This window comes from Colossoma macropomum, unplaced genomic scaffold, assembly GCF_904425465.1.
Source record: "Colossoma macropomum unplaced genomic scaffold, Colossoma_macropomum, whole genome shotgun sequence".
Lineage (NCBI taxonomy): Eukaryota > Metazoa > Chordata > Actinopteri > Characiformes > Serrasalmidae > Colossoma > Colossoma macropomum.
In genome coordinates, this window is record NW_023495738.1 from 7501 (window position 1) to 65193 (window position 57693).

General features: G+C 42.1%; 3 protein-coding genes across 4 annotated transcripts in view; 1 reads left to right on the plus strand and 2 right to left on the minus strand.

The window, feature by feature from the left end:
• The window catches only part of LOC118802907 (endophilin-A1-like), a 7636-nt gene extending 1833 nt beyond the window's left edge, over positions 1 to 5803 (plus strand). Inside the window, exons 3-8 of the mRNA XM_036563334.1 lie at positions 1 to 58; positions 1493 to 1626; positions 2506 to 2664; positions 3110 to 3213; positions 3970 to 4094; positions 4801 to 5803. The exon at positions 1 to 58 is cut by the window's left edge and continues 86 nt beyond it. Coding sequence (XP_036419227.1) covers positions 1 to 58; positions 1493 to 1626; positions 2506 to 2664; positions 3110 to 3213; positions 3970 to 4094; positions 4801 to 4997 — 777 coding nt within the window. The 3' untranslated portion in view covers positions 4998 to 5803. The remainder of the gene's footprint in view (positions 59 to 1492; positions 1627 to 2505; positions 2665 to 3109; positions 3214 to 3969; positions 4095 to 4800) is intronic.
• Positions 5804 to 13295: 7492 nt separating this feature from the next.
• Positions 13296 to 24630, minus strand: LOC118802909 (selection and upkeep of intraepithelial T-cells protein 3-like). The gene is made up of 6 exons (XM_036563337.1): positions 24485 to 24630; positions 22605 to 22655; positions 20568 to 20924; positions 16067 to 16309; positions 15502 to 15590; positions 13296 to 13454 (listed from the first exon to the last, which is right to left on the minus strand). The coding sequence occupies exons 2-6, from the start codon at positions 22651 to 22653 to the stop codon at positions 13446 to 13448; spliced, it is 747 nt and encodes a 248-aa protein (XP_036419230.1). The 5' UTR covers positions 22654 to 22655; positions 24485 to 24630; the 3' UTR covers positions 13296 to 13445.
• Positions 24631 to 36061: 11431 nt separating this feature from the next.
• Positions 36062 to 49295, minus strand: LOC118802908 (butyrophilin-like protein 2). 2 transcript variants are annotated; one of them, XM_036563335.1, is made up of 8 exons: positions 49152 to 49295; positions 46984 to 47034; positions 45813 to 46161; positions 41991 to 42341; positions 41500 to 41856; positions 37765 to 38007; positions 37200 to 37288; positions 36062 to 36133 (listed from the first exon to the last, which is right to left on the minus strand). In XM_036563335.1, the coding sequence occupies exons 3-8, from the start codon at positions 46045 to 46047 to the stop codon at positions 36125 to 36127; spliced, it is 1284 nt and encodes a 427-aa protein (XP_036419228.1). In that variant the 5' UTR covers positions 46048 to 46161; positions 46984 to 47034; positions 49152 to 49295; the 3' UTR covers positions 36062 to 36124. The 2 variants fall into 2 exon arrangements, with proteins under 2 accessions (XP_036419228.1, XP_036419229.1); XM_036563336.1 differs by lacking the exons at positions 46984 to 47034; positions 49152 to 49295 and having other exon boundaries at positions 45813 to 46223.
• Between the last annotated feature and the right edge of the window lie 8398 nt (positions 49296 to 57693).

The window sequence follows — 57693 nt, forward strand, 5'->3', positions numbered from 1 at the left end:
GTGCTGGGAGAAGCCATGCAGAAATTCGGCCGAGAGCTCGGAGAGGAGTCCAGCTTTGGTAACACACACACACACACACACACACATACACACACACACACACACTGATACACAAACGGTTAAACCACTTTAAACAGCACCTGACACAGCCTTCATCCTCCTCTGCTTCATTTTCCTGCTCAGCTCTTTCACACTCGAAACCTGGGACATTACCTGGAGACTCTTACCTGCTTACACTTTTACAGAGAAGCAGCCCTGCATGCAGCAGGCGTAGAATATTCCTGCTTCTCTCCAGAATGATGTACCAAACACACTCCAATAATGTCTTCACTTGTGAAACTAAACTGAAAATGCTAGACGTGAGACCGCCCGCTGATTTCCTGGGTGTTGTACGAGGCCTCGTCTTGTCAATCTTACCAGGATTTTACCTCCAGCTTGCTTTCACACTAAGGCCCAATCCCATTTCTTCTTTTCACCCCTACCCCTTGTTTTTGAGGGTCTCCTTGTCTCTTGGAACTGAGTTACAGGGTAGTGGTTGAAGTCTTCCCTCTGAAATGAGACCCTCAAATAAATAGAGCATCACTTCATTAACAGCTACCAGCGCTGCTCTGTAGGTGACCCTGCCAGTCTGCAGTGACAGCAGAGGAGGGTAAAGTTCAGCTCCTCACTGCTGGGCTTTAGTTACATTTAGGGCATCATATGATCTTCAAATAGGGGGCAATTATTTATTATCACCCACCCCTAATTCTTCAGTGATATGAAGCTGAAGTCAGATATTCTCCAGATTCTCATCTGAATTTTCCTGTTCCACCTTAAATGGTGCAGCAGTTACATTCTGGTGCTTCAGGCGTCAGAACTGCTGGACTATTTAAGGTGGAACAGGAAAGTTAGTTCGCTAGCTACGGAGACATTAGCATGCTATTGGCGATTTTTATGCTTGTTATGAAAAAAATGACTGTAAACCACTTAAATGTCATTAAACTAAGATAATACAGTGGTTATTGTAATTTTTTAACTGAGAAAATTCTCACATTTGTGGGTTTCTTTGGTCTCTTGTTCTCCATCTTGCTGGTTTTTCTTTTTTTCTCATATCAGTCTGTTTGGAGTCTCTGAAAATCCTCCGTATGGAGGGTTCATGTAGCCCCAACACTTCACCCCACCCCTCTATCTCAACAAGAATCGGGACACCCGACCCCTAGACAAGAACACCCAAAACAGAGGGCTAAGGGCTGAGTGGTCAGGGCGAGGGGTGAAATGGGACTGGGCCTCAACCTCTTCCCTTTTAACTAGCATTAAATTCTCAAGTAAATGTGAGTGAAAGTCAGATGGAGACACTGCATCTTGCCTGGTGTCCCTGCCCACATTTCACACAGTGTTTTGTTTTTTTTTACGTCTGGTCGGACAATTAATCAGAAAATATTTTCTCCATCTCCTTTCCCCACGTGCTCTCTCTCTCTCTCTCTCTCTCTCTCTCTCTGTCTCTCTCTCTCAGGCCTGGCTCTGATCGATGCGGGCGAGGCGATGCGGGAGCTGGGGGAGGTGAAAGATGCATTAGATATGGAGGTCAAACAGAACTTCATCGACCCGCTACAGAACCTGCACGACAAGGACATCAAAGAGATCCAGGTAAAGTAAACCCACTGTTCACCACTCAGTCTGCCAGGAGTGTGGACCCAGAGGAGATCTGTTTGGACATAGGTGTTCCTCGCCTGTTACTCTGAGCTCTGATTGGTTGATTTAAAATAACTTGGCCAGTTGTCTTCTACTGTATCTGATTTCAATTTAATGAATCGTTTGGTTTTATGTCACCATATTATAAAAAAGCCTAGAACCACAGAAATGCTGGGTCTGGCTGGTAAAGCACAAGATTATTAGTGAAATTTAAAAACTGTCAGTGTATCATGGAGTGTTTGGACGTGCCCTTATGACAGAATCTTCTTAAGCCTGAAATCTTAATGTTGATGATGAAATATTACAGTGATGGTGGTGAATAATGAGGAGGCGGAGCTGAACGTGTGTCTGTTTATTAGGAGGAGTAACGTTAGCACACTCGGCTAAAGCGTTTGGGAAATGGAGACTGAAACTGGGGAGCGGTGACGCTCTGATAAACAGCAGGGGGCGCTCTCACAGTATTCACTACTTACAGTTCATCACACTTTAGTTTAGTTTGACCTTTTTTTACTTCAGTAACGTTGGCTGTCTGGCTGACTAGCTTGATTATTTTGATTGCGTGTTCATGTGTGTATGGTCAGTAATAGACATGACAGCTCATTGTCGACCTCGATTGAGCAGGTTAAGATTTCCTAAGTGGAGATAAGACGCTGTAAGATAAGATAAGATTCCTAAATAAACATCAGATTTGCTTCTGTAATACGAATCTAGTGAAACATCTTATCTTGACCCTTCAGATCTTAAGAGAAGAAGGCAGGAAGTTTCTGTAATTCGGTTTCATGTTGGTCTAAACGGTCCTGACTGAAGCTCCCAGTGTCTGTTTTGTGTGTCCAGCACCATCTAAAGAAGATGGAGGGTCGGCGTTTGGATTTTGACTACAAGAAGAAGCGTCAGGGCAAAGTGACCGATGAGGAGATCAAGCAGGCGCTGGAGAAGTTTGACGAGTCCAAAGAGATCGCGGAGCGGAGCATGTTCAACCTGCTGGAGAGCGATGTAGGATATTCTCTCCTTCTACCCTCTCTGTTCTTCCTCTCTCACCCCTTTATCTCCTTATTTCAGCTGCTACATATCTCATCCTTCAGTCTGCTCTCTCTCCCTACGTTCACTAATAATCTCTCCTCTACACCAACAGTGCATTTCTGATATGATGAATATGTATATGGACATGTGTTCTGCGTATGTGTGTGTGTGTGTGTGTGCTTCTGTGTGTGTGTGTGTCTGTGTGTCTGTGTGTGTGTGTGTGTGTGTCTGTGCGTGTGTGTGTGTGTGTCTGTGTGTGTGTGTGTGTGTGTGTCTGTGTGTGTGTGTGTGTGTGTGTGTGTGTGTACGTGTGTGTCTGTGTGTGTGTGTGTGTGTCTGTGTGCGTGTGTGTGTGTGTGTGTGTGTGTGTGTGTGTCTGTGTGTGTGTGTGTGTGTGTCTGTGTGTGTGTGTGTGCAGATAGAGCAGGTGAGTCAGCTGGCAGCGCTGGTCAGAGCTCAGCTGGACTATCACAGGCAGGCCACTGATGTCCTACAGCAGCTCTCAAGCAAGATGGAGGAGAGGTAAGTGTACAACAACTCCCACAATCCACCTGTGATCTTTGAATGAAAATGCTAGATTAAGGATGATTGTAACTTCATCTCCAGCTTACCTGATCCTAAACTTACTGACTCCACATCAGAGACTGAAATGACAGTGGTGTCCCTCATTAATGTAGAGACACCAGGATGGAATTAAACGAGAACAGTTTGACCTCCTTTAGAGACGAGGACAGAAATAATAAATCCTGTGAACTTGAGCACTTTCTGACGTAGCCCCGATGGCTGACCCTGAGCAGGACAAACACAGAAATCATCAATTCTTAGATTCGTATTCTGGAAAAAATAGCATAAATGTGAATGAAACAATTAGGATATCAGTCAGAATACAGTTAAACTCCGTTTATCACTACATGTCACTAAATGAAAAACGATGGTTCTTCAAGGGTTCTTTAGTACAGAAAATGGTTCTATATAGAACCATGAACACTCAGAGAACCCTTTACATGCTTAAATGGTTCTTTACATGGTAAAATGGTTCTTCAGATTGATGGAGAATGTGCTGTTGGTTGTGATTGTTCTATATAGAACCTTTTTGAAAAGAGTTCTATATAGCAGCAAAAAGGGTTCCTCTATTGTAACAAGCCTGATACGATAACAATAGAACCTTTTAATCATGCAGAGTGTTCATGATTGAAAATGAACTGTCAGCTCAGTGTGTGTGTGTGTGTGTGTGTAAACGTGTGTGTGTGTGTGTGTGTGTGTGTGTGTGTGTTGCAGGATAAAAGAGGCCTCCAGCAAGCCGAGGAATGAGTTCATTCCCAAACCACGCATGGAGCTGCAGTTACCCAGCGAGACCCACAACGGAGGAATACACACCGCTAAATCACCTGCACGATCTCCAGGTACACACACACACACACCACACACACACACACACACACACACACACACACAGACACTCTCACACACACACACACACACACTCACACACACACACACACACACACACACACACACACACTCACACACACACACACAGACCACACACACACCGACTACACACACCACACCACACAGACACTCTCCAGACACACACACACACTCACACACACACACACACACAGACACACACCACTCACACAGGCTCAGTCACTCACTGCAGCCTGATTTGTGTTGAATTTGCTCTCAGAATCAATATCTGCATATTTAATACCTCTCCCTCTTCTTTTCTCTCTCTCTCCCTCTCTCCTTTTGTCTCTCCCTCTCCTTTTCTCTCTCCCTCTCCTGTTCTCTCTCTCTCCCTCTCTCCTTTTGTCTCTCCCTCTCCTTTTCTCTCTCCCTCTCCTTTTCTCTCTCTCCCTCTTTCCTTTTCTCTCTCCCTCTCTCCTTTTGTCTCTCCCTCTCATTTTTCTCTCTCTCCCTCTCTCCCCCTCTGCTCTCTCTCTCTCTCTCTCTCTCTCTCCTACTCTCTCCCACTCTCTTTCTCTCCCCCCTGCTCTCTCTCTCTCTCTCTCTCTCTCTCTCTCTCTCTCTCTCTCTCTCTCTCTTCCCTACTCTCTCCCACTCTCTCCCTCTTTCTCTCCCCCTCTCCCCTCTCTCTCTCTCTAGCTCCTCTGGATCAGCCCTGCTGCCGCGCTCTGTATGACTTTGAGCCGGAGAACGAGGGAGAGCTGGGCTTTAAGGAGGGTGACATCATCACCCTGACCAATCAGATCGACGATAACTGGTATGAGGGGATGATCCACGGCCAATCGGGGTTCTTCCCCATCAACTACGTGGACATCCTGGTGCCTCTGCCCCACTAGGCCCGGCTCACCCCCCCCGACTCCCCCCTCTGCTGTTACCTAGCGACCCAGTTCGCTTTCGCTGTGCATCTGTGCTACTCTTCACTACCGTTTCTGTTGACCCGTCGCCGTGGAGAGGGGCAGGAGGAGGATGAAGGTGATGAAGAGGACGGTGGATGAAGCCACACTCTGACGCGTCTGTGTGCCCGTGCAGTGGTCTGCTCAGAAGCAGGTGGTCCGTGTGTGTACAAGTCTCTGAAACTCTCACTGGGTTTTTGCTTTAAAGCAGAAAAAGGCTGTTCTGTTCACCCGTCGGCTCGTTTATTGTTGGGTTTGTTGTTTTGTTTCCGGAGAAGCGCCTGGAGCACTGCTGCCCTCACCTTCGCTGACCTGCAGGACCGTCGCTCCCTTCTCCCAGCGGAGACCTTCAGCCGGAGCCTGGACACCGGTCCTCTCTCACTTCATGGCTTTGGCTGTCCGTCTTCCTGCTGTCCTCTGTTTCTGACTGAATCACACTGCGCACTTTCCTCGTGACTTTGTTTTCCTCCTGCATGCGTAGTTGTAGCGTCTTTAACTGGGACCATTTGTGACTCTTTGCCGGCATTACTGGTTGGTTTGGTTGTGTTTTGTGATCACAGAGCAGGTTTCTCCCACAGACTTTCAGCAGAACCAGCTCCAATCAGCTGCTAGATCAGCTCCAGTTCACTAAGCGCTGTAGAAGCTGCTACACCAGCAAACACTGCTAGATTGGTTTGGCAACCCAAGTAAACTTGTAATCATAACAAATACTGGACAGCCAGAACTGTTTCACTGCTAGTAAGTCAACCAGCATATCACTGCTGTTGGAACAAAACCTCGTATCTCCATTTTTGTCATTTTTCAGTTTTTGACATATTTTGAAAATACCTGTTGTCCTTTACATTGTGTGTAAATTTCATGATGAATGGATGACTTAGAAAAAAGTCTGGTTCCATTGACTTACATTAAAAGTCAAGAAGGTTTTTTCCTTCTCCTGTAAAGTTACCATTTTAGAGATACAAGGTTTTGTTCCGACAGCAGTGATAAACAAGTAATCAATTTTTTACTATTTTAAAAAGTAATGATGACTAATTTTTACAGTTCTTTCACACAGTTTATACAGTCATACGGAGACAGTCGGTGAACTGGAGCTGCTACTCTTAGCCCACTTTACAAATCCAGTTTGCCTGCACTGTAGATAACACGGCAATTATGATACATACTTAAAAAACACATTTTAAGGGTAAAATATCACTAAGATGCCTGTCAATCTTGTTCTTTACGCTGATCTAAGATTTGTTTTGATGTTGCTTTTAGAAAAGGCTGACCATTTTAAAGGGAAAATCCACAAATTTCTGTCTAACTCAGTGTGTGAGATGTAATCAGAGTGACTCAGAGTGGTTTGGTGTGAAATGGTTCAGTTGTCTTTACAGTGGTGGTGATAGGAACCAGGGGTCGCCATGACTACAACACAGATATAGACATTTTATTTACTATCCAGAACCACCAGTGAACCTACACGAGTCTTCTGAGTTTATATGGAATGTTGATGATGGAAATAGTGGAAAATCTGAAATAATAAGTTTTCTTTGGGGACTATTTTGCCTCACAGCGCCCTGCATGTATCCCTCCACCATGAATGGAGTTTAAGTTCTCTAAACTATCATAAAACAGTGTCTCAGTCATCAGGCAGTGAATTCATAACCATTTCATGTAGGAACTTTCTGTGAGGGAGCTTTTAGAGGTGGACGTCTGGTTCCTATCACCACCACTGTGAACAGTTCTGACTCTAACTAAAGCTAATAGGCTAACAAGCACACTCTGTTCTTAAAGCTGATGGGGTTCAATGGTGCGTTGCTGGAAGGTGAGCAGTCACAGTGCAATACCTCGTTTCAGGGTGTGTGTGGTGTGTAAACAGTGTTAGGTTGTTATTCTGCGCTGAAGTGTTAAATGCTTAGTGTTGATTGACCGATATGATTAAAAGGGGATTTATATTCTCTGATCAATCATTCCAGATATTTACAGCAGTTATCTGTCACAGAAGTAGCTAAACTTGATCTCTGCTTTTTGCTGACCTGTAGATTCATTTAATTAGTTAAGACTTTTTAGCCGACCAAATATTAAGCGTTTAAGTGGACTTACCTGTTGCGGTGGCAGCTCTGTTCTGTCTGAGTTGGGCAGTTTGGAGACATGGAAGGACCGAAGCTTTCACATAAACTAGGACTGTCACTATTGATTATATTAGGAATCAAGTCATGTCCTGATTATTTTGACAATTTGTTGATAATAAGAGTGCAAAAGTTTGAACACACCTGGTCAAATTACAGTTTGTTGATGTTCTAAGTGACAATAACACATCGTCTACGGAGAACACGCTTCAATATAGCACTTTTTGCTAACTAGTGCACAATTTCTGTTTATTTCTGTTTAAATGCTGAGATATCGGAAAAAAATATTGTGTGTAAGTGTGCCATAACATTTGCACAGGCCACACTTTGTCTTTTTCCACCTAATATGTTAATTTAAAGTAAATGAACATTAATTGTTATTAAATGTGCAGAGGTCTGTTCTCTGTAGAGGATGTGTTACTTATTTTCTCTTAGACATGTAATTCGTCCAGGGGCGCCCAAACTTGTGCACATGACTGTAAATGGCCGTGTTTATCAGACTCAGTTTCTTACCACAAGAGGAACGAAGCAGTAGAAGAGTTTAAAAATGAATGATCACTAATCATTAGTGATTAATTTGGATGATAAATTTAATCGAGGTGTTTTTAATTGTGGTGAATCGATTAATCGTGACAGCCCCCTGCTGTCGGCCGGCCGGTGGTCTCGCTCTGTCTTTGCTAAAAAACTGCCTCTCTGAAGCAAAATCAGACGTCTGCTGGGGTCTGAGTTTGTGCTTCAGTCGTGTTGACCCTCAGGTTTCAAGCTTCTTCTGAGTGACCAAAACCAGCTTTAGACACCCCATAATATCCCCTCTCCTTCACCGTCGGTTGTGCCGTGCGGTTTGAAGCCGATCGTGCTCAGCTGTGGCGAGCGGGACCCCCGAGGTCCTGCTATTTACGCTCCTATCCTGCCAAACTCTGATTCTGTAGCTGTAGCCTGATATAAATCATATTTTTAAGAATATTTCTATAACTGATATTACGTGACGATGACATTCCAAGGTGCACAGCGTCGTGTGTGTATATGTGTCTATATGTATGTATTATACAGTATGTAGAGTTAGGTGTTCATGCTCAGTGTTGATCCTGATCGTGTAGTTTGATGACTGTAATAACGCTGCGGTTTGGTGACTGAAGCTGTAGCTGGTCAGTGTGTACAGTGTAAGAGATGAAGCCCATTAGAGTCTCTCAGACCGGCTGTTTCTCTGTATGTTACTGTAAGAGACTCATTCTGTCTGGAGTTGTGAGCTTCTGCAGTTCTTGCAGTTGATTTAAATGAAATGTAAGGCTGTGTTCAGTCTATAGTCGAGATTATAGGTGTACATTCATTTATTTATTTATTTATTTATTTATTTAGCCTTAACATGTTTTCTCATGTAATGAGAGACCAGCGAGTGTCAGTATTCTTGTGATCTTGCATTGGTGATGTCGACTGGCTTGTTGGTTTGGGTGGCGTTTCCACTGATTTGAGGTTTACTCTGCGTTTCTGTAGATCATCTAGTGTTCGTTACCTCTTTTCTGCATTTTGTGTTGGTATGAATGAGCTCAGATTTGCATGCTGAAACAGCCACTCCAGAAGACACTATTAAGGTTTTTTTAGTTAAACATGACAAATACGTTTATTATTGATGATCAGAAATAAAGTCAGAGCAGGAAAAACTTCAGAAAATATACTTTTTAATTCCGAGCGTTTCTCCGTCAGAGCTCGGCGTCGTGTTGCAGTACCTTCCTGAAGCCTGCTTGATCCTTTATGTAATATTAGCTACACCATATAGCTGATTAGCTTATCGTGTTGGGGTTCTGTTGCCGTAATGGATCCAAAAATCTGATTTGGTGCATCAAAAATAGTTGTCGCAGTCCAAAGTTGACGCAGTGAGCTTAGATTCGCATGTGCAGACGTTAGCTTGTGTGTACATATGAATGAGCTTGCATATAACGTTGACGCTAGTCTGTGTAGCGGTTCGGCTAAACATGCTGTAAGACCCTCTGAAATGAATTCAGCTGACATGAGTCCTAAACAGACTCAATCTATAAGTGTCTACATTCTGAACGGCGACCACTGAGAACTGTTTTAGTCTGTAAATCTGTAAATCCCTCTGTCCTAGTGCGATACTACACAGAGAAGACACTGAGCTGCCAGTTTATTAGGTACAGGTTTATTAGTTCCTCTCATTGGCCATTTTATCTTATAGTCCTACTAAACACTGACTTAACTACTGGGCTGCTAAGGCTAAACACAGAGAAACACGAAGAAAACACTTTTAGTTGACCCTGCAAGAATGGAAACTTTTTACAGTGTCAGCTATTTTCGTTACACCAATCAATGTTAGCATTAGCAAGATGATATTAGCCTATCCAATATCCTATAAACAGTATAAAGCAATCAGTGTCCAGCTGTCGACAGCCAATAATCAATACAGCAATAACTCTGGCCGCAGAGGCGGCTCTGTCTGCGGTAGCTGTGAGCTAAACATGCTAACTGTGTGACTGGGAATAGAACCTGGTTTCACTGAGAGATTTCACTGGGAGTGACGTTGGAGCTGGGCAGTCAGTCCAGTTCACCATCACGATTAGAATCCAAATCAGGTTATTGATGATATTTCAGTTTACATTAGTGATTAATGAGTCTGTGTGTCCTGAGAGCTGCTACTTTACTCTGATTGGTCAGTTTTTATTCCCTTTTCTATTATTAAAATGACACTAAAGGAATCATATACAGTGTATTTCTATCACCGTGGCAACAGCGACGCTGCTAGTTTATAACACAGAATGTTTTCATTAAATGTCCAGCTAGTTTTCTATCAGCACTGCTGAAGCTGATAATGTAATGATTTAATACAGCAAATAAATATCAGTTTAAATATCAAAACAGTGTATAAAAAATTAAAAATGTAAAAGACTATCAGACTGATATGCCCCGCCCACCTTCATGGAAACCAGTCAGTGATCTAAACTAAGGGGCGGGGCTTCTGCTATGGACGCACCCACTCTTAAATGACAGGTCTGTTATACTGAAGAGCTTATAGATTCTACAGGTTGTGATTTTTGGGGTTAATTTTGTTACTGAAGTGTGTTTTGTTACAAAACTGACCTGCTGGAATAAACAGTGACATCAGCTCTGGGTCAGAGTGAGACGGTACGGACCGATAGATGGTCTGTGGGTCCCTCAGGCTGTACTGGATTCCACTGACCTGCACTGAGGTCACTGCTCAGTACAATTGGTGCACCATCACTGTTTCCACTCATTTACAGCTGCCCTTATTAATCTATTAATGTACGTCCCGGCCAGCCGTTACCTCACGGGGACCGCACTGCTCTGGGGTGTGTGTGTCTGTGTGTGTGTATGTGTATGTGTGTATGTGTGTGTGTGTGTGTATGTGTGTCTGTGTGTGTGTGTGTGTGTATGTGTGTGTATGTGTCTGTGTGTGTGTGTGTGTGTGTGTGTGTATGTGTCTGTGTGTGTGTGTGTGTGTATGTGTCTGTGTCTGTGTATGTGTGTGTATGTGTCTGTGTCTGTGTGTGTGTGTGTGTGTGTGTGTGTGTGTGTGTGTATGTGTCTGTGTCTGTGTGTGTGTGTGTGTGTGTGTGTATGTGTGTGTATGTGTCTGTGTCTGTGTCGTGTGTGTGTGTGTGTGTGTGTATATGTGTGTGTGTGTGTATGTGTGTGTGTGTGTGTGTGTCTGTGTGTGTGTATGTGTGTGTTAGTCAGCATGTTTTTTTAACCTGAACGTTCTGAAGGTGAATTAAATGTTGATTCCAGCTGTTCACATTGATCTGTTTATTGATTGATTTATTTATTTGCGCCGCTCTTTTCCTGTGCTTGACTACACAAATTGTCCTGCTTGATGTGAGAAATGATGTTATTTATGGAGAAATAAAACGCAGCGTCGCTCTGATGAGTCGGACGTTCAGACGTCGTTAGTGTAACATTATTATATCTTTACCACTGAAACAAACATCTGCTGCACATCTGGTCCAAACCAAACTTCACCCATCAGTAAACAGGGTTCATCACATCACCAGCTCAGTCTCAATGCAGAGGAAGTTACACACACAGCTACAGTCACTCAGGGCAGCACTCTGGCGCCCTCTGCTGGAGAACAGAGCAGACAGCGGCACTCTTGCGCCCACTGCTGGAGAACAGAGCAGACAGCGGCACTCTGGCGCCCTCTGCTGGAGAACAGAGCAGACAGCGGCGCTCTGGCGCCCTCTGCTGGAGACCAGTGCAGACAGCAGCACGCTGGTGCCCTCTGCTGGAGAACAGAGCAGAGAGCGGCACTCTGGCGCCCTCTGCTGGAGAACAGTGCAGACAGCAGCACGCACATATAAGAACAATAATACTTTGCATTGCATTAAAAATAAACTTTATTATTCACACCTTTCACACTGAACTGCAGCTCAAACGGCTTTAGATAAAACACAAAGAGAAAACAGAAATCTGAGAAAATAAAAGCATTGGATAAAAAAGGGGAGAAATAAAAAATTAACAACCCAAAATCCACAATAAAAGTCACAATGAAATAATAAAATGATGATGAAACAAATTATAAAAGGAATACAGTAAAATAAAGTAGAACTAGAAACCATAAAAACTAGAGAGAAGCTAAAATATGTTGTATGTTGTTTTTTTAAAGCTAAACACATGAAATATGATTACTGTGAAGCATAATCTCCTTACCAGCTATATGTAGAAAGAGCCTATTTACATACATACACACACACACACACACACACACACACACACATATATATATATATATATATATATATATATATATATATATATATATACAGTATCTCACAAAAGTGAGTACACCCCTCACATTTTATTATATCTTTTCATGGGATGACTGTACAGAAATGAAACTTGGCTCCCTGGTGTCATGTGACTCGTTAGAGTTACAAGGCTCCAGGTGTGAATGGGGCGCAGGGCTGTTAAATTTGGATATTTAACATGGCGCCTCATGGCAAAGAACTCTCTGAGGATGTGACAAAGAGAATTGTTGCTGTCCACAAAGATGGCCTAGGCTATAAGAAGATTGCTGACACCCTGAAACTGAGCTATAGCACGGTGGCCAAGGTCATACAGCAGTTTTCCATATGCCACACAATGCATCACCTTGTCTGCATGGCCGGCGTCCCAGAAGGAAGCCTCTTCTGAAGCTGATGCACAAGAAAGCCCACAAACAGTTTACTGAACACAAGCAATCCAAGAACATGGATTACTGGAACCATGTCCTGTGGTCTGACGAGAGCAATATAAACTTGTTTGACTCAGATGGTGTCCAGCATGTGTGGTGGCGCCCTGGTGAGGAGTACCAAGACAACTGTCTCTTGCCAACAGTCAAGCATGGTGGTGGTAGCGTCATGGTCTGGAGCTGCATGAGTGCTGCCGGCACTGGGGGGCTGCGGTTCATTGAGGGAAACATGAATTCCATCATGTACTGTGACATTCTGAGGCAGAGCATGATCCCCTCCCTCGGAAACTGCACCGCACGGCAGTTTTCCAACACAATAACGACCCCAAACACACCTCCAAGATGGCAACTGCCTTGCTGAAGGTAAAGCTGGCCAAGTTTGTCTCCAGACCTAAACCCAAATGAGCACCTGTGGGGCATCCTCCAGCGGAAGGAGGAGGAGCGCAAGGTGTCTAACATGCATCAGCTCCGTGATGTCATCATGGAGGAGTGGAAGAGGAGTCCAGTAGCGACCTGTGCAGCTCTGGTGATTTCCATGCCCAAGAGGGTTAAAGCAGTGCTAGATAATAATGGTGGTCACACAAAATATTGACACTTTGAGCACAATTTGGACAGATTCACTGTGAGGTGTACTCACTTGTGTTGCCAGCTATTTAGACATTAATGGCTGTGTGTTCAGTTATTTTCAGAGGACAGTAAATCTGTACTGCTATACAAACTGTACACTGACTACTTTAAGTTATATCCATGTTTCATTTCTATAGTGTTTCCCATGAAAAGATATAAAATATTTGCAGAAATGTGAGGGGTGTACTCACTTTTGTAAAATACTGTATATATATATATATATATATATATATATATATATATATATAAGGGATTAAATAAATGATATGTGCGATTAAATCAAGTCTTCATGGTTCTTAAAAGAAAACACTTCATTTAACTATGTGGAACCTGTTGTTTAAACGAAGTTTAAAGATGTTTTTCTGTGTTTTTAATATGATTTGCTGAATCAGATGAAGGAGAATCAGACATTTCCGCTCTTCAGCCTCAGCTGCCGGACTGCTGAAAAACAAAACGTCTCTAACGGGCCTGAGGTAGCCGTTAGAGACGAGCACAGTCAGAGGAAGATCATGAAGTGGTGGTGGTGGGGTGGGGGGGCTGAGGGGGCTGCAGCACTCCCAGATTTCAGGATTGCAACTGCTAAAAATAATAATAGACGATTTTACACTTCTGTGTTTGTCAATGCGGAAGAGTAAACAGTAGCGTTAAACGGCTTCCGGACAGATGAGTCATTCTATGGAAACGTCCAGCTTTGTGTCCCAAATGTTTATGCTTAAAAAACATGTTAGGGTTACAATTCATCTATATGTTATTTAAACAATTTACATCTTCTCGAGTCTCAATTTAGCAATATTGGTTTTTAAATCAATTATCTAGAATTCCAAGCACCACAGAAGAGCTCGTCCTCACGGTCATGTGTAAAGAGCCATATTCAGAAGTAAAAAAAATGCTTTTCTGCAATTTTAACTGCGATAATCTATACATGACTATGAAATATATGATTTAAATAACATAAAGAAAACAAATGCCCAATGAACATTATGAAACATATAATGAAAGTTGTGGTTTCCAAGGGGAAAAAATCTCTTATTTTGAAATAAAAGTCACACTGATGACATCACTCGACTTCCTTTTACCTGTTTGCTGAGGATCTATGAAGAAAAGCTCATGGTGAGTCCACTGTGTCTTTCAGTTATCAGAGATTTTCTCATTTAGCTCATGATTTCATATGAAGCTTTTAGCTGAAGTCACTGGTGTGACCGACTTTATTCTGAGGTAATTGTGAAAAAATCGAATACAAATGGATTAAATTCCATATTTTAGTGGATATTCCATGATTGACAACATGTGGTTTGATGCTCTGTAGCAGGTATTCTGAAAAATGCGTTGTTCATTAAAATGTCTCTGGTGTTCCTTTATTATGTGTAACACCAATGAGGATCAGTAACCCCAGTGACACCTGTGGACAGTAAAGTGGACGTTTCTGTAGAATGACCCATTTCCTCACATTCGCTGTGTCTCTGAGCTGGTTATGGTGTTCTGGGCACTCGCTAATGTTGCTAATGTTCACATGGGCTGAGTATGAAGACTCAAACCTGGGCTTTTTCTCCACAACATAGAGAACATAGAGATCCTCTCGGTTCCCCTCCGCTTTGTAAAACTTCCTCGCGGTTCAGACGCAGATTTTTGCGGAATACGTCCTGAACGCAGCCGCTCTGACACGGAGAGTCCACAGCAACGGACGCGCAGAGTCATACGAGTTCAACAAGTTCAAAGTTTTGAGCGACGCGCTTTGGCCAAGTCAAACTAGCCTTTCTGCCCATGTTGTAGGAGCTACCAGAGGGAGGCTGAAAACCAGCAACCCCCATTGCTGCTCGGTTAGACGGTGCAGGTGGAAGCAGAGCCAGTTTATGAGGAGCCTGGCCACTTCCTATTTCCCCCATTATATTGAAAACAGGACGGCAAACAGCAGAGGGCGCCAGCGAGTGAGTCCTCAATAAATGGGAGGGAATGGAGCTCAACAGCTAAAAACGAAAAGTTAAATAGATTCTAATCACCAAACCAGAACTTTCCTTTAATTTTAGAAGGTAGAAGTTTGTATTTCACTAAAAACTAAGAAAACTCACCTTTATTCTACAGCAAACAGGTTTTAAACCCCTATAACTCCAGTTTAAAAGCTCTTAAATATATAACAGCAATGTTAAAATTTTTATGCTGCAGCCCCCTCAACTCCCCCACTTCCCGCATCCCCGGTTTCTATCCGTTTTACTCACCGCGATGACTGTTTTCTGCAGTGCTGAGTGGTTGAACAGACTTTCAGATAGTGTACCTTTCTGTTCCAGGAGATTCTGATCTGAATGTAGGTTATGCTCTAAAATATGGGGCTCTGAGGTTTGAGGGGCCAAGATCTACTTCTGCTCCTAATGTTATCAATGCACCAATATGAATGATCAGTTGACTGATCCTAAGCCCCGCCTCATTTTCTCAGCTATCGTTCTTTAGCTTAGCTTAGGCTTTCAGTTCTTTAATGGTTAGCGTGGTGCAGGCGTGTACTGAGAGAGGGACAGTGGCCTACCTTTGCTTTGATAACACACACAATCACCGCCACCAGGAGCACAGCCGAAAGGACGCCAACGACCGCTATCCAACTAACACACGTCTCATCTGGAACAGCCGAAAAGATTCAGTTACATTTCAGCAGAGTCTTCAGTCAGAGACTTCAAGAGAGAAGAGAAAGAAAAGCGCTCTCACACTAATGCACTCTTATTTTGAAAAGCAAGCTCCTTCTGAGTGCTTCAACCCAGATAGCAAACACATTTGGGCCTAATCTGTGCCACTTTTGGCACTTACGGCTCAGTTACAGCACGGCGAAGTGTCACGTAGGCCGGACGTGGGCCAAATATCACGAGCTGGAAGCTGAGGTTAAGTCCTCTGGCCCTGATTTGGCCCAGATTTGGCCCATGTACGGTGGACCTGTGGCTGAGTTCAGGCAGCCAGACTCACCCTGAGTCAACATCGTACATCAGGGCCAAATGTGGGCCATCAGAGTTCTACAGATGTGGGCCAACTTTGGGCCAAAAAGTCATTGCTATCTGGGAAGTAGTTCAAGGTTATCAGCGGTAACTCCCAGTAATTCATACATGGCTTGATCTTTTCCTCCTTTACGATTTCCTTCTGCTTCACTCTGCAGTAGAACACGTCACCCGACTTTACATCGGCGCTGCTTTCCACGTCGAACAGCTTATCGTCTCTTTCTGTCTTCGTAACCTTTGCTGTCAGGACGGTTCCGTTACTGTCCAGCCACTCAAGCTCAGGCGCAGGTAGCCAGCCTTTAGATTTACACTGTAAAGTCGCCACTGTGATCTCAGGGTGCGTCCCAATAGCTGTGGATTAAAAAGGGATAAAAACATATAAAAGAGATAAAAGATAGTTCAGAGTTTCACATCCACCTTCTTAAGCAAATGTTGTAAAGGTGCATTAAGAACTGGATGGAAAAGCCAAAAGTTTGAATAAAAAAGTGTTTATGGTGGGACGAGGTGGGACGACAGGAGACAGATCGAGTTGAGATTTTCTCAACTTTATACAAATAAACTCTGGCACAGCGAAGTGTCTAAGTGACCGGCTCAAACACATCATTAAATTCATACATTTACACCACCTTTCATAATTTAAACCAAACTGCTGTACGTTTATGGAGCGTTCTACTGAATCAATTCACACTGAGCTCCCAAAGGAAAACAACTATTCAGTGTATGTTCTGATCTGATCAAACCCAAGACATTAATAGAGACAGGAATAAGCTAAATATACAGTGGTGTGAAAAAGTGTTTGCCCCCTTCCTGATTTCTTATTCTTTTGCATGTTTGCCACACTTAAATGTTTCAGATCACCAGACAAATTTAAATGTTAGACAAAGATAACAAGTAAACACAAAACGCAGTTTATAAATGAAGATCTTTATTATTAGGGGAAAAAGAAATCCAAACCTACAGGGCCCTGTGTGAAAAAGTGATTGCCCCCTAAACCCAATAACTGGTTGGGCCACCCTTAGCAGCAACAACTGCCATCAAGCGTTTGTGATAACTGGCAATGAGTCTTTTACAGCACTGTGGAGGAATTTTGGCCACTCATCTTGGCAGAATTGTTGTATTTCAGCCACACTGGAGGGTTTCCGAGTATGAACCACCTTTTTAAGGTCGTGCCACAGCATCTCAATCGGATTCAGGTCAGGACTTTGACTAGGCCACTCCAAAGTCTTAATTTTGTTTTTCTTAAGCCATTCAGAGGTGGACTTGCTGGTGTGTTTTGGATCATTGTCCTGCTGCAGAACCCAAGTGTGCTTCAGCGTGAGGTCACGAACAGATGGCCGGACATTCTCCTTCAGGATTTTTGGTGGACAGCAGAATTCATGGTTCCATTTACCACAGCAAGTCTTCCAGGTCCTGAAGCAGCAAAACAGCCCCAGACCATCACACTACCGCCACCATATTTCACTGTTGGTATGATGTTCCTTATCTGAAATGCTGTGCTACTCCTACGTCAGATGTAACGGGACATACACCTTCCAAAAAGTTCAACTTTTGTCTCGTCAGTCCACAGAGGATTCTCCCAAAAGTCTTGGGGATCATCAAGATGTTTTCTAGCAAAACTGAGACGAGCCTTTATGTTCTTTTTGCTCAGCAGTGGTTCTCATCTCGGAACTCTGCCATGCAGACCATTTTTTTTTGTCTCTTTCTTATGGTGGAGACACTGACCTTAACTGAGGCAAGTGAGGCCTGCAGTTCTTTGGATGTTGTTGTGGGGTCTTTTGTGACCTCTTGGATGAGTCGTCGCTGCGCTCTTGGGGTAATTTTGGTCAGCCGGCCACTCCTGGGAAGGTTCACCACTGTTCCATGTTTTCGCCATTTGTGGATAACGGCTCTCACTGTGGTTCGCTGGAGTCCCATCTTTTGGTGTACTTCACTTTGTCAGGCAGGTCCTATTTAAGTGTTTTCTTGATTGAGAACAGGTGTGGCAGTAATCAGGCCTGGGTGTGGCTCAGCTTTCCAAAGATGTGATAAAGCACAGTTAATTTATGTTTTAATGGGGGGGACAATCACTTTTTCACACAGGGCCCTGTAGGTTTGGATTTCTTTTTCCCTTGATAATAAAGATCTTCATTTATAAACTGCGTTTTGTGTTTACTTGTTATCTTTGTCAAATATTAAAATTTGTTTGGTGATCTGAAACATTTAAGTGTGACAAACATGCAAAAAAATAAGAAATCAGGAAGGGGGCAAACACTTTTTCACACTGCTGCATACGCAATCATCATTTATAGGGTGATTTCTATCGAGAGGAGTCTGTCCCAAACCCCAACCCCTAAACGTACACTTTAATTTTTAATACTTACATTTTTCCATTGTAGTTTTAAGTGCAGTTAAATAGGTTTGGCTTTAATATGAGTTTAATTTTTAAAGGAAAAATACTGACAACATTAACATGTCCCTAACACAGAGTTTTAGTCTTAGTCTTTAGTCTTATTTTAGTCACAACTCTGCATTTCAGAGCAGGAAGTGAGGCCGCATGCTGAGCAGTTAGATCCCATTGTTTTGAACTAAATGTGTCCCAAAGTCTGAAAATCAGCGTGAAACATTAAGAATCGTCATATTTTCTGCAGTTCAGCACTTTTTAGTGTTTTAATGTAAAATTTGATTATTTTATGTGTGAACAGCTGTTCAGAGCTGCGTTTGCTGGTCGTGTACTGGCTACTATTTTTGTGTTCTGCTCAAAATGAGCTAAAACTGTCACTGAAACAGTCACTACTGAAACAGTCACTACTGAAACAGTCACTACGGAAACAGTCACTTCTGAAACAGTCACTACGGAAACAGTCACTACTGAAACAGTCACTACGGAAACAGTCACTTCTGAAACAATCACTACTGAAACAGTCACTACTGAAACAGTCACTACGGAAACAGTCACTTCTGAAACAGTCACTACGGAAACAGTCACTACCGAAACAGTCACTACCGAAACAGTCACTACGGAAACAGTCACTACGGAAACAGTCACTACTGAAACAGCCACTACCGAAACAGCCACTACCAAAATAGTCACTACTAAAACAGTCACTACTGACAGTCACTACTGAAACAATCACTACTGAAACAATCACTACTGAAACAGTCACTACTGAAACAATCACTACGGAAACAGTCACTACTGAAAGTCACTACAGAAACAGCCACTACCGAAACAGCCGCTACTGAAACAGTCGCTACGGAAACAGTCACTACTGAAACAGTGACTACAGAAACAGACACTACTGAAACAGCCACTACCGAAACAGCCACTACCAAAACAGTCACTACTAAAACAGTCACTACTGACACAGTCACTACCAAAACAGTCACTACGGAAACAGACACTACGGAAACAGTTGCTACTGAAACAGTCACTACTCAAACAGTCACTACCGACACAATCACCACCGAAACAGCCACCCCCGACACAGTCACTACCGAAACAGTCACTTCTGAAACAGTCACTACTGAAAGTCACTACCAAAAGAGTCACTACCGAAACAGTCACTACTGAAACAGACACTACTTAAACAGTCACTACTCAAACAGGCACTACTGAAACAGTCACTACCAACACAATCACCACCAACACAGTCACTACTGAAACAGTCACTACTGAAACAGTCACTACGGAACAGCCACTACCGAAACAGTCACTACCAAAACAGACACTACGGAAACAGACACTACTGAAACAGTCACTACTGAAACAGTCACTATTGAAACAGTCACTACCGAAACAGTCACTACTGAAAGTCACTACTGAAACAGTCACTACTGAAAGAGTAACTCCCGAAACAGTCACTCCCGAAACAGTCACTACTGAAACAGTCACTACTGAAACAGTCACTACTGACAGTCACTACTGAAACAGTCACTGCCGAAAGTCACTACTGAAACAGTCAGTACCAAAACAGTCACTACTGACACTGTCACTACTGAAACAGTAGCTACTGAAACAGTCACTACCGAAACAGTCACTACTGACAGTCACTACTGAAACAGTCACTACTGAAACAGTCACTACTGACAGTCACTACTGAAACAGTCACTACTGACAGTCACTATTGAAACAGTCACTACTGAAACAGTCACTACACAAACAGTCACTACTGACAGTCACTACTGAAACAGTCACTGCCGAAAGTCACTACTGAAACAGTCAGTACCAAAACAGTCACTACTGACACTGTCACTACTGAAACAGTAGCTACTGAAACAGTCACTACCGAAACAGTCACTACTGACAGTCACTACTGAAACAGTCACTACTGACACAATCACTACTAAAACATTTGGTAACATTCCATCTTCAGGAGTTCAAAATAGAAGCACCAGCTTTGTTTCACAGAAAATGTGCTTTAATGTTTCTGAAACTGACATCACAAAGAAATTTTTTATTTATTTATTTATTTTTTTAAAAGTCAGTTTGATGGAAACAAAAACATTATTGTGGTTATATTGCAATTTGTGCAGAAAATCCATGGAAAGTTAAAAGCTACTAATTAATTGGGATTTTTCTGTTATTCACTTTTTCTACAGTTAAAATACATTTAAGTGGAAAGACTTTTACCTTTAACTTGAAGATCAACTTCCACTGCTCCCTCTTGGCTTCCAGACTTAACAGTGCATTTGAATTTTCCATTGTCAGCACCTTTGACCTGAGCCAGGCTGAGAGAGGCGTCGCCTTTCCTGAGCGCAGCTTTATGAAGAGCTGTTCTGTTCTTGTAGGACCCGGACTGCTGGGTGACATCATCCTTTTTATTTTCATACAGATGCACTTTTGTGTTGGATTTGGTCCACGTAACATTCAAATCCTCGGCGTTCATGCTGGCTTTATCGCTCTCACGCTGGACGAAGCACGGCAGAATTACATTATAACCAAGTGGAATTGAAACAGGACTGCCTGGACTGACCACCTTAAACTTCTCTGTGAAAGAGAAACAGAGCATTCAATAAACCACAGACAATCTACTGAGTCACGCACACCACAGATAATCTACTCAATAACATACACCACAGATAATCTACTCAATCACACACACCACAGATAATCTACTCAATCACACACACCACAGATAATCTACTCAATCACACACACCACAGATAATCTACTCAATCACACACACCACAGATAATCTACTCAATAACACACACCACAGATAATCTACTCAATCACACACACCACAGATAATCTACTCAATCACACACACCACAGATAATCTACTCAATCACACACACACACCACAGATAATCTACTCAATAACACACACCACAGATAATCTACTCAATCACACACACCACAGATAATCTACTCAATCACACACACCACAGATAATCTACTCAATAACACACACCACAGATAATCTACTCAATCACACACACCACAGATAATCTACTCAATCACACACACCACAGATAATCTACTCAATAACACACACCACAGATAATCTACTCAATAACACACACACCACAGATAATCTACTCAATAACACTCACCACAGATAATCTACTCAATAACACACACCACAGATAATCTACTCAATAACACACCACAGATAATCTACTCAATCACACACACCACAGATAATCTACTCAATCACACACACACACACACACACACACACCACAGATAATCTACTCAATCACACACCACAGATAATCTACTCAATCACACACACCACAGATAATCTACTCAATCACACACACCACAGATAATCTACTCAATCACACACCACAGATAATCTACTCAATCACACACACCACAGATAATCTACTCAATAACACACGCCACAGATAATCTACTCAATCACACACACCACAGATAATCTACTCAATAACACACACACCACAGATAATCTACTTAATCACACACACACCACAGATAATCTACTCAATCACACACACCACAGATAATCTACTCAATCACACACACACACCACAGATAATCTACTCAATCACACACACACCACAGATAATCTACTCAATCACACACACACACACCACAGATAATCTACTCAATCACACACACCACAGATAATCTACTCAATAACACACACCACAGATAATCTACTCAATCACACACACACACCACAGATAATCTACTCAATCACACACACACACACCACAGATAATCTACTCAATCACACACACACACACCACAGATAATCTACTCAATCACACACACACACCACAGATAATCTACTCAATCACACACACCAAAGATAATCTACTCAATAACACACACACCACAGATAATCTACTCAATAACACACACCTCAGATAATCTACTCAATCACACACACACCACAGATAATCTACTTAATCCCACTCAATGTGTGTTTGTCCTCTGAAATTCTTGATAAATATAATCATAGTAGTGACACAAACACCTTCAAACACACATTCAGACTCATTTTACATTCATTCAGTCTTAATCTCTGGATTGTTCTTTTCATTAGTTCACAATAAATACAGCTCAGGAGAAACTTAAACTGAACTAGTTATTCATCTTGAGAGGTCTTCCAGCCTGTGTGTTGTTTCTCTAATCTGTGTGGGACTGTAGGCTGTATGTGTTTGGGAGTTCAGTCCTTTAATAGAGTTACTGTACCTGAAAGAGCACAGTGGAGGAACAGCATCATCACCCAAACACACTTCATTTCTGAAACACAGATGACACCAGTTCACTCAGCAGAGCCAGACAAACATAAAATTATTGATTTATTACTTTTAATCATTTTTTGTGTTGTAAAAAACCTAAACCATAATAAACACACCCTGCTTAAGAATGAGCAGCTCAGCAGACGGCTAACAGGCTAAAAGTCTTTAGGTTAATATATTTACTAAAGGACTAAAACTGCAATAGAGAGTAAAGAATATGTGAGGCGCATGTTTTCAAACACATCTAAAGCTTCAAGTGTCAGAGTTTAAGCTGGATCAGCCGTGCTGGGTCACAGTGAGTGGGATTCCCCTATAGTTGTATGACATATTTGCGTAGTGCATGCTGGGTATTGTAGTGAAGGAACACAGACAGGACAAAAACATAAAAGAGATGTAAAATAGTGACTTTTCAATGAGGCTGAGGTGGAATGGGGTATAAAATAAACACCCATAAGCACTAAACTGTAGCGTCCTGTCCTGCTCGGTCCTCGTCCTCCTCTGTCTCCCCCTTGGTTGTGCCTTGTGTTTTTTTTGTGTTTTTGTTTATGTCTGTCTTGTGCTTTTGTTGTTGTTTTGGTCCCTGGTCCTGCCCCCTTGTCATCTGCTCCACCTGCCTGTAGTCTGTAGCCCCGCCCCTTATCAGTCCCAGGTGTTTCTTCTTCCCCCTCCGTGTATTTATACCCCTGTGTTGCTCAGTTCCTCCCCTCCTTTTCTCACTGATGTCCAGACCAGGTCAGAACACAGGAGCCCGGCTGGGTGGTGTCTGTTACTGTGGATTCACTTTGCTGCCTAATGATATTACAGGAGGCCCCGTGGTGGCTTTGGTGGGCCCTTAGCAGCCACTCAGCACTCTTTCCAGCCCTGAGTATGAGCGGTTGCTAAGGGCGATACTTTTATTCGTACTTATATCGCTGCAGTAACGATACAGTACTGTATCTACAGTGATGATTTACCTGATTATGAATAACAGTGAAACCTGGTAAAGTGCTCTTCCTGAAGGAAACGCAGGGAGATTACTCAGCTTAAGCTTTCCTACACCCTGACTGGGGTGTGGTGATGATCTCTCTCTCTCTCTCTTACTCTCTCTCTCCCTATTCCTCTCTCCCTCTCTCTCTCTCTCTCTTTCTTTCTCTCTCTCTCTCTGCTTCTCTCTCTCATGCTCTCCCCCCCCCTCTCTCTCTCTCTCTCTTTCTCTCTCCGTCTCTCTCTCTCTTTCCCTCTCTCTCATGCTCTCCCCCTCTCTCTCCATCTCTCTCTCTCTCTCTTTCTCTTTCCTGCCCCACACTCTCTCACTCTTTATTGATTATTGATATCGGTCCTTATTGATATCGGTCATTATTGATATCGATTTTTGACTTTCTATGTCACACTAATGTCTTATAAAGGCTTTACATCTCGTTTTCTTAAGTTATTGAGTGATAACATTTTTTAAAATACTTTTTTCAAAAAGTTCATACATTTCAGAAAAGTAAGTTATTATTTTAAAACAATGTTATCATTTCAGCACAGTAAGACACATTTTCAAGAAATTAAATAATTATTACAACATAGAAAATCAATATTTAGAGAGAATATTAATATTTTGTGATTATCATTATTTTGAGACACTCTAAATTGTGTTAAACTGCTGCCAGTAACAAAAAAAAACAAGGCCAAACTTTTTTTATCCTCTGTCTGATAAGAACAGCCTTAGAGAACCCGCTACCTTTCATTACGGCAATACAGTAATAATCAGATCACTGGTACCTCAGACTGTTTATAAACCCTAAATCAGCATCACATGGTTTATTTTTATAATAAAAACAGCTTCATTAAGAGGAGCGGACTCACCGGACGTTGGTCAGACGGTGGACGGCTGTCTGAGTCTGCGGTAATAAAGCCTTATTAATCAGCTGGAGATCCAGATGATGAGCCGGTCAGAGCTGCTGCATCCCCCCTTTATAAGTGACGCTCGGGGGGCCGTCAGGTTTGGTTTTTGCGTAACGCTGTTTCGGTTGGTTTAAGCTGAAGTGTGAAGGAGCTCTTACACTTACTGTGAAGCCACACCCAGAAATCCTGCTGACCAGCATCAGCTCTTCAGCTGCTGACTGCAGTTTAACTGGACGGTCGTGGTTCTGTACAGTAGCCTAAGGATGCTGGTGTAATAAACTTCTTTATCTGTTCAATAAGCATGATCCATCTCATATATCATAATTACCTCATAATCTATCTCATATAGCATAATCTATCATCATCTATCTCATATAATCTCTAGTAATTTCATATACCCTGGAAAAAGTGTTTAATTGTATTTTATTTAATTGTATTGTATGTAATTTCACATAGTGATTACTGAACACCTCCACACACTGATTCAGGCCTGCAGTTAGCTCCATGCTAATTGGTGGATATCTTCCATACATTAGCCTCATAGCTGCAGTGCTAAAACTAAAGAAGACACAGATATGTCTGGGCTGATGGACTGCATTTCGGACAAGAGAAGAACTGGACATTAGGCTTTTGTCATTTACACAGAATTAAATGTGTATATTGTGCACAAGGCAGTGTGTATGTGTACATAAACAGACGGGGGATGAATTACTGATAAAAACATAAGTGTCCTGGTAACCATCAGCCACCTGAACACCCTCAGTCCACCTCAGCACACGACTCTTTCACTTCAACAGGGAGTACTGTTCAGCTGTTCAGCCGTTGGAGTCCTTTACACTGTGATATCAACCAATCAGGAAAACACAGAATACCACTAGTGACTACTGGACCAGCTGGAACCAATAGAAACTTGTAATGGTTTTTTAGTAGCAGGTTCAGGTTTCTTGATCTTGACCGATCGATTACAAACATCAGCACAAAAGCAGTTCAGCATCCCAGTAATGAAGTCTATTTATTCCCATGTTTCTGCTGAGCTAGGATGTCATTTCACAAATATAGACTATATTATGTTCACATGTGGCAGGAAGTTTATTTCTCTAGTAGCCACTCAAAGCATCCTAATCCTAAATTTCAGTGTTTCAGGAGCGGGCGGGAAACCAGCCCACTGCAGTCGGGAGTGGGATGAAGCATGCATGAAGAGCAATCCTGCAAATCAAGGATTATCCTAAATAAAGTAGAACAATCACTAAATCACAAATATAAACAATATAAAATCATCATCATCATCATCATCATCGTCGTTAACCGCTTAGTCCAGATAGGGTCGCGGTAGCAGTTGGGAGAGCAGAGAATCCCAGGTGACCCTGTCCCCCGCAACTTCCTCCAGCTCATTCCCTGGGGACCCCAAGCCGATCCCAGGCCAACTTGGAGATATAACAATATAAAATAATAACTTTATAATTTTTATTTTTTACAGTATAAAATAATAACAGTAAAACATTTAAAATGAAGTCATTCTAAAGAGCTGTGAAGCAGCTGAGCAGTTGACGGAACTGTGCTGGAACGGGACAAATGAGTCCCGATTTTGGGGCGAAGCGGGCAGAAGCAGGATTAAATCTTACAGGTAGACCTTTACCTCACAGCGAGAAGGGTCTGGGTTCAATTCCCCAGCCAGGTGCCTGAGGTCCTTTCCGTGTGGAGTCTGCATGTTCTCCCCGTGTCTGTGTGGGTTTCCTCCCACAGTCCAAAGAAATGCAGTCAGGCCAGTTGGAGATGGTAAACTGCCCCTAGGTGTGAGTGTGTGTGTGGATGTATATGTGCCCTATGATCAACTGCCGACATGTCCAGGGTGTTTCCTGCCTTCCACCCAATGACCGCTGGGATAGGCTCCAGCTCCCCCCCACGACCCATGAGGATAAGCGGCTTAGATAACGAGTGCGTGTGTCTGTAGAGCAGAGCTGATGTTTTTTGAGGGCTTATGCACTGCAGCTCTACTATAACATCACTCTCTACATAGCTGTGGACGGACTGTTCTAGCTAAGACAGTCTGATCTCGTCCTGCATTGACGTTCTCACCTGACAAACATCTGCTCTTACATATCACACTACTGCACAAGCATCACGCTCACTAAGTGGGCACTTTCAGCCCTGTTTACTGAGGTCTTTCTCATAGAGCTCAATGCAGAGGTCACTTTAGTCACTGATCTCTCAGATCCTCTGGTCAGTCAGACAGTAGACTGCTGCTGTTCTCTGTTCTGTAAGCGAGACTGATGGACTTCTCTTTTTGTCCAGCGCTGTTACAGTAATTTTAGGCCAAAGCGTGAAGCTCAGCGTGAAGCTCAGCGTGAAGCTCAGCGTGAAGCTCAGCGTGAAGCCGCTCCCAAAAATTTTACTGATCAGCATCAGCCCTTTCTTGGCACAGTGTCCCAGGATAGCTGTGGTTTAGTCAGGCTAGCTGTTCTCAGTGAAAGTGTATTTATTTTCACACTGCTGACGTTCACTGCAGTCACACTGGACATGTGCAGAGTGTGTCACTGTGTAAATGGGCATGACCACAGCTGGACCTGAAGACTGGAAATGAAAAAGTGTTGGTGAAATTTACTCACCAACCAGGAAAGACATAATTATACACTCGAGAGAGTCAGAGAGAACAGGGTGTATCGGGTCAGTAGGTAAAATGGGCCACCCTTTGTATCCAGGCAACCATACACAGAAAGAACCATGTGACCAGAGAATCAGGACGAATGTAAGAACAGTGCTGAGCTGACCAGATGCATGATTTCTCTCACCCCAGGTGAAATTAGAAAGGTTAGGATGGTATCAGTCTGACGTGTGAAAAGAAATAGATAGAACTGGGATACTTTAACATACAACCTACAGCCGTATAAACTTCAACATGAGGTCATAAACTTGCTGTGAGTCTTGGTTCATGTGGAGCGTTTTTTGTACCACTGGCATGTTAGGCCAACAGCTCAATGTACCCCAATTACAATAAAAAAGTGTACATTCACTTAAATATAATTATGTAAAACACATCCATGCATGTTGTATTGATAACACAGAACTTCTATCATGCCAAGAAACTACAAATGTAAAACCAAGGTGCAAAACACAGGGGGTCCTGGGGGTCCGGGACCTCCCAATTAAACTGCTGGAGCATCTGAAAGTCTCAAAATTACATTGCTGGGTGTCCCTGAAAATAAACGCATGATGTTTTGCTGTCAGCGTTTATCCGCTGTAGCAGGCTGGTTCACCCAGTTGGTCCTTCATAGTCTAGAAACTGTAACTCTGCCCGGATTCCTCTGAAACACTTTACAATGAGCTGCAGCAGATCTGTAAATCTGAAAACTCGCCCAGTTTCCCAAGAATATGAAATTCTTAATCCATAGGGTTTAATATGATGTTGGCTCACCCTTTGCAGCTATGACAGCTTCAACTCTTCTGGGAAAACTTTCCACAAGGTTTAGGAGTGTTTATGGGAATTTTTGACCTTCTTCCAGAAGTGCATTTGTTAGGTGGACGAGAAGGCCTGGCTCGCAGTCTCCGCTCTAATTCATCCCAAAGGTGTTCTGTCGGGTTGAGGTCAGGACTCTGTGCAGACCAGTCAAGTTCTTCCACACCAAACTCGCTCATCAATGTCTTTATGGACCTTGCTTTCCCCAAACAGTTCCCACAAAGTTGGAGCATGAAATTGTCCAAAATCTCTTGGTGCTGAAGCATTAGGAGTTCCTTTCACTGGAACTAAGGGGCCGAGCCCAACTCCTGAAAAACAACCCCACACCATAATCCTCCCTCCACCAAACTTTACACTCAGCACAATGCAGTCAGACAAGTACCGTCTCCTGGCAACCGCCAAACCCAGACTCATCTATCGGATTGCCAGACGGAGAAGCGTGATTGGTCACTCCAGAGAACACGTCTCCACTGCTCTAGAGTCCAGTGGCGGCGCTTTACACCAGTGCATTCGACGCTTTGCATTGCACTTGGTGATGTAAGGCTTGGATGCAGCTGCTCGGCCATGGAAACCCATTCCATGAAGCTCTCTATGCTGTTCTTGAGCTGATCTGAAGGCCACATGAAGTTTGGAGGTCTGTAGCGATTGACTCTGCAGAAGGTTGGTGACCTCTGCGCACTATGTGCCTCAGCATCTGCTGACCCCGCTCTGTCATTTTACGTGGCCGACCACTTCGTGACTGACTTGCTGTCATTCCCAGTCGTTCCACTTTGTTATAATCCCACTGACAGTTGACTGTGGAATATTTAGTAGTGAGGAAATTTCACGACTGGACTTGTTGCACAGGTGTCGTCCTATCACGGTACCACGCTGGAGTTCACTGAGCTCCTGAGAGCGACCCATTCTTTCACTAATGTCTGTAGAAGCAGTCTGCAGGCCTAGGGGCTCGGCTTTATACACCTGTGGCCATGGAAGTGATTGGAACACCTGAATTCAATTGGATGGGTGAGTGAACACTTTTGGCAATACAGTATATAATATTTATTATTATTAAAGGAAAACACTTGAATAAATGTATGTCCTAACATACTGTTTTGACACACAACACACTTAAAATAATTTTTAAATGCCACCAACCTACATGGATTTTTTGCATAATGTTTTCTAAAGAAATGACTTTTAAAGTTCGCTTTATTACATTTAGCATTTTCATTGCAATATATTTCAAATTAAATACCAATCACATTGATATTGATATTTCTAGGAGTTCACATTTAAAATATGTTTGATTTTTAATGTTTGTAATATGTGTTTTAATGTATTTAGTGCATGTAAGTGTAGAATAATTTGAAATTCATCACAAAGTTCTAGTTTAGAACACAAAAGCACTCGAGGGCAAAGAAGATGAATTTGAACATTAGTTAAATATAATTAAAGTGGGAATACGTTGTATTTAGTAATTTCTAATATGTTTTTGAAAGTAGACTTAAATACATATTTTATTTGTTTAATGTACCTAAGTATATAAATAAAGTAAATTTTGGTTGCAGTTTAACTCAATAAGTAGAACTGAAGTGTTTCAGTAAATCAAGCAGAATATTTAAAATATATTTCACATGTAATAACAGCTCATAATTTGTTTAGAAATGCACTACAAAAGAAAACGAAATGCATTTAATATATTTAATTACAGCTAAATTCCAGCTTAAACACATACATTATCATAAGATGGACACAAACAACACATTCAATCTGAACTAAAGAAAGTTTAAAGTGTGAACATTAAAAGTTTGCGCTTTTCTAATTAAATACACTTTTGAAAAATTCAAAACTTCAATGTATTTCTCTCTTAGATGAGACGCTGGAGAACACGGCACCTCCACTACAGGAGAACCTCACTGAAGAGGTGGACAAAACCATAAAACATCTAATGAAAACGCTGCTGGATGAGGTTCAGACACACATGGAGCAGCTTCTGAGTGAGTTAATGAGAAAATATTCATAACAGACACTGAATAATAGTAGTGATAACCAAATATTTATAGTAGATGCTGACTAATTCATAGCAGATACTAAAAAAATCATAATAGATGTTGAATAAATCATAGGGCATGTTGAATAATTTATAGTAGGCTCTGAATAAATCAAAGTGGATGCTGAATAATTTACAGCAGAAAATGAATAATTCATAGTAGCCATTAAATATTGATAGTCAATAAATAAAAATCATAGCACATACTGAAAAATTCATAGTAGTGACCAAATATTCATAGTAGACACTAAAATTCATAGTGGGTACTGAATAATTCATAGTAGTCACTAAATATTAATAGTAGATACTAAATAATCCACCATGAGTACTGAAAATTCATAGTGGACAGTACATAATTCATAGTGGATGCTGAATAATTCATAGTGCATACAGGATAATTCATAGTAATTACATAATAATTTGTAATAGATACTGTATATTTCCTAATGGATACAGGATCATTCATTCATTGAATGAATGTTCATAGTAGACACTGTAAAATTCATTGCAGATACTAAATAATTCAGAATGACGACTGATTAATTCACAGTAGTCACTTAATATTAATAGTAGACGCTAAATAATCCATATTGGATACTGAATGTTCATAGTGGACAGTAAATATTTCGTAGTATTTATATAATCATTTATAGTAGATACTGAATAATTGATAGTGGACACTAAATAATTTGTACTGCATACAAAATAATTGATATGAATTACGATAATTTATAATAGATACTAAATAATTTACAGAAGTCATTATATAAATAAAAGTTGACAGTAAATATTTCATAGTAGGTGCTGTTTAATTCACAGAGGATACTGAATAAATCATAGGAGGTAAAGAATATTTCAGAATAATCATGGAACTTCATAGCAGAGACTGAATAATTCTTAGTACTTACATAATAATTCATAGTAAATAATGAATTCCTATGAGATATGGAAAAATTCATATTTCATACTGAACAATTTGGAAAAGTACTGAATATTTCTGAGTAATAACTGGAAAATACATCTTAAGAGGGTGTTTTTTAAATCATTTTCCAAACTGAATAATATTCAGTGTCCGTCACAATTGACTGTATTTTTATGAAAACAGAAGCTGACACAGTGATGATGATGATGATGACGGTGGCTGATGAAGCAGCTGCTGAAGCCACCAACGAACCCAAAAGCATCTGTCTGGAGGGCTCTGAGGAGGAACCTCTGGAGAAACATCTGGCTAAGTAAAGAAAATGAACAGATACTGAGATGATAATAACACATTTAGTCAATATTAAAGATTAATTTGAGCTCTAATCTGTCTGAATTCACTCAAGATCATCCAGTGAGCACCAAGGATGAGGCAGCTAAAGCCATCAGAGAGCACCTGGAGGTCCTGTTTGCTGATGCTCTGTTGGCGAGTGTCCAGCCTCTGGGTGAGTAAAGGAAATAAAAATATTACAATGAAAATGAAAGAGCTGGAAAACTGACCATATTTATTCGTATTAAAACAGAAAATGAGATGATGGTGATGACGGCTGATGAAGCGGATGCTGAAGCCATCAAAGCACTCATGGACATCAACCTGAACAAGACTGAGGAGGAACATCTGGAGAAACATCTGGGTAAGTAAAGACATGAACTAATGGCATAAAGAAAATACATGTAATTAATGTTAAACTAGGAATTCTAATTAGTTTTAATTAATTTATTTAAGATAATCTACTGAGCAACACTGACGACCAGTGAGCTCCTGGAGATCCAGCTGGAGGGAGATGGATCAGCGAGTGTCCAGCCTCTGAGTGAGTAAATGAGATAAATCTCAGACTCTAGAGTCAGAACACAACGGAACATCTGTTCACACCATAAATAATGGCACGGACGTACGGTTCTAGGAAAAGGCCTCGATTTGTATAGAACTGTTACGTGATATGGAAATGCTTTGGTCATTAAAAAGGCTCTTTACACTGAAGAGCTGTCCACTGAAAGGTCCTCAATGGAACTAGAAATGGTTCTTCTATGGAAAGAACTTTTACTCCTTTTTCAATACATTAAAAAAACAAAACGTAATTTGAATTCGTCTCGTTGCGGAGAAAGATGTGATCTGCGGAACAGAAGCTGAAGCTCAGCCTGAAGCCACTAAAAACCTGGATGATACTCAAACCACAGAGAACCAACTTCTGAGTGAGTGATAGAAAGAACTGTAGAATATTATGATGATAGCTAGAACAGTTCTGGTGTGGCTCAGGTTTTGATGGATACTTGACAGGGTACTTTGGGTGGTTATGAGGTGGTTGCTAATTTGTTTTTAGGTAGTTTTATGATATTGTAGCATGTTCTAGAAATGTTCTTTCTGGGTTATTGTTCTCCTACAGTTATTCTCTGGGTTCTGACAGAGACTTTTAATGTGAAGGTGGGGCTGGTTCAGCTTTGGGGGTCTGTGTGTCAGATCAGACAGGAACTGGGTGTCAGTCGGAGTTGAGCGCTGATAGAGTGCAGATGTCAGCTGAATGTAGAGCTGGCTGTTAGCTAAAGCCTCGCCTATCGTACGGCGTACAAAGCACATCGGCTTGTGCATCAGCCATGTGTCCTTCAATAGCATTAAACAGTACAGTATTTTAAATGGTTGCTAGGGTGTTGCTAAGGGGGATGTTACAATTTTGTTTTCGTGTTTCTGTCTTTGCTATGGAGTGGCTAGGCCGTTGCTATGTTATCCCAGATGGTTGCTGAATGCTGTTTATCAGTTATTGTCATTCCAGGTTGTTGCTAGGGAATTACTGTGTAGTTGCTATGGAACCTCTGGTGGTTGCTAGGGAATTGTTATGGTGATTCCAAGGAAAATGAAAGCTCTTTAAAAGCACACCTCTCACAATCAGAGTGAAAATTATTGAGTTGATTGGTTTTGAGTCTCAAAAACTGCAAGATGAGTCACAATAAATGTAAAAATGACATTTAGATAAACTGATTTGAAATATGTTGTAATTTAAATGCTGGCTACCATTTCCGTGCTCCAGGACAGACTATCAGAGAAAAGCTGGGTTACTGATTTGTCTAATTTTGTTCTCTAGCTGAAGTGGATGTAAAGAAAAGTGACCCTCCTGAGGAAGAAGAGACCAAAAAGAGAAAAACCAGGAGAGGAACGAGAGGAAAAGGAAGAAAAATTAAAAACAACAAAAACAAAGATCCAAATAACTATACTTTTTAATCCAGAGCGTTTCTCCGTCAGAGCTCGGCGTCGTGTTGGGTCGTCTCTGCTGGCCTGTTTGAAGCCTGTTTGGGTAACATTAGCTACACTAGGTAGCTGATTAGCTTCTCATGTTGGGTTTTTGCTGCCATGATGGGCCCAAAAGCTGATTTGTAGTTCGATCAAAAATAGTCGACACTGATAAAAGTTTGCGTTTGTGCACCTGAGCACATACAAATGAACTTGCACTAAACGTTGATGCTAGTCTGAGTAGCGGTCCAGCTAAACATGCTGTAAGATTATATGCTGTATTGGCCAGCTGACATGAGTCCTAAACAGACTCAATCTATAAGTGTTTACATTCTCTTTGGCGACCAATGAGAATCGTTTTAGTCTGTAAATCTTTTACAGCTGTTAATTCAGTAGAGGAGCTAATGCTAAAGCTAACAATTTAACATTAGATGAGGGTCAGTCGTCGTCTACTCGAGCTCAGTGATGTTCTGCTCAGTGAATGATGAGGAACCGTGATGTTCTGCTCAGTGAATGATGAGGAACCGTGATGTTCTACTCAGTGAATGATGAGGAACCGTGTTGTTCTGCTCAGTGAATGGTGAGGAACCGTGATGTTCTGCTCAGTGAATGATGAGGAACCCTGATGTTCTGCTCAGTGAATGATGAGGAACCCTGATGTTCTACTCAGTGTATGCTGAGGAACCATGCTGTTCTGGTCAGTGAATGATGAGGAACCATGTTGTTCTGCTCAGTGCATGATGAGGAACCCTGATGTTCTGCTCAGTGAATGATGAGGAAACGTGTTGAGGAAACTCTGAGAACAGAGAAATCTCTCTTCTATCTTCAGCTAGCATGGTTAGCCTAGCTTTAGCCTAGCCATGCTAACCTACTTCAGACTGCTCTGTTGTGTCTGTTGCAGGTTCAGCCACTCGTGATTTGTAGTAACATCAGTAAAGTAAGATGATAAACAACAGTGCGAACTGAGAAGACACTGACAGTTTATTAGGTACACTGTCCTCTCATTAGCCATTTTATCGTACACTCTGACTGGGCTGCTAAGGCTGATCCCAGAGAAATGCAGACAATTTTAACACCTTTCACAAGTTGACTCTACAAGGATGTAAACTTTTTAGAGTGTCAACTATTTGTGTTACTCCAATCAATGTTAGCATTAGCAAGACGATATTAGCCCTGGTCCGGTGTGCAGCAGCTAACGTCATATTTAAAGTCGCTAACTCTGATTAGCATTGCTATCATGCAGTGTTCCTCAAATTACACAGCTTTTCTGCTTTTGATATTATCCAATATTCTATAAACAGTATGAAGCAATCAGCGTCCAGCTATCAGCAACCAATAATCAATACAGCAATAACTCTGGCCGCAGAGGCGGCTCTGTCTGCGGTAGCTGTGAGCTAAACATGCTAACTGTGTGACTGGGAGCAGAAGCTGGTTTCACTGAGAGATTTCACTGGGAGTGGCGTTGGAGCTGGGCAGTCAGTCCAGTTCACCATCACGATTAGATGATCCCCAAATCAGGTTATTGATGATATTTCAGTTTACATTAATGATTAATGATTAATGAGTCTGTGTGTCCTGAGAGCTGCTACTTTACTCTGATTGGTCAGTTTTTATTCCTTTTCTATTATTAAAATGACACTAAAGGAATCATATACAGTGTATTTCTATCACCATGACAACAGGGACTCTGCTACTTATGGAACAGAATATGTTCATTTAATGTCCAGCTAGTTTTCTATCAGCACTGCTGAAGCTGATAATGTAATGATTTAATACAGCAAATAAATATCAGTTTAAATATCAAAACAGTGTATAAAAATTAAAAAATGTCAAAGACTATCAGACTGATATGCCCCGCCCACCTTCATGGAAACCAGTCAGTGATCTAAACTAAGGGGCGGGGCTTCTGCTATGGACACACCCACTCTTAAATGACAGGTCTGTTATACTGAAGAGCGTATAGATTCTACAGGTTGTGATTTTTGGGGTTAATTTTGTTACTAAAGTGTGTTTTGTTACAAAACTGACCTGCTGGAATAAACAGTGACCTCAGCTCTGGGTCAGAGTGAGACGGTACGGACCGACAGATGGTCTGTGGGTCCCTCAGGCTGTACTGGACTCCACTGACCTGCACTGAGGTCACTGCTCAGTACAATCGGTGCACCATCACTGAATTAAATGTTGATGTGATGCACATTACCGCTGTTCACAGTGATCTGTATTTATTTATTTATGTATTTATTTGCACCCTAGCGCCCTCTGCTGGAGAACAGTGCAGAGAGATGCACTCTGGTGCCCTCTGCTGGAGACCAGTGCAGACAGCGGCACTCTGGTGCCCTCTGCTGGAGACTAGTGCAGACGGCGGCACGTGCATATAAGAACACAATAATACTTTGCATTGCATTAAAAATAATCTTTATTATTCACACCTTTCACACTGAACTGCAGCTCAAACGGCTTTACATAAAACACAAGGAGAAAACAGAAAGCTGAGAAAATAAAAGCATTGGATAAAAAAGGGGAGAAATAAAAAATGAACAATCCAAAATCCACAATAAAAGTCACAATGAAATAATAAAATGATGAGGAAACAAATTATAAAATAAATACAGTAAAATAAAGCAGAGCTAGAAACCATAACAGGACAAATATCACAAAGTAAAACTAGAGAGAAGCTACAATATGTTTCAAGCTGCTTCTAAACACATGATCTAAATACATGAAACATGATCACTGTGAAGCATAATCTCCTTATCAGGTATATGTAGAAAGAGCCTATTTACATACTGACACATCTGTATATATATATATATATATATATATATATATATATGAAGAAGATGAAGATGAAGAAGAGTCAGACATTTCCGCTCTTCAGCCTCAGCTGCCGGACTGCTGAAAAACAAAACGTCTCTAACGGGCCTGTGGTAGCCGTTAGAGACGAGCACAGTCAGAGGAAGATCATGAAGTGGGGGGGATGGTGGGCTGAGGGGGCTGAGGAGGCTGCGGCTGTGGTTTTTTAATGTGGAAGAGTTAATAGTTTCTCGATCAGGTTTAAAAACGTTCAACTTCAGCTGAAAAGCTCCACTCGTCATGTGTGCCTTTTTAACGAGGCAACCAATCAAAAAAGAGTAAAACTGACCTGAAGAGCGAATGTGGCCTGAACAGCAGGACAGATGAGTCATTCTATGGAAACGTCCAGTTTTGTGTCCCTAGTGTTTACAGATTTATTACGATATATGTGACCGACTTAATTCTGAGATAGTTCATTCTGAAAACCAGGGACCCTCCATTGACGCTCGGTTAAACAGTTCAGGTGGAAGCAGAGCCTGTTTATGAGGAGCCTAGCCACTTTCTATTTCCCCCATTATATCAAAAACAGAATGTATTTCACTAAAAAAACAAAGAAATCTCACCTGTATATTTCATTTTTTCTATAGCAAACGGGTTTTGGGCATCAGGACGCTAACATTACTGCTACTGAGAGTTGATTGGTTAACATTATTGCTACTGAGTGCTGATTGGTCAGCTAGTGGAGCAGCTCATTGGCTGTTTGCGCTCACAGACATTCGTCAGCGCCGTTTTAAACCCCTATAACTCGAGTTTAAAAGCTCTTAAAAATATCAGCAATGTTAAAATGTTTTATGCTGCAGCCCCCTCCACTCCCCCACCATCCCCGGGTTCAAGCCTTTTTACTCACGGCGATGACTGTTTTATGCAGTGCTGAGTGGTTGAACAGACTTTCAGATAGTGTACCTTTCTGTTCCTGAATGTAGGTTATGCTTTAAAATACAGGGCTCTGAGGTTTGAGGGGCCAAGATCTACTTCTGCTCCTAATGTTATCAATGCACCAATATGAATGATCAGTTGACTGATCCTAAGCCCCGCCTCATTTTCTCAGCTATCGTTCTTTAGCTTAGCTTAGGCTTTCAGTTCTTTAATGGTCAGCGTGGTGCAGGCGTGTACTGAGAGAGGGACAGTGGCCTACCTTTGCTTTGATAACACACACAATCACCGCCACCAGGAGCACAGCCGAAAGGACGCCAACGACCGCTATCCAACTAACACACGTCTCATCTGGAACAGCCGAAAAGATTCAGTTACATTTCAGCAGAGTCTTCAGTCAGAGACTTCAAGAGAGAAGAGAAAGAAAAGCGCTCTCACACTAATGCACTCTTATTTTGAAAAGCAAGCTCCTTCTGAGTGCTTCAACCCAGATAGCAAGCACATTTGGGCCTAATCTGTGCCACTTTTGGCACTTACGGCTCAGTTACAGCACGGCGAAGTGTCACGTAGGCCGGACGTGGGCCAAATATCACGAGCTGGAAGCTGAGGTTAAGTCCTCTGGCCCTGATTTGGCCCAGATTTGGCCCATGTACGGTGGACCTGTGGCTGAGTTCAGGCAGCCAGACTCACCCTGAGTCAACAGTGTACATCAGGGCCAAATGTGGGCCATCAGAGTTCTACAGATGTGGGCCAACTTTGGGCCAAAGATTCATTGCTATCTGGGAAGTAGTTCAAGGTTTTTAGTGGGAGCTTCCAGTAATTCATACATGGCTTGATCTTTTCCTCCTTTACGGTATCGTTCTGCTTCACTCTGCAGTAGAACACGTCACCCGACTTTACATCGGCGCTGCTTTCCACGTCGAACAGCTTATCGTCTCTTTCTTTCTTCGTAACTGTTGCGGTCAGGACAGTTTTGTTACTGTCCAGCCACTCAAGCTCAGGCGCAGGTAGCCAGCCTTTAGATTTACACTGTAAAGTCGCCACTGTGATCTCAGGGTGCGTCCCAATAGCTGTGGATTAAAAAGGGATAAAAACATGAGATAGTTCGGAGTTTCACATCCACCTTTTTAAGCAAATGTTGTAAAGGTGCATTAAGAACTTTTTTGAATAAAAAAGTGTTTATGGTGGGACGAGGTGGGACGACAGGAGACAGATCGAGTTGAGATTTTCTCAACTTTATACAAATAAACTATGGCACAGCGAAGCGACAAGTCAAGTCTAGAGGCTTTTATTGTCATTCCATCTATGTACAAGCACAGAGTGGAGTGACATTACATTCCTCCAGGACCAACACGGTGCAGCATGGAACAAAATAGACAGTACAAAGTGCAAACGTGCAGACGTAAGTGTGCAAACATTAAACTAGAAACAATACAATATGATAATTAAACCAGACATTAGACACAGTAAACAGACAGGGCAGTGCAGCTCATTTCTGAGCATGAGGAAGTGGAATAAGGTGCAAAGATTGTTTAACATGCTGTGATCTGTTAACGCAGTACTTGAGTAAACAGTTTAAACACAATATTAGCAGCAATGTTCCAGATAGTGCCAGTAGAGCATCAAAAGAGGAGTGTGTGTGTGAGAGAGTAGAGTATGTATGTGAGGGGGTATTCAGATCAGTCCTTGTGAATTTAAAAACCTGATCAGTTGAGGAACAAAGCTGTTGCAGAGTCTGGCAGGGATGGCACGGATGCTCCGGTACCTTCTGCCAGACGGCAGCAGTGAAAAAAGCCCGTGTGAGGGATGGATGGGGTCCACGATGCTGGTGGCTTTGCGGATGCAGCGTGTGGTGTAGATGTCCATGATGGAGAGGAGAGAGACCCCAATGATCCTCTCAGCTGTCCTCACTATGCGCTGTAGGGTCTTGCGGTTGGAGGCGGTGCAATTCCCAAACCAGGTGATGATGCAGCTGCTCAGGATGCTCTCCACAGTCCCCCTGTAGAACATGGTGAGGATGGGAGGGGGGAGATGGGCCTTCTTCAGTCTCTGCAGGAAGTAGAGGTGCTGCTGGGCTCTCTTGGCTGTGAAGTTGGTGTTGAGAAACCAGGTGAGGTTCTCTGTGATGTGGACACCAAGGAACATGGTGCTCCTGACGATTTCCACAGCAGAGCCAGTGATGGTCAGTGGGGCGTGGTCACCCCGCACTCTTTGGAAGACAACAACCATCTCCTTAGTTTTGTCCACATTCAGAGACAGGTTGTTGGTTCCGCACCAGTCCGTTAGCCGCTGCACCTCCTCTCTGTACGCTGACTCAACATTCTTGCTAATCAGACCCACCACAGTCGTGCCATCAGCAAACTTGATGATGTGGTTTGAGCTGTACTTTGCAGTACAGTCATGAGTCAGTAGAGTGAACAGCAGCTGACTGAGCACACATCCCTGAGGGGTGCCGGAGCTCAGTATGGTGGTGCTGGAGATATTGTTGCTGATCCTGACTAACTGAGGTCTCTCAGTCAGGAAATGCAAGACTCAGTTATCCGATCTAAATGGTTGGCTCAAACACATTCTTAAATTCATAATTTAAACTAAACTGCTATGCATAAACTCACCGGACACAAAATTAGTCACCACCTGTGATTGAAACATACCTATGTAAAGGTCCAGCCTGTGAAGGAACTCCAATTCCCAGAAGCCCTCTGGCTGATTAGGCCCAACCTGACACACCTGTGGACTCCTCTACTTAAGGCTGTGGCAAACAGCAGCCCTTCATCACACCTTTGTAGAGGGGTGACTAGTATGGTACGCAGCACAGGTGGGTATTTAAACAAAAAGATAAGAAAAGAAAATGACAAGAAAAGAAAAAAGAAAAGAAAAGAGGATTGAAAAAAAAACAAACAAAAAAAAAACAAAAGAGAGTAATTGCCCCAAAACTACTAAAAAAAACCCACAAGAAGGCTTGAGCAACAAACTGTCTACAAGCCATGCTAAAGGTGTTTGCTCCACTAAGAGCAAACAAGTGAAACATGAAGTCATGTACTCGCTAGCGTTTTTGAGTTCTGCTCAAAATGAGCTAAAACTTTAACTACAGAATCATTTGGTAAAACTCCATCTTCAGGAGTTTGCTCAAAACAGGAGTGAACAGAAGTGCCAACTTCATTTTATGAAAGAGTGTTTTAATGCCTCTACACTGACGTGCCAGACGTCATGGGATAGCAGTATGTAAATTGACTATGAAGTGCCTTTACCTCTGGGGACGGCTTGAGAACGTCCACACCTGTTTAAGTTGTGAGGTGTTGGGTGTGAGGTTGTACACTGGCCTGCATCCTTGAGGCGACATGAATTATCAGAGTTTGAACAAGGCATGACAGTGGGTGCCAGACGGATGGGACAATCCATTTCCAAAGTTTTGTGGGGATTAAACGTTTCTCCACAGCATCACATGTGAACCGGGAATACATCATAGAAGGCATTACCACCCACAGTGGACAGTCCAGTGGCCGCCCATGGGTGCTGTGACCGGCGGTGTCTGGCTAGAATTGTCTGTGTGAACAGACAAGCGACTCTGGCAGAAAAAACATCCACATTCACTGCAGGAGGCCCCACACGCACATCCCACAGGGCAGTGCAGCTTCTTTAGCTTCTATGGGATCTGGGAGCAGAAGACCCTCCAGAGAGCCTCTGTCAACACCACCACACCGGACACAAGGCCTCACCTGGACTCGTGAGGTTGCTAACTGGACCTTAGAGGACTGGCAACATGTGGCGTGGTCCTATGAGTCACAGCACCAATTATTTTGGGCTGATGGTGGGGTTCATGTATGGCCATGAAGCCATGGACCCCAGTTGTCAACAAGGCACTGTGCAGGCTGGTGGTGGTTCCATACTGGTGTGGGGTGTGTTCTCATGGCATGGGTTAGGTCCACTGGTCCCCCTGAACACGTCACTGGTGACCATTTGCAACCCTTCATGGACTTTAGGTACCCCCACAATGATGGGATATTCAGAATTGGTGGAGCCTTTTGGAGAGTTCAGTTGAATGGTGTGGCCGGCACGTTCACCCCAATCGAGCATTTATAGGATGTGGTGGAGACGTCAACTCACACCAGAGATCCTGCACCTACAAACACCACAGTGCTGTGGGTGGCTGTCCAGACGGCTCAACATCCCTCCACACGTCTTCTGTCCACTTCTGGAATCGATGCCACATTGAGTTTCTACACGTCGCTGGGCTAGAGGGGGTCCTGCACGATTCCTGTCCCAGCCTTTTGGCATGTCAGTGTAAAAGTTTGACATCACAAAGTAAAGAATTTTTATTGCTAAAAGTCAGTTTGATGGAAACAAGCTGCTGGGCAGGAATCACTTGCAATTTGTGCGGAAAATCTGTGGAAAGTTAGCTACTAATTCATTGGGATTTTTCAATTGTTCACTTTTCGAAAATTTGCTTAAAACTTGAGAAATGTTTCGGTGAAAACACCCCTAGTGTGGTAATATTTCATTCTTACATACAGATTGATTAAATGATATCTTTTAGTAAAATACTTAAATGAAATGACTTTTACCTTTAACTTGAAGATCAACTTCCACTGCTCTCTCTTGGCTTCCAGACTTAACAGTGCATTTGAATTTTCCATTGTCAGCACCTTTGACCTGAGCCAGGCTGAGAGAGGTGTCGCCTTTCTGGAGCGCACCTTTATGAAGAGCTGTTCTGTTCTTGTAGGACCCGGACTGCTGGGTGACATCATCCTTTTTATTTTCATACAGATGCACTTTTGTGTCGGATTTGGTCCACGTAACTTTCATATCCTCAGCGTTCATGCTGGCTTCATCGTCCTCACGCTGCACGTAACATGGCAGAGTGACATTATAACCAAGTGGAATTGAAACAGGACTGCCTGGACTGACCACCTTAAACTTCTCTGTGAAAGAGAAACAGAGCATTCAATAAACCACAGACAATCTACTGAGTCACGCACATCAGTGTATAACTCTTACAGATTTATTAAAATAGTAACTGTTGTTTTAAAAAGATCTGACACTGACAGACTCTTACCTTTAACTTCAACAGAGACGTGTTTTTTCTTTCCTCTGATCTCAACAGTGCATTTGTAAGTTCCCATATCAGAAGCTTTGACTTTCCTCAGGGTCAGTGAGGCGTCGCCTCTCTGGAGCGCCTGTTTATCAAGACTTGTCCTGTTCTTGTAAGACCCAGACTGCTGGGTGATATCATCATTCTTATTTTCATAGACGTGCACTTTTTCTTCGTCTTTGGTCCACATGACTTTCATATCCTCAGCATTCATGCTGGTGTCACCACTCACACACTTGACTGAACACGACAAACTGAGGTCAGGACCAACTGCAGCTAAAACAGGACTGCTCTGACCCACCACCTTAAAGTCCTCTGGAAACATAGAGAAACAGAGCATTTAATAAACCAGACTACAGATAATCTACTTAATCACACTTCGTACCAGGGACGGATTAATAAAACATGGGCCCCTGGGCATGAACCAACACAGGGCCCCCCTCCTGCTACACACACCAACAAACGCAGCCCACCTTGTCCCTCACCCCCCATGACCAAATGCAAGGAGCCCTGAACACGCCATTATTTCGTTGTTTTTTACTTCCTGCTTATAGCACAAAGATAGGGGCTTTTATTTTGATATAAACCCTGGTTTGGGACAGGTGGCAGCCAGTTTGAGGAAGTACTCAGGTTGGGAAAAGCAGAGCACTTGTAGAGAGGAGAAGTCCGGAGAGGCCATGAGGTAGTTAAAATTTTCTGGATTGTTATTTTGAAATAACAAATGAATTATCTTGCTATCTCAATATAACAAAATCGTTATCTTGAAATAACAAGCTACTTATATTGTTATCTTAAGATAACAATCCAGAAAATTATAGCAACATCTCATGGCCTCTCCGGACTTCCATAGAATTTCCACTCTGTCTTCCGGGTTTCTCTAACACTAGGGGGCGCTCCTGAGTGAGTCCAAAATGAATGGGTTGATATGGAGCATTTGTGCAAAATCAGTTTATAAATGCTTAAACATGTTTAATATAAAAGAATTCATTCATTTCCTGAACACAGAACAGCATAAAACATTTTAACACTGCTGTTATATTTTAAGAGATTATAAACTCGAGTTATAGGAGTTTAAAACGGCGCCTCATGTACGTTCATGACGTCGGTGACCGTGAACAGCCAATGAGCTGGAGGAGGACTCGCGAGCGAGCGCCTTCTGGTGTTTTGCAGTCAGAAAACTGTGACTCTGTGCTGCAACAAAGTCACGCAGTGATTCGAGTAAGTATTATGTTCCAAATAACACTCAAAGGGTCATTTTCGAACTCCTTTAGTTTAGTCTGGAGGGCTCCTGCCTGCTTTTGTGTATCCAGTTTCTCTCTGGGATCCTCTTCAGTGTGCCCAGAGGCCATGACCACCAGGGGGCCCTCGACCAGCACTGATTTACACTTGCCAATGTGTTATGATCACCACTGAGCTGGATTTATCTCACTTAACACAAACTATCAACACGTCGAGTTAAGAGACATGAGCCAATGAATTAACTGTCATAGGATCTTAAATACACTGCGAAATGTTACTGGTGTAGAAGCCTAAATGTGCAACCAATGAGCATTCGGCTACGTCTGAACTGGTTTTGACCACGAAGCGCTTAATTTTTCAAAGTTATCAAACTGTGACACTATACTGCAACAAAGTCATGCAGTGATTCAAGCAATCCAAATATTAGTCTCGTTTAGTTTAGTCCGGAGGGCTCCTGCCTCCTCTCGGGTGTCCAGTTTCTCATTGGGATCCTCTTCAGTGTCTTAGTTTAGTGTAGTTCTGGTAAAGCGCTGCGGTGGAATCAGTCTGGCTGCTCTAACAGGAGTCAAGAGTGATTTTAGTGTTAACCCTATTTTTATATTAGTATTTCTAAAGACCCTGTCCAGCCTGTCCAGTGCGCTAATGCGTTTTTCCCTAATTTTCTTCCATATTTAGTCGTCTCCAGTTCACCCAATCACACGATACTATCAGTGCTAGGAGGGCGAAGGCTAACACAGGCTTCCTCCGAAACCTGTGAAACAGCACCGCACCTTTTCGAACTTACGCTCATGCAACGTCACTGGGCAGCCGAACGCGCTCGGAGGAAAGCGCCAACCACCAGATCTGTTACGTCAGCTAACAGACGCCTGCGCTGACTAGCATCGCGCTGAGTTATGGGGGGAGACCTACCCACCCAGAGAGAGCGAGGCCAATTGTGCTCTCTTGGGCTCCCGGCTACGGACGGCTGAAGCATCACCAGGGATCGAACTCGCGATCTCCTGATGATACGGCCAACGCTTAGACGGTTGCGCCACTCGCGAGCCCCAGAACCAGCCCCTTCTGGCTGTGAGGTGACAACACTACCCACTGCGCAACCGTGCGCCCCATAGCAACCACATGTTCGGCTAAACGCTCTCCAGTGTGACTCCTAATCGGCTCAAATCCAGTAGAACGTTCAACTGCATCTCCTTCTTTGTTTACAGACTTAAAGATGGAGGTCTGGGGTCGAGTCTACAGTGACTGAACAACTCTTTGCCTTTCTCAGTTCATCTGCAGACACTGGCCTGGTTTTTCACCCATTCAGTGAACTCTTCAGATCTCCTCCCGAGACCCAGACAAATTAAAGACAGAGAATTTGAGTAATTTGAAGATAAAATTATTTATATATATGATTATATATATGATTACTTTGGGCAGTACATTGATAATCATATATATATGATTATCAATGTACTGCCCAAAGTAATTCCAGGGCGTCCAGTCAGTTCGGCTTTGGGCGTCATTTAGCAGCAAACTGTTCCAAATTAAGGATGAATTATAGGTATAAATGAAGGGGAAATAGAATGAATTTATTTTTAATGTTTTTATTTTTAAATGTACGACTGTGTAAAAGGAGATTTTCCTAAAAAATAGAAAATAAAGCTCAGATCCTGAGCTTAAATGCCTGCATACACTTATTCCAGTTGTCCAATTAGCAATAAGAGTAAAACTTAAAAAAATGCAATAATGAGTGAGAAACTGACTTCAGCCTCGTGATTTTCTAGTGTTTTAGTTTCTTGCTGCAGATTAAACGTATCAGGAAACCAGCTGGAGTGACTATAAACGTAAATAAGTCCATTCGTCTCTAAATTATCAATGTTCATCTTAAATCTCTCTCTTTGCCGTTTCGTTAGCTACTAGCTAGGCGAGACTGTTGTCTGTGTTGCTATGGTGACCAGCAGTCTGCGCTGATCTTCAGGGTTAAAGGGTGAATCAGCAGTTCTACATTAACTCCAGAGTTTAAGACCATTTATTGTTAAACTGTGTTGAACGATCAGCAGAGCTTTATTTTACTGTAAAGGAGGATTATTTTATTTTTACCTACTAATCTGATTCAGCTGTGGAGCCACAACAGGGCAGTAGAAGAGCCGCGTGATGCCGACCGCTGGTCTATGGTTATCCAGGATTTTCTTTTTTTAATAACTGACAGTCCAAATTAAACGATTTATGGTCAAAACCAGTTCAGACCTAACCGAATGCCCACTGGTTGCAAACTTAGGCTTCTACTGCAGTAACAGTTCACAGTGTATTTAAGACTCTATGACAGTTCATTCATTGGCTCGTGTCTCTTAACTCAATGTGTTGATAGGTGATGTGTGTTAAGTAGAATAAATCCAGCACAGTGGCGATCAGTACATACTGGCTAGTGTAAATCTGTGCTGGTTGAGGGCCCCCTGGTGGTCATGGGCCCAGGCACGTGCCCAGTAGGCCTGCTGAGTAATCCGTCCCTGACTCGTACATACAGGTAAGTATTATTTTAAAGAACCTCTGAAACTGACAGACTGTTACCTTTAACTTCAACAGAGACGTATTTTTTCTTGCCTCCAGACTCAACAGTGCATTTGTAAGTTCCCATATCAGAAGCTTTGACTTCCCTCAGTGTCAGAGAGGCGTCCCCTGTCTTGAGCGCCTGTTTATCAAGAGTTGTCCTGGACCTGTAAGACCCAGACTGCTGGGTGACATCATCTTTCTTCTTTTCATAGACGTGCACTTTTTCTTCGTCTTTGGTCCACCTGACTGTCATATTCTCAGCATTTCAAGCTTTTCCCATCAGTCTGGCGAACAGAGCACGACAGACTGACATCACAACCAACTGAAGCTATAGCAGCCCTGACTGGACCCACCACATCAAAGTCGACTGGAAAAAAGAGAAACAGAGCTTTTCATAAACCACAGATAATCTACTCAATCCCATAATCTACTCAATCCCATAATCTACTCAATCACACACACACCACAGATAATCTACTCAATCACACACACACCACAGATAATCTACTCAATAACACACACACCACAGATAATCTACTCAATCCCACACCACAGATAATCTACTCAATCACACACACACCACAGATAATCTACTCAATCACACACACCACAGATAATCTACTCAATCCCACACCACAAATAATCTACTCAATAACACACACCACAGATAATCTACTCAATCCCACACCACAGATAATCTACTCAATAACACACACCACAGATAATCTACTCAATCCCACACCACAGATAATCTACTCAATCACACACACCACAGATAATCTACTCAATCACACACACACCACAGATAATCTACTCAATAACACACACTGCAGATAATCTACTCAATCACACACACACCACAGATAATCTACTCAACAACACACACCGCAGATAATCTACTCAATCACACACACCACAGATAATCTACTCAATCACACACACACCACAGATAATCTACTCAATAACACACACACCACAGATAATCTACTCAATAACACACCACAGATAATCTACTCAATAACACACACCACAGATAATCTACTCAATAACACACACCACAGATAATCTACTCAATAACACACACCACAGATAATCTACTCATTATTCAAAGTATGTTATTCCTCTAATCTGTGTGGGACTGTAGGCTGTACGTATTTAGGAGTTCAGTCCTTTAATAGAGTTACTGTACCTGAAAGAGCGCAGTGGAGGAACAGCATCATCACCCAAACACACTTCATTTCTGAAACACAGATGACACCAGTTCACTCAGCAGAACCAGAACAACACAAAATTATTGCTTTATTACTTTTAATCGTTTTCTGACCAAAAACCAAAACCATAATAAACACACCCTGCTTAAGAACATGAGCAGCTCAGCAGACGGCTAACAGGCTAACGGGCTCCTCCTGTAACGTCCAGTCTTTAGGCTAATCTATTTACTAAAGGACTAAGGTATAAGATGAACACCCATAAGCGCTAAACTGTAGCGTCCTGTCCTGCTCAGTCCTCGTCCTCCTCTGTCTCCCCCTTGGTTGTATCCCAGTGCCTTGTGTTTTTGTTTATGTCTGTCTTGTGCTTTTGTTGTTGTTTTGGTCCCTGGTCCTGCCCACTTGTCACCTGCTCCACCTGCCTGTAGTCTGTAGCCCCGCCCCTTATCAGTCCCAGGTGTTTCTTCTTCCCCCTCCGTGTATTTATACCCCTGTGTTGCTCAGTTCGTCTCCTCCTTTTCTCACTGATGTCCAGACCAGGTCAGAACACAGGAGCCTGGCTGGGTGGTGTCTGTTACTGTGGATTCACTTTGCTGCCTAATGATATTACAGGAGGCCCCGTGGTGGCTTTGAGGGCCCTTAGCAGCCATTCAGCACTCTTTCCAGCCCTGAGTATGAGCGGTTGCTAAGGGCGATACTTTTATTCGTACTTATATCGCTGCAGTAACGATACAGTACTGTATCTACAGTGATGATTTACCTGATTATGAATAACAGTGAAACCTGGTAAAGTGCTCTTCCTGAAGGAAACGCAGGGTGATTACTCAGCTTAAGCTTTCCTGCACCCTGACTGGGGTGTGGTGATGATGTCAGAGCCGTGTCCACGAATCTCTGCTATAAGAAGTGCTCACGTTTTTACACCAGCAGAAAAACTGTGAAAAACAGCCAGGATAGCAGACAGCTCACTTCTCTCTCTCCCTCTCTTACTCTATCTCTCTCATACCACACCCTCTCCCTCTTCCTCTCTCTCTCTCTCCCTCTCTCTCTTTCTTTCTCTCTCTTTCTCTTTCTCTCTCTCTCTTTCTCTCTCTCCCTCTCGCTTTCTCTCTCTCTCTCTCTCCCCCCCTTTTCTTTCTCTCTCTCTCTCTCTCTCTCTCTCCCTTTCTTTCTTTCTCTCTCTCTCTCCCCCTTTTCTTTCTCTCTCTCTCTCTCTCTCTCTCTCTCTCTCTCTCTCCCTTTCTTTCTTTCTCTCTGTCTCTCTCTGCCTGTCTCTCTCTCTCTCCCCTTCTTTCTTTCTCTCTCTCTCTCTCTCTCTCTCTCTCCCTTTCTTTCTTTCTTTCTCTGTCTCTCTCTGCCTGTCTCGCTCTCTCCCCTTCTTTCTTTTTCTCTCTCTCTCTCTCTCTCTCCCCTTCTTTCTTTCTCTCTGTCTCTCTCTCTCTCTCCCCCTCTTTCTCTCTCTGTCTCTCTCATACCCCACTCTGTCACTCTATCGAGCTGTGCACAATCAAACACAATCAAATGAAAACTCGAACTGTCCATAAACACATATAGTGATGTCCTAAACCAGACAGGTTAATGGTCTGAGGCTTTATTTGTGTGCGCTTTGATGTTCTTAATCTTTTCCAGATGAGCTTAATAAGCTGAAAGCTGAGTTATTTTTTACATTTTCACTTTCTATGTCACACTAATGTCTTATAAAGGCTTTATATCTTATTCTCTTTAGTTACTAAGTTATAAAGGTTTGTGAAATACTTTTTTCAAAAAAATGAGTTAATACATTTCAGAAAAGTGTTATTATTTTAAAACAATGTCATCATTTCAGCATAGTAAGACACATTTTCAAGAAATGAAATAATCATTACAACATAGTAAGTCAATATTTAGAGAGAATATGAGTATGTTGAGATTATCAGTCATTATTTTGAGACACTCTAAATTGTGTTAAACTGCTGCCAGTAACAAAAAAACAAGGCCAAACTTTTTTATCCTCTGTCTGATAAGAACAGCCTTAGAGAACACGCTACCTTTCATTACGGCAATACAGTAATAATCAGATCACTGGTACCTCAGACTGTTTATAAACCCTAAATCAGCATCACATGGTTTTATTTTATAATAAAAACAGCTTCATTAAGAGGAGCGAACTCACCGGACGTTGGTCAGACGGTGGACGGTTGTCTGAGTCTGCGGTAATAAAGCCTTATTAATTAGCTGGAGATCCAGATGATGAGCCGGTCAGAGCTGCTGCATCCCCCCTTTATAAGCGACGCTCGGGGGGCCGTCAGGTTTGGTTTTTGCGTAACGCTGTTTCGGTTGGTTTAAGCTGAAGTGTGAAGGAGCTCTTACACTTACTGTGAAGCCACACCCAGAAATCCTGCTGACCAGCATCAGCTCTTCAGCTGCTGACTGCAGTTTAACTGGACGGTCGTGGTTCTGTACAGTAGCCTAAGGATGCTGGTGTAATAAACTTCTTTATCTGTTCAATAAGCATGATCCATCTCATATATCATCATCTACCTCATATAGCATAATTACCTCATAATCTATCCCATATATCATCATCTACCTCATATAGCATAATTATCTCATATACCATAATCTATCTCATATATCATCATCTATCTCATATACCATAATCTATCTCATATATCATAAACTATCTCATAATCTATCTCATATATCATCATCTATCTCATATATCATAATCTATCTCATAATCTATCATATATCATAATTATCTCATATGTCATAATTTATCTCATATATCATAATTATCTCATATAGCATCATCTATCTCATATAGCATAATTATCTCATATACCATAATCTATCTCATATATCATAATCTATCTCATAATCTATTTCATATATCATCATCTATCTCATATATCATAATCTATCTCATAATCTATCATATATCATAATTATCTCATATATCATAATTTATCTCATATATCATAATTATCTCATATAGCATCATCTATCTCATATATCATAATCTATCTCATATACCCTGGAAAAAGTGTTGAATTTAATTGTTTAATGTACAGAATTTCCAAGATTTAGTTTAGCTGGTTCAGTATCTCCAACAATAACAGCTAAAAACTGAATTTTCTCCATAATTTTGTCAGTTTTCATAGATAACAGTGAGTCATACAGTGTCAGGAACCACATAATCAAGTCTATCAGTGATACTGACTCCACACACTCAGTCCACTGTGTGATGAATCAGGCCTGCAGTTAGCTCCATGCTAATTGGTGGATATCTTCCATACATTAGCCTCATAGCTGCAGTGCTAAAACTAAAGAAGACACAGATATGTGTGGGCTGATGGACTAGGTTTCGGACAAGAGAAGAACTGGACATTAGGCTTTTGTCATTTACACAGAATTAAATGTGTATATTGTGCACAAGGCAGTGTGTATGTGTACATAAACAGACGGGGGATGAATTACTGATAAAAACATAAGTGTCCTGGTAACCATCAGCCACCTGATCACCCTCAGTCCACCTCAGCACACGACTCTTTCACTTCAACAGGGAGTACTGTTCAGCTGTTGAACCATTAGAGTCCTTTACACTGTGATATCAACCAATCAGGAAAACACAGAATACCACTAGTGACTACTGGACCAGCTGGAACCAATAGAAACTTGTAATGGTTTTTTTAGTAGCAGGTTCAGGGTTTCTTGATCTTGACCGATTGATTACAAACATCAAAAGCAGTTCAGCATCCCAGTAATGAAGTCTATTTATTCCCATGTTTCTGCTGAGTTAGGATGTTGTTTCACAAATACAGACTGTTTACATGTGGCAGGAAGTTCTATTTCTCTAGTAGCCTCTCAAAGCATCCTGGGATATAAGGTGGGTTCTGCAGTAGAACACAGAGGGAGTGTGTTATCACGAAATAACATCACGGCTGTGATTTGGTCGCCGTAGATCATCACAGCCGTGATGTTATTGGCGATAACACACTCCTCGAGTGTTCTACTGCTTTAATACAACAGCTAAATAAATAAAGTAATAAATTAATAAACTGGGCCGTGAACGCGGCGTTTAATATGTTTTAATGTTCGCAGTTCCTTCACCAAATTATAGTTCCTTAACGAGCAGCTTGTTGCTACATCAGAGTAACGAGCTCCGCCCACTCGCTGCACAGCCGGCAGTTCGTTCTCCAGCTCCTTACACTAAATTCCCAAACTGTCATCACCACTGAGCAGCTTTTTTGTTTTTTATTGGGTCAGTTTTATGGCTCAGTCTGATTTGGTCAGACTCTGAAGATCAGACTACACGTCTGGCGAATGGTATTGGGTTCATTTCTGGCTGATTCCAGGTTGTTTAGCTGTTCTTCTGTCACAGCTGCCGACTGAAAAGCTGCTCAGTGGTGATGACAGTTTGGGAATTTAGTGTCGTCTCATCTTCAGAGTCTGACCAAATCGGCTGTCGGTCAAATGTGATCTTAAAAGTGTCCATTTTCTGTTTGTGGTAAAGTGAGAAGTACAAACTTGTCAAAGTCGTTGCTTAGCAACGGCGTCTCAGCGGAGTGATACAGTGTTTGTGAAAAAAAACGTGATGTTATGGTGAAATAACAGCACAGTTGGAACACCTCTCAACCAATCAGCTCGCACAGCCGGAACTGACTGTTGTATAAACACTGTTATAAGTGTATAATGGAGTACATTCCTGAACACATTTAGATCAGTGTATTCAGTTTTCAGCCGTCACTACTTTTTCAAATTATTGTGCCCAACTCTGTCTGTTGACCACGGGGCAGCACAGTCGTACAGTGGGTAGCGCTGTTGCTTTGGTCACTGTTCTCTCTAATCCTCCCGTCAGTCAGACAGTGGACTGCTGCTTGAGACTGCAGTAATAAATACTTTAAACATGCTGGAGATTCAAATGACCATCAGAGCTGCTGCTGTTCTCTCTTCTGTAAGCGAGACTGACGGACTTCTCTTTTTGTCCAGCGCTGTTACAGTAATTTTAGGCCGAACCGTGAAGCTCAGCGTGAAGCTCAGCGTGAAGCTCAGCGTGAAGCTCAGCGTGAAGCTCAGCGTGAAGCCGCTCCCAAAAATGTTTACTGATCAGCATCAGCCCTTTCTTGGCACAGTGTCCCAGGATAGCTGTGGTTTAGTCAGGCTCGCTGTTCTCAGTGAAAGTGTATTTATTTTCACACTGCTGACGTTCACTGCAGTCACACTGGACATGTGCAGAGTGTGTCACTGTGTAAATGGGAATGACCAGAGCTGGACCATGTGACCACAGATTCAGGAAGAATGTGAGGACAGTGCTGAGCTGACCAGAGCCAAAATGTGATTTCTCTCACCCCAGGTGAAATTATAAAGGTTAGGATGGTATCAGTCTGACGTGTGAAAAAGAAATAAATAGACTTTGGATACTTTAACATACTAACCTACAGCCGTATTAGCCTCAACATGCGGTCATAAACTTAGCTTTTGTGAGTGAGTGTTGGTTCATATGGAGCAGTTTTCATGTGTGGAGCTGTTTTTGTACCACTGGTATTGGGGCATGTTAGGCCAACAGCTCAATGTACCCCAATTACAATAAAGTGTAGATTCACTTCATTCTAATTATGTAAAACTCATCCATGCATGTTGTATTGATAACACAGAACTTATTTCATGCCAAGAAACTACAAATGTAAAACCAAGGTGCAAAACACAGGGTGTGTGGTGGGTCTGGGACCTCCTAATTAAACTGCTGGATCATCTGAAAGTCTTAAAATTACATTTCTGGGGGTCCCTGAAAATAAACGCATGATGTTTTGCTGTCATTGTTTATCTGCTGTAGCAGACTGGTTCACCCAGTTGGTCCTTCATAGTCTAGAAACTGTAACTCTGCCCGGATTCCTCTGAAACACTTTACAATGAGCTGCAGCAGATCTGTAAATCTGAAAACTCGCCCAGTTTCCCAAGAGTTTGGAGTGAAGAGTGACTGTTCCTCATTTCTCACACTGAAGACAGAAGAGGAGACGAGGAAGATCTCAGTTACTGTGAGGAAGAGCGCAGAACCGCACTAGAACAGAGACTCTACAGAAGAGGAGACGAGGAAGATCTCAGTTACTGTGAGGAAGAGCGCAGAACCGCACTAGAACAGAGACTCTACAGAAGAGGAGACGAGGAAGATCTCAGTTAATGTGAGGAAGAGCGCAGAACCGCACTAGAATAGAGACTCTACAGAAGAGGAGACGAGGAAGATCTCAGTTACTGTGAGGAAGAGCGCAGAACCGCACTAGAACAGAGACTCTACAGAAGAGGAGACGAGGAAGATCTCAGTTACTGTGAGGAAGAGCGCAGAACCGCACTAGAACAGAGACTCTACAGACTAAGAGGATTCCAACCACAGAGTGAAGATGTTGCAGTGAATTTGTGAAACAAATGGTTGTTACAGTGTTGAAATGTTGAATGTGGTACGATGTTGAAATAAACTGTTCTAATAAAAGGTTAGAAGTCATCTTATTATGTTCTTTATGTAGGAATGTTATTTAAGTGTGATACATTTGACCCCCATCAGGCTCAACTTTCTTACTTCCTGTTCTCCAATTATCCATTTCTGATGGGTCATACCTCTAAAACCTGTAATAGCTAAACATGTTTTAATTTCTATGGATGCACAACAACCCTAAATACACATCAACTATCCTATGGAATAAATGCACTCTTTCTGTGAAGTCATGACTCACAAGTAGTGGCTGATTATAACCTGTTCTCCCCTGTAGTGCTGCATGGTTGGTGGTAGTGGGATTACTGCTATGTGCAGCAGCACTTACCAAGCAGCAAACCTAGCAAGCTGACTAACCTGCCTATCATAAAATCACAAAAGTATAGCTCTGCTACTGTTGTGACCCAGTCTAGTGTTGAGCCGTAACAGAAATGGTAAATGATGGATAACTTTGTGTGTAACAGCTACAGCTTACAGTGTGTGAAAATGGGCGATGTCATGATGTAATGATGTCAGGTTGGCCAGTGCAGAAAATAATAAACAAAACCCCGAGCCAGCTTTATTTCACATTCTAACTTACCTAATAAAAAATAAAATAAAATAAAAGACAGTCCGCTTACCTAAACTGCCCAACCACAAAAAACACATACAAACCACACATATATATATATATATGTACTCTGAAATACTTTTGTGCATAGTCTTTATATATATATATATATATATGTATACATACATAAATATATACCGATCAGGCATAACATTCTGACCACCTCCTTGTTTCTACGCTCATTGTCCATTTTATCAGCTCCACTTACTATATAGGTGCACTTTGTAGTTCTACAGTTACAGACTGTAGTCCATCTGTTTCTCTGCATACTTTGTTAGCCCCCTTTTACCCTGTTCTTCAGTGGTCAGGACCCCCATGGACCCTCACAGAGCAGGTACTATTTGTGTAGTGGATAAGTGTAGCTTCATTTATATAATTAAGTAAAATAGATTCATGCATGTTACTGATAATGCAGAATTCCCATCATGCCAAGAAACTACAAACATAAAACCAAGACGCAAAACACAGGGGGTCCTGGGGGTCCGGGACATCTTAATTAAGTCAGAATCAGAATCAGAATACTTTATTAGTCCCAGAGGGAAATTGCAGTTGTTACAGTTGCAACCATTTATGTAAAAGAATAAACACTCTAATAATTTAAAACAAGAGAGAAATATGCAATATGAACACCTTTAAATTCTTACGAATACAGTAAACGGTTGGACCCCCTGAATGTCTCAGTATTATGATGAGTGCACCTTTACAGCCTGTTGGGGTTCAGATGTTTAAAGGGTCATCTTATGATCAGATAACATTAACCCTTCCTCCGTTTAGCATCTCCAGCACTGAAGATGCTTTTACTGTTAGCCAACATGCTAACTGCACCAATATTCCAGTCCAGCTCCATCACGTCTATTTCACAAGGTGACCTAAACTGCAGTGCAGGGGTGCCCAAACTTTTTGTCATAGAGGGCCAAAGTGCAATGTTTCTGGTGCACAGAGGACCAAAAAATAATAATAAAAACACAGATTTCAAATGGAGTTTTTAAAAAGTGCTACCAATAGATACCAACATAAAAAAGGAAATGAATAATTATAGCAAATGCAGTCACGTTTGAACATCCTTGATAAATTACATGTATTGTTGATTTTCTAAGAAAATTAAGTAATCTGAATCCAACTTAATAAAAAAATAGTAACAAGTCTCACAGATCATACACATAATATTAATTTTCACTGCTGTATGAAACACAGCCTCTCCTGGCCGGATCGCCACTTTAATATATGTAGCGCGGCGCTCATATGTGCAGAGGTACTAAATGAAATATGAGAATAACACCAGGCTTTAGACCAGGTTCATCAAGAGGGTGAAGCAGTGAGCCAACAATACTGAATAGCAATGAATATCAATGTATTTAAAGGGTTAACAGTGACCAACATTCAGCACTCAGGCCTTTAAATGAAAAATAGGAAAATAATGATAGAAAAATAATGATAGAGCTCTGATTCACAGTCAGGGTCCCAAAGAAAGATGATACCTGGGTCTTTCGTTTGGCTAATACACACAGGTTCAGTTCAGCCTGATTCAATGTGATTCTGTCTGAATGTGTGTGTGTGTGTGTGAGTGTGTGTGTGAGTGTGTGTGTGTGTGTGTGAGTCCAGTATTGTGAGGTCATAGATCTCCAGCGCTCCTGCTGTCTGTAGAGCTGCACTACGCAGCAGAAGAGCCCTCATATCTGGTGATTCAGTGTCTTTGTGTGTGTGTGTGTGTGTGTGTGAGTGTGTCTCTGTGTGTGTGTGTGTGTGTGTGTGTGTGTGTGTGTGTGAGTGTGTCTCTGTGTGTGTGTGTGTGAGTGTGTGAGTGTGTGTGTGTGTGTGTGTGAGTGTGTCTGTGTGTGTGGGTGTGTGTGTGTGTGTGTGTGTGTGTGTGTGTGTGAGTGTGTGTATCCAGTGTTGTGAGGTCATAGCTCTTCCTCCTCCAGCGCTCCTGCTGTCTGTAGAGCTGCTCTACGCAGCAGAAGAGCCCTCAGATCTGGTGATCCAGTATCTCTCCATCTCTCGCTCGCTCAGGCAGAACGGCATCTGTCCATGAATCCAGTCTGAATAATGTAGAGCAGAATCTGTCACTTCCTGTTCTCACAGTATAGCTGAGTCTAGAGTAACTCGTCTCAGTGGAACAAACTCAGCGCAGTGATCAGAACCAGAACCTGGCCTCACAGACACATTAGCTAGTACATTAGCACTGTACAGAACCCACATGTGCGTAGTCATCACTGTACACACTTCCCTCTATCTCTCTCTTAGTTTTACATTTATGAGTTTATGAGCAACAACACTTTACAAAGGCTTAACTCTGCTAGCACACATGCTAATCGCTACTGCTACGTAGTGCTTTGCTTTACATAGGCTAATACATGCTGGTCAATCTGTCTGTCTAAAACCCAATCTGCTGTCTCTCTCTCTCTCTCTCTCTCTCTCTCTCTCTCTCTTAATCTGCCTCATATTTCATATTTTCTAGTGTGAAAATAATCAGATATATTAACTGCCTCATAAGGCTCGCCAACATTGCAGCAGGCCGGAGTGAAGAAAATCGTTAGAGCTATGAACTGTACCGGCTGAAAAACACTTACAGTGAAGCTGTAACACACAGTTTAACTCGTTGTTCTGAACAAACTGATCTGTGACTCGTTTTTGAGCATTTTATCAATAATCCCTTTTTTCTGTGCACCTTTAAACGGCTCATCAACAAGGAGAGAAAGAGAAAGAGAAAGAGGAATAAAGTGGTGCCACTCAACTCGCTGAACAGCTGGTGGCGCTATACCACTGAATTTAACCCTGTTGTGTGCTGTGTGTACATATAAGTGGGGTACATGACTGTTTCTAATATTTACTTGTTCTAAAGGATTTAAAGGATGGGTGGGGCTAATTATCTACATGCAGCACTGAGAAGAAGTCAGAGACCACCTTTCCATTTATTTCCAGTGAAGACTGGCCATTAAAGCTACACTATGTAAGGAAGAATTTTGTAGTGTGGGCTGTGTTTCCGCCCTTTCCATTAGCGGATGAACCTGAAAGAGAATCAAGGAAACTCAGTCTAAACTGGGTGAAGGAGCGTCTCTGAGGATGTGAGTGAATTATCTACTATAGTCATCACATCTTCATCAGTATGATGATTTTGAGACCATTTGAGGCCGAAACATCGAGCTGGCATTCGTTTTGAGCCAGCGTGTATAACGTTACTATGTAAAGACGTACGCTGTGGTGTGAAAAACCCCAGTAAAACTCGTGTACGACTTTTAAACTCCATATAAACCAAGCATGCAGTTACATGAGAATTGTTGACCAGGGCTGCCAATAATAATAATAATAATAATAATAACATCAGAAGCTACATCTGTGGAGAGATATGTGAATGTATAAGATCGTCAGATGGATGAAGAATGACACATCATGGCTGTCTGAGTGGAAGTTAAATAAATGAGAGCTTCTTTTTCTCTACATATTCTTCTCTATTGACGTGTTATAAATATCACCTTAGTAAGTAGTTATTGGGAGAAAGTTGGGCTGGAATTTGGAAATTGGGGAAATAAATAAATTAATCAATACATTAAATATTTGTAATTTTAAAAAGTTACTTGTTGAGAAAGTTTCTTTTACTAATTCAGTGTTTCCGCTGTG

Excerpts from the sequence above, each read along its gene's own strand:
- LOC118802909 (XM_036563337.1), bottom strand. The coding sequence starts at position 22,653 with ATGAAGTGTGTTTGGGTGATGATGCTGTTCCTCCACTGTGCTCTTTCA. Across the intron at positions 16,310-20,567 it reads AGTTGATCTTCAAGTTAAAG|CTATTGGGACGCACCCTGAG; the intron begins GTAAAAGTCTTT and ends TTTAATCCACAG. Across the intron at positions 15,591-16,066 it reads GGAGGAAAAGATCAAGCCAT|ATGAGACGTGTGTTAGTTGG; the intron begins GTATGAATTACT and ends CGGCTGTTCCAG.
- LOC118802908 (XM_036563335.1), bottom strand. The coding sequence starts at position 46,047 with ATGACAGTCAGGTGGACCAAAGACGAAGAAAAAGTGCACGTCTATGAA. Across the intron at positions 38,008-41,499 it reads AGTTGATCTTCAAGTTAAAG|CTATTGGGACGCACCCTGAG; the intron begins GTAAAAGTCATT and ends TTTAATCCACAG. Across the intron at positions 37,289-37,764 it reads GGAGGAAAAGATCAAGCCAT|ATGAGACGTGTGTTAGTTGG; the intron begins GTATGAATTACT and ends CGGCTGTTCCAG.